Raw genomic sequence first — 71,078 nt, forward strand, 5'->3', positions numbered from 1 at the left:
TGGGGTCAGTCTGTGTAGATTCCAAGACGAAATGGTGGCTGGTGACGATTTTCAAAGAAATATATTTCGTGGGACCACTAATGGCTTCTGAGAAAAATCTGAAACGGGGCAAACAGCTCTGCAGAGATATTGCAGCAGGTGCTCTCAGTGTCTGGCTGTATCCCCTCAGCTCCATTCAGCTCAGCACACAGGGGCTGAACACCTGCTGGCACCTGTCCTTTGCCAGTGGCTTTCTCTAGCTGCGGAAGTCAGCGTGGCTGGTGCACCTGTGGCCAGCCTCAAGTAATGCCCTTGGGAGGGAGGGACCCTCAACCAGTGGCTGAATGGAGCTGATGCACATACACCCCATTCCTTCCCTGTGAGCTTCGAGATGCATCTACTCTTGTTCCTAGAGTTCCCCAGGGGGATGAGGGTCCACACCCATTGTAGTAACCAGGTTCGTAACATCCCCTTTCTGCGTGTCCTTCCTGCAGCTATTCAATTCCTCACTCGCCTAGGGTGTTTCCTAGAATCACGCAAATACATTATTTGCACTGAATCCTTATCTCAGGCTCTGCTTCTGGGGGAACTACTGTGACCAGCTTGTCCCAATTTTCTTGGGATTGTCCCAGTTTTAAAACTCAAAGTCCCATGTCCTGGGACTCCCTCCCCCACCAAGTTCCAGGCAAACTGGGGGACAGTTGGTCATCTGAGAGAGAGAGACAGACGTAAGGCAGATGTAATCATACTAAGTGAGGCAAGAGGATCACTGAACCACTATTTTGAGAGCCAAGCACTGGCTTCGAGAGCAAAAGAGCAGACACAAGTATAATTTCATCATATCATCAGGTTCAACAGTTTTTATGAGCTAAAAGCCTTTAAGAGAACAGTAGCCACCATTTACAAAGAAGCCATTCCTTTGAGAACAGGCACACGCATACAGCCCCAGGGTATGCTTTGCTAATTATTGGTGAACATTAGACGCTGGTGTCCAGGATTCCACAATGTCTACATAACTGGCTACCAGGCAGAAAGGCGATGTGTATTCCAAGAACAAGAAGTGTCACAGGCACCATGGGGACGTTACAGGTGAGCAGGCAAGGGGATGGGGTAGCCCGTTGTAGGCACTTGAGGCTCTGAGGGGGACGAGCACCGGCCATGCCACTTGAGCCAAAGCCATCTGGGCAAATAGTGAAACTATGCCGCGGGTGTGCCCACATTTGGCCACAGTGAGATGAGGCGCTTTGCCTTGGAAAGCGGCTGTAAGCTCAAGGTCGCTGGCTCTGAGCCAAGGAGATTTGCAGCATGAACAGGAGAAATCTCACTTTGTCAGGCTACCTGGGAGGCAGTGCTGTCGAAAGGCTGGGGGCCGGGTGAACACGTGGGTCAGGGAGCTCCACAGTGGGGACTGGAGGCCTGGCCAGGAGATGCCGCCAAGCTCCTGACCTTGGGACGGATCTCTGCGGATCAGATTATCCAGCTGCAAAATGCCGCCCGCGCCCCTGCCCTGTTTATTTTTACACTGGCGCTGCAGAGCGTGCTACAGCTGAGGAATGTGCCCATTTTCGTTGTTTTCTCTAGTTCTTGCTAGATTGGTGGGGAATAAAGATCTTCCAAATGCCATGGCAGTGAACACACAACCTATTTCCTGGGGGTAGCAGAGCCCTTCTCTTTCCCTTCCCAGGGCACTAAGGATGCAGAATGCATTTGTGTCTGGGCACCACCTATATTCCAATATGAAAGTAATGAGAGGCAGCCTTTGGACGCTGCTACGGCAGGTGCTGCAGTGTCACACAGGTTCCAGCCAGGCAGGTGAAGGAGGTGACAAGTCCCTTGGGGTAGGCTGCACACAGATCTCGGGAGACTTCTCCAAATAGGAAACTTGAGAGGTCTTTTCTGACAGCTGTTCCACGTGAACAGCTGGAAGGGAAGAAGAGGAACCCTTGCTTTCTCAAATGTCTGAGGAGCAGGTGAAAACCCACCAGCAGCTAGTCTTGGGACCAGCTACTCCATTCATCAGCCCTAGCAGTGGAGGATAGTGGATGGCATTGGTTTGGTCCACAGGCAAGGGACAGGTTGAGAAAACAACAGTGCCGGCTGGAAACTTATGCTGCTTATTTCCACGTCCAGTGTAAGTCTGCCTACGTGTGGGGTCCAGTTTTCCTGGGATCTGGAGTTGGTCTCCTCAGCTGAGGGGTCTGAGAGCGAGGGCTTTGCCTCTGGGTGTAGCCGCAGGTTGGACCCTTGAGGCAGGGACTCCCCCCGCCCCCGCCCTGCTTCCCTGGACACGGAGGCCCACAGCTACCTCCGCCCTGGCTGAAGTGGTCAGTTTTATTCACACACCAATGAGTGTCAGAAAGCTTAGGGCGGTCTTCAGTGCCAATGGTGCCTGAGGCCACACCCACAGAGGGCAGGACCACAGGGTGGGGGTGTGGCCAGTGAAGACACACCCACCTGGGTGGCCAGGAAGTGAGGAAACAGTTCATGGAGCAGACATCCTTCAAATGCTTCTCACCAAGCTCCAAAAAGCACAGGAACACCACCTAATATGTTCAGTATGCCACCCCAGTGTGCCTGGCATACAGTAGGCTCTCAATAAAGGATTTTTGAATGTCAGTGCCTGAAGAACCCAAAGGGAGATCTAGACCAGCATTTTCCCTACTAAATAACTCGAGGAGAGAGACCTGAATCACCCGTTGGAGACTGACAATGCATATTTACATATTCATGGGACTGAGTTGTCCTGACTTCAAGAACTCTGTTTTCCTAGTGTTTTCCCAACATATTTGCCCGCCAGACAGTTTCTCAGGAATTGCTAATTCATATATCAACCAAGAAATAGTGCTGAAAATGCTGATCTAGTGTCACCTCATCCTTCTACAAAATATGAAATGGGGCCCAGAGAAAGCAAGCAACTTGCCAGAAGTCACACAGCAAAGTAGTGGCGGAGTTTAGACCAACATGTAAATTCCCCAGCTTTTAGCTCCACGTTCTTTCCACTAAAGGCTGGGCTCTTTTGGACAACGCCATTAAGCATTTGTACCCTCCTGATTCTTCAGCCAGGCAGGGCATCAAGGTCCTTCTGCATGACCTAGAAAGCAAGGGCCAGGTTAACAAAGACTCCAGATTAATCCAAATCCATCCCGATGTCTGGGGCATCGGTTCACCTACTCAGGAACCCTTGGAACCACTTTAGCTTCAATATATGTGCTAATTACCTAAGGTTCTTCTCTCTTCCTTAAAGCAAGTCCCTTTGGTCCTCTGCTTGGCAATCCTGGGGCAGATTCCTGAGACCCATGTCCTCTCAATACCACTGGAGTTTTTAAACAATGTCTCTTACCCAGATGTCCCCCAAAGCCCTTGGGTTATCTGAAATCAAGGAGCATTTGTTCCTCTGCACCTTTGGGTGCGGAGCAGGGGAATCAGGGAGTGCACAAGTCAGCAACTTGCTTGTGTATCAGAGTCATCCAGGGCTCCAGCAACTGCTACTGGGGCAGGGTCTGAGACAGGTCCCTGGAGAAGGGGGTGGTGTGCCCATCGCTCTGCTGGGCTTCTCAGTTCCTCCTTCCAGGGGTCTTGCAGCACTGGTTTCACACTGGGAAGGTACTGGGCAGGTACTGGACCACCTGAGCTCCGGTCAGTGTCCACACTGAGCTTGGAGACCCAGAAGCAGGTTAAGCAGGAGGCTGGCCAGCTCAGTCCCACCTGGTTACCTTAAGGGGGAAAGAGGCCCAGAAAGCACATGGGACTTGTTCAAGGTCACACAGACAGTCAAGCAAGTCCATGGTCACTAAGAGGGAAACACCTCAGAGGCAGAGAATCTGGGAATATCAAAGCAGGAGGAACCCCCCCAGCCAACCCGGCTCCAGGGCACCCAGAGAGGGATAGCCACTTGCCCAAACCAGTGCCAGCCATTTCAGCTCTCAGCCTGACAATATTTCCATTCCTGGGGGGCCAAGAAGGGGATGCCATGCCCCTTCCTCCTTCCCCTGAAGCTGGGGCTGCTGGCTGCATAGCTGCACAAGTGTTATTTTGTGGGGGAGGACGCATGCAGGGAGATGACAAGGTCTGGAGCCAGAGCCTCGAGCCCTCATCCCTCTGTGTGGGCGGCTGCCCGGCTGGCTTCCTCCCCAGGGCGGGGGTGTGGGGGGTTTGAAGCAGAACAGTCAGTCAAGCAGCAGATGGGACTTGATCTGAAATCTCCAGCCCCTTCCCCTCCACGTGGGATGGGTCACTGGCTTTTTGAGGAGAGCCTCAGAAGGGCTGGGGAGGTGAAATCCCCTCGTGGGAGATTTTGCAGCACAGCAGGAGGGTTGGGCAGGGCTGTGCATTGGGGGTGGGTGGCGTGCGGGGTAGGGTACCGCATCCTGGTGGGGCTGCCTTTTCTCCATACGTGATGGGTGTTCTGCTGAAACACCCCTCTCTCTCACCCGCTGCTGAAGACTGGGCATTTCTTTTTTCTTTCTTTCTTTCTTTTTTTTTGCAGTACACGGGCCTCTGACTGTTGTGGCCTCTCCCGTTGCGGAGCACAGGCTCAGGACGCGCAGGCTCAGCGGCCATGGCTCACGGGCCCAGCCGCTCCGCGGCATGTGGGATCTTCCCGGACCGGGGCACGAACCCGTGTCCCCTGCATCGGCAGGCGGACTCTCAACCACTGCGCCACCAGGGAAGCCCAAGACTGGGCATTTCTTGAGTCTTCATGAGTCTTCATGAAGGTGTTTGATCCATGGGGTCCTCCACATATCCCTGAAGGGGGACCTCTGGGAGGAGGGTGCTTCTCGCCAGGGCCCTGAGCCAGAAGGGAATCCTTTCCTTGGTTAGGAAAGGTTAAGGCCCTGGAGAGGGGGCTGGGCAAGGGCATGGATTCAGTGTGGAGTCCCAAGCTGATGGACTTCCTTGGTGAGGTCCAGACCCACTTCCAAGGGAGTCTGCAGGACAGAGGTGATGGGGCCCCAGCCACGAGGGAATCTGAGGCTGGGACACACCTGTCCCCACATGGTACACATGGTGGGCCTGAGAGAGGGACGTCCCCAGGGGGTCTCTGCTTTGAAGCTTCAAGAGTCTTTCATTTCATCGAATAAATCACGGCTCCCAGTGGAAGCTGCACTGCAGATGCACTGCAGCCAAGCAAGGTTCTCTGTTGCAGACAAAGCGCCTCCGTCTCACAGTGCGCTGTGGCCACTATCCCAAAACGCAGCTGACACAGGGCGGCTCTCTAGCCCCTCAACACAAGGGGATGGGGCTTGCATTACGCAATCCCTGAAAGTGTGTAAAATGACTTCAGGTGTCGTCTGGTTTCTCCACTGGCTTCTGTGACCATGGCTCAGAATTCTTCGGGGACTGGTTTTGCACAGGCTGCGGCTTAATGCTAACACCTTGGCTTGCAGGGTGCCTCCCCTTGTCCTGCTCTCCTCTTTTTAGATAGGAAGTCACAAATAGTCTGCAAACCAACACTAAAATACATGAAGGGCTTCCAAGCCAAAATAAAAGTTCCCCGGGTGACTCTTTTAAAGTGCTGGGAAGGACGGTTCTCCGGGCAGTTTGTAAGTGGGATTTAGGGTCTGTCACCATGGAGACAAATGCTTATCCCACAACGCAGCTGGCAGAGGGGGGTCTCCCTCTGCCTGGATGCAGGCTTGCGGGTCTGGTTACTTTCAGGCTTTGGGGCCGCTCACCCACCCTTTATTTGAGGGGGTCATTGCCCATGTGACCCTCCTCCAGAGAGATCTCAGGCTTAAACTGTATTCTCTCTCCCCCTACCCCCCAGTGGCAGTAAGTTCCACGGCTCTCCGGATGTCCGGGCAGAAAGGAACCTTTGAATGTTCTGGGGTTCTAGTCCAGCTCCCTCACCTCACCCACTTATTTTACAGGTGGCGAAAGCGAGGCCCAGAAGGGAGGGAGGGAGGAGCTGGCCTAAAGTTGCACAATTAGGTGGTAGCAAAGTTGGCACTGAACTCAGGCCTCCTGATTGCCAATCCAGGGCTCTTTCTAGCAACCAGTATATTGGCTACAGTTTCAAGAGTCCCCCTACCAGGCCCACGTGGTCTCCTCCCTCCCCGCCACTGCCCCAGCCCCCTTCTCCCCCTCTACACATAATTCGGGTTATAGCAGAGCATATTGAATCCTAGGCTCTCATCCCAGTGCCGCAGGAGCACGAACAGCTGGCGGGCGGCAGCCTTGAGCGCGCCCCGCGTGCGGCCCTCGGGCACCTCCTGCTGCTCCAGCCACGAGCTGGCCTTGGCGGCCACCAGCTCCCACTCAACGAAGTAGGAGGCGGAGCTGTGCTCCAGCCACGCCAGCGCCACCACTGTGGCCCACAGCTGCCCTGTGTGCTCTACCGCAGCCCTGGGCTCCCAGCCCGGCTTGCCCTCGGCCAGAGGCTCCGGGGAGAAGCTGTCACAGGAGGGGTGCCGAGGTGAGGGGCTGGTGCACGTCTGGGGACTCGGGGGCTGGCGGGCGGTGAGGGACACTCGGTGGCAGGTGAAGGGTGAGGTCCACTTGAGCTTCTCCATGGGGATGTGGGTGGCCTCGCAGAAGGCTTGGTTGAGAAGGAAGGCTCCGGAGGCTAGCTGCAGAGACACCTGTGTGTGTGGGAGCCCCTCAGTGGGCCTCAAACTTTTTAGCCCATGGAGCCCCAGGCCATGCCCAAGTCTGTGTGAACACAGCCCGCTGGTTCACACCTCCCCCCGCCAGCTCGCCCCACCTACCCGGGGGATTTGCGGGATACCCAGCCCAGCCGAGCACCGCCATGCTTTATCCCACTGGTACTTCACGCTGATGACTTTCCAAGCCCAGCTCAACATCCTCACTCCAGACCTGCTTCTTGTCCTGGGCAGGTGGACCCAGCTCGGCCACTGGGACCATCCACCGCCATCCAACAGACTCTGGGCAGCTAACCACCCTCTTCCTCCCTCCATGTCAATCGGTTACCAAGTCCCAACGGGTCCCACTTTCTGAACAGCTCTGCAGCCCACCATCTGCCACTTCATGTTGTCCCTGCCTCTACTTCCCTCCCCTGTCCCCCCACCTTCACTCCATCTTTCCTGCATCCTGAGGGGTCTTTGTAAGGCAGAGGCCTTGTCACCTTTTGGAGGCCACCAGCTCAGTAGTTTCAATGTTCTCCTAGAATAAATCCAAGCTATGATTTCCAAAGCGCTGGTTCGTCTCTGACTCCTTCCCCTCCACCCATTCTCCAGCCCCCAAGCTCGCTCTCTCATGTGTAAACTGCCAGCTTAACCATGTAACTCCAGCATGTAAACTATGGGCTTAAGCATTACATCCTTCCAGAAGCCATGCGTCATTCCTCCCTGACCTCAAGCCTGGAGTAGGTTTCTCCCTCCCTCCCCATCTCCCCCACCAAACCCAACTGCTCCCTCACAGCACCTAACCATCAGAATTGCCCGGTTTCCGTGGCAGTGCCGTGAGCGCAGGGACCATGTTCACCTAGTTCAAGGTTGTCTCCCTGGGGCTAGTGCTGTGCCTGGCTCAACAAATCCTTGCTGAGTGAATACATGCCTCCTGCTCTATTGCCCGGGATATTTGGAAACTCCAAGTGACACTAGGCACTTGGGTGTGCAGGGGCTGCAGCGGGGCAGTGAAGCTCTAACCGCTTCCCTCCTTTCAGCACCTCTCTCTCCCCAAACTTACTGAGCCCCAGACGTGGCAGGACCAGGCTCCCTTTCTCCTCGATTCAGAGACACCCACCCCCGACCTGGGTTTCTCTCCCTGCCCCGCATGCTGGGGCATCTGCAGAGCCACTTGCTAAACACGTTGCATGTCCCTGGGGTGTTCATTTTACTTGCATGTGAATCATTTCAAGGCTTATTTTTATGTATTGAAAAACAGACACACAGAGGTGGTGGAGTAGAGTGCAAGATTCCCGTGAATTTTTAAAGCGAAGGTGGCAGATTGCAAAGAATTTTCACGGTGCTGGCGCTGGCTTTTAGCAACACTCCTAAACCCCAGATGGAAGACTCAGGCAAACTCCCTCTGCCCGGCTGCTACGTGGGTGGGAAGGTCTAGGTCTTCTTCCCTTGGTGGAAGGGGAGCAGGGCAGCCCCTCTGCTGAGTGTGGGCCTGGGGTCTGGGGTCTGGGGCACTCACCAGCGGGACGTAGTCCAAGCTCTGTCTCCCTGGGGGTGACTCTGGAGCCTTGGTCAGCGGCTTGCCCAGGAAGCCCTTGGCCGCTCGCGTCAGCAGCCTGGACTTGTTGAGATTCAGCCTGTGTGGGTGGAGCCGGGGAAGAGTGACCACCGCCGCCCCAGTGGTGTCCCTGGTCATCCCACCCCCCCGAGAGCCCACTCAACAGCTTCTGAAAGTCAGGGCTGCGAGGGGCAAGGTAGTGTTCTTTTTAGGACCCTCTTTTGATAGCATGTTCTTGTTCAGCCCAGTGGTCAGAGAGTCTCATGCTAGCCCTCTCAGGGGGACTTGCATTTGCGAAGACACCGTGAACCCGTTGGAAGTGAACGTGGGGCGGAGGTGGTTTCAGCAGGGTGATACCTGAAGACAGTGCTATCTCTGGGCAGGGGTCCTTCTTGGCATCCTTAAGATTGTTCATTTCTGTGTAAATGTCAGCCTGGGCCTGCCTTTGGCCTTCCAAGCTAGGGACAGTCCTGGGAAAACAGGTGGCGGTAGAGTGAACCCCCAGTGGAACTCCCATGTACCTGGATCCAAAGAGAGCCTCTGAGGCCTTCAAGGAAGAAAGGGTGTTGGTGGCCAGACTGCGCAGGGGACCTGGAGAGCCACAGAATGACAGTTAGGGCTTGACAGATGACCCTGTCCAGCTGTTCACTACCCAGATGGGGAAACAGAGGCCCAGAGAGGGCCAGGGACTTGCCTACACCCCTAGGGATCTGAGCTAATGATCGGGCTGCAGGGCTGTTTCTGATGCAGTTGGTATGGGGAGGGGAGAAATATGTGGGTCCGTGTGTAAAGAAGCAGGCCTCCAAGTTCCCTTGGCTGGTGGCCCCTGGCATCTTCTGGAAGGTTACCTGTGGGGACAGTGACAACTTCACATCAACCCCCTTCAGCCCCGAGTAGGGACATTGAGCTTCCTCAATGGGCACATTGCTTGAAGATTCTCAGCAGAGTGAGGTGGTATAATGGTCCCTCCGCTGGGAATTGGGATGCCTGATTCCTGGCCTAGCTCTGTCACCAACTTGCTGTGTGACCTTGGGCAAGTCACTTCACCTCTCTGGGTCTCAGTTTTCTTCCTTTAAAGTGTGGATACTCCTATTTATCGTACATGGAACTGTTTTGAGGAATAAAAGAACCAACAAGGACTTTGTTGGGTTAAGACACTCTCTTGGCCCAAAGATCTATCATTATTTTAATTAAAGGGAGAGCTGGCAGACTGCCCACTCACCTTCAGGAGTAGCGTACTTCTCGCGGCCCGGGGATGTGTTCTCACTGAAGGACGCAGTGGGGCTTTCCTCCACATCTACAATAGAGGAAGCCAGTGAGGCCTGAGCTCCCAGCCCTCCCCCTTACCTCCCATCCTCCCAAGGAGAGTGCTGGTCTGAATTCACAGTACCTGGGGATGGGCTGGGAGAGCAAGGTCAAGGTTCCCATCCCTGTCTGGATGGGCCTTCATCTCCCAAAGACACCACCTGTGCTCCACTGTAAGGGTCGGACATGCCTGGGTTCAAACCCCAACTCTCCCAATGATTAGCTGTGTAACCCCAGGGAAAGTTACTTGCTTTATAAGTTTCAATTGCAAATCGGGGATAATAGTATTGATCTGTGTTGTTGTAAATGAGATAATACACAGATAGTGCTTAGTGCCTGGTCCATGATAAGTGCTCAGTAAAGCCGGGAGCTACAGACCCAGCAGGGAAGCAGGAGCAGGTCAGAGGCCTGAGCATGGTGTTTGGAGATGGGCGGAAAGGTGGGTTCATGCCAGCTCTCCAGGAGGCATCAGAACATGGCATTGACATGTCAGAGGGCTCTGAGCCTCAGTTTCCCCATCTGTAAAATGGGGATAATACTTGCACATCGTTTGTTCAAAATATATAATCAGGATGATTATTCTTATGACTATTATAATATTTCAATGGCTGGAGAGTGACGGGCATCTATACTATACAGGAATGATCCAAATTATGGAAAAATGCACAGATTTGTTCTGCAAAGCCTCTGTCTCCCTTATGAGACCGTTAGTAGCTTTGTGAGGGCAAGAAGCTCTGATTATCACTGGGTGCTTGGGGGGCAGCACAAGAGTGAACCAGTGACTGAATGAATGAGGCAACCAGCAGGCAGAGAGCATGGTGGGTAATTAACCTCACGGACTCTGGAGCCAGACACGGCTTGTTCAAATCTCGGTTCTCTCGTGCATCTGCGGTGTGACCTTGTGTAAGTCAATTAATCTCTCTGAGCCTCGGTTTCCTCATCTCTTAATGTGGAAAATAAAAGAAACACTCTCAGATGGGTGTGAGGAGTCATGGATAATTAAAGCAGTGCCCAGCACATAGAAAACCCTCAGTGAGTGTTAGCCATTGTCATCCTTGGGGAGGGAAAGGGCTTGGGATAGACTAAGAGTTTAGACGTCCTACACACTGTGCGTGAATCAGAGGACAATTCAAAGGAAGGGATTTGTGATTTTGATGGAAGCCATGGGCCACCAGTAGCTGAGCTACAGAGAAAGGAAAGGGTAGACCAGAAGCTTCCTCTAGACTGGTAACCCAGCGTGGCTCAGGGGTAGAGCAGGTTCCCCTTGGTTTTGGAGGCTCTGAGGGACCAAGGAGCTGGCAGAACTCCTTAATTCTGAAGAGATCCTCCTCGGGATTTTCACCTCCTTACAAACTGTTCCTTTTTTAACCCATCAAAGTCTGTGAGCACTTTCTAATCCCTCACGTAAAACATCGTTATGATCTGGGGGTCGGGGCTAGTGGCCAGGTGGGACCTCTGATGTCCTTCCCATGCACAGAAGAAGGCAGGAGATGCTCATTGTACATGTGAGGGCACGTAGGAAGGGGTTAGGACTAGTGCAGCAGTTAGGCTGTCTTTAGTGGGACAAAAAGACACGCAGACATCCAAGACACAGAGGATTAAGGCAATCCTGTGAGTTAGTGCAAGGTCACCAAATGGTCAAATCATGGATCTTCAAGGACCCAAGCTGCAGGCATAATGAAATCAGGTGAAGGTGGAAAGGATGCTTCTGGGAATCCTGGAAGAAGCAGAAGGTGGGATGGAACCGCCTTTTTGCTTTTTCCTTTATTAGGTTTCCTGGCATTCAGTGCCTGGGAGGACTCAGAGGTTGGAGGCGGGAAACAGCCACTGGGGTTGGTGGACCTTGAAAAGGGAGAGGTGGGGAATGATGTGGGCACGTGGGCAGGGAGGCCAGACTGCTCTCTGGCTCCCGGTGGCTCTCTCAGCAAAGCTGTGTAAACGACGCATGCCTGGGCCATGCTGAGCCCCGCTGCCCATCTCAGGCCTCAGAGGATCCAGGAAAGCTGGCCTTGCTCTCGTCCCACAAGGCCCAGAGTGAAGACTCAGAGAGAGTCCTTCGGGGCCTCGGACATGAGGGTGCGGTGGCTCAGGGGCCCAGGCTTCAGAGTACACCGGAGGCGGCTCTTACTTAGGTTCTGAAATTTGCCATCTCTGGCAGCCGAGTCTTCCCCAGGCATCGTCTGGGACCGCCGGAAACCAGCAGAAGTGCCCCTCGACTGTCGGGTCAGCACCCGAGAGCTGACCATCCGCAACACAGCACCTTCATGAGGACAAGGAGAAGGGGTCAGATGGGTACAACTGTGCCAGTCTTTTGCCTCTTCCCCAAGGAAGATGGGCTGGGAGAGCAAGGTCAACGTTCTGGCTTCACTCTGTCAATTATCTAAAGGCAGGGAGGCATTGCAGAAGGTAAGACCATGAGCTCCGAGACAGAATGACCTGGGTTTAAACCCCAGCCCCATCTCTGACTAGCTGGATGGGGTACTGACCACTCTGAGCCTCAGTTTCTTTACCTGGAAAATGGGGAGAATAATACTTACCTTGCCAGGTAAATTCTATTGCTGAGATAATGTTCAGAAAGCACCAATGTTTTCTAGTTAGTTAAAAGGCTCGTTATCTCAGAAACACCCCATTTCCCTTCTCTCTCAGTTTGCTGTCTCAGAAACTGAGGTCCCAGTTTCCTCTCCCACAGGGCAGGGCCCTGAGTCCCAGAGCATCACCATCAGGGTATGAAGATGAAGCTACAGCACCCAACAGTGTGTTTTGGGAAACTCCATTCTCAGAGAACACTAGTTTTGAAGTTGTTCCTTAAAAAATGAAGAGTTCCATTGGAAAATAAGTCTTGAAGAAGCTTCATACTGTAGTCCATTCTCTGAGCCTCTTGATGTATACTAACACCCTAAAGGCTCTGAGAAGTCCTGCAGTAAAGAAAGCTTTTAAGGTTTATTTAATCCAGTCATTCAGAAATGTTTTTTCCTAATCTGGTATTTCCTATTTTTGTGCTGAATGGCCATTAACAAGACACGGAACCAGGGTTCTAGTTTCCTGGAACACACTTTGGGAAGTGCTGATCCAAATCTTAGGGGGCTGTGGACTTAGGTTAAGATATGTGTCTGGTCCTTAAAACTCCCAGACTGTGGCTACAGAAGCTAAAAAAAAATGGTCAGAGATGAGTGGGAGGGGGGTGACGTCATTCACGGTGACAGTGCCCAGTGGGTGAGAAGACCCAGTGGAGTGACAGCCTGGGCTGCTGGCCAGAACCTGAAATCAGAGGAACTGAGGCAGAGAGGGAGGGAGGGAGTGGGTCGTTGAATATTTTGGTACCAAATTTTTAAAAAGCAGGGTGGGGGGAGGGCAGAGGAATCAGAAAAGGCATATATTGTTTCCAAACACAATTCTTTCAGGAGGTCTGCTTTAAAAAGAAAAAAGAAAAAGCTGCTGTAAAGAACAGAAAATGTATTGATAATTCAGGAAAGAAAAAGTGCATATAGTCCATAAACATACGAAAAGTTTTCAACAAAGAAGCTAAAGAAATTCCCCGAAGGTACTTTTCTCCCCTCTCAGTTTAGTAGGTTTAGAAAGATAAACAATTTTCAGTGGTGGTGAGGATAGAAAACCTTCCTCATGATAACCTTTGGGGGCAGGGTCAGTTTGGTAACATACATCACAATAATTTAAAATGGGCCAACTCTTTGATATGCAATCTTAGTTCTGAATGTCAGCCCTGAGGAGATTACCAGACAGGTGCACAGGGATGTTCTTTGCAGCACAATTTACAATAATCAAAAGGGGAATAAACAGGGCTTCCCTGGTGGCGCAGTGGTTGAGAGTCCGCCTGCCGATGCAGGGGACACGGGTTCGTGCCCCGGTCCCGGAAGATCCCACATGCTGCGGAGCGGCTGGGCCCGTGAGCCATGGCTGCTGAGCCTGCGCGTCCTGAGCCTGTGCTCCGCAACGGGAGAGGCCACAACAGTGAGAGGCTCGCGTACCGAGAAAAAAAAAAAAAAAAAAAAAAAGGGAATAAACAAAAGGTCTAATAATAGGGGGCTACATTCTGATAAACCTTAAGAGGCGGTGGAGGGACTTCCCTGGTGGTCCAGTGGTAAAGAATCCTCCTTCCAATGCAGGGGATGTGGGTTCGATCCCTGGTTGGGGAACTAAGATCCCACATGCCGCGGGGCACAACTACTGAGCCCACATGCCTCGGCTAGAGAGCCTGCCTGCCGCAAACTACAGAGCCCAGGCGCTCTGGAGCCTGTGCACCACAACTAGAGAGAAGCCTGCACGCCACAACAAAGAGCCCATGTGCTGCAACTGAGACCTGATGCAGCCAAAAATAATCAATCAATAAATTAATTAAACATTAAAAAAAAAGAGGCAGTGGAGAGGAGTAGGAGGGAGGATAGACTCTGAAACCAGGCTACTGGGAGTCAAAGCCTGACTCTGCCCTTCACTGCTGTGTGACCGTGGGCAAGTTACTTACCCCCTCTGCCTCTGCTTCCCCACCTGTAAAATGGGGGAAACAGTATCTTCTTTGCAGAGCTGTTTTGAGGATTAAATGATTTAATGTATATAAAGGGCTATGGAACACTGTCTAACTGGCTGCTATGATGATGATCGCTCCCTGCAGTGGGGTACCTGCTGCTATTAAAATGAAGAGACGGAAAGATATTTCCCACACCCAGAGTTTGTAAGATATAGCACATATTGGTATGATCCAATTTATGCAAAATGATCTGTCTTTTGATTTCTCTACATGTAGACACCTGTAGAAAGAAGTCTGGCAGGATGATCACACCAAGGGATTAATTAGTACTCATTTCTGGATGATTGGCAGTCCCAGTCACTTTTGTTTATTTTATGTCTTTCTATATTTAATTTAAAATTTTAATTTATTTTTTAATTGAAGTATAGTTGAGTTACAATAGTGTGTTAGTTTCAGGTATACAGCAAAGTGATTCAGATTTATATATATATATATATATATACACACACACCCACATATATATTCTTTTTCAGATTCTTTTCCCTTATAGGTTATTATAAGATATTGAGTAGAGTTCCCTGTGCTATACAGTAGGTCCTTCTTGGTTACCTGTTTTATATATGTGTGTATATGTTGATCCCAAACTCCTAATTTATCTCTCTCCCCCTTTCCCCTTTGGTAACCATAAGTTTGTTTTCTATGTCTGTGGGTCTATTTCTGTTTTGTAAATAAGTTCATTTGTATCTTTTTTTTTTTTTTAGATTCTACATGTAAGTGATATCCTATGATATTTGTCTTTCTCTGGCTTATTTCACTTCATATGATAATCTCGAGGTCCATCCACATCTTTCTATATTTTAGAATTTTCTACAGTGAGCACATACCAACTGGAAAAATACAATCAAGTCATATTCATTTAGTGGGAAAAGGGGAGTGGGATGGTTTCACAGCTCTGTGCAGAGCAGTGGGATGGGGATTCATGTGCCCCCTACTCCCTGGCGGCCAAACCATCTGCTGGGGCGCCTTTTAGCTTCAAGGCCCTTCCCTGAACCCCTCCCCACCAGTCTAGGCTGCTTTGTATCCCAGTCCCCCTCCTCTGGCCCACTTGGGAATTGCTTGGCCCTCAGAAGAGCCCTGGCCGCGCACCTGCCTTACCAGAGTTGGGGTATCCCACGACGGTGGGCAGGTAACGGCTCTTGCTTCTGTCCACAGGCACGAAGGCTGTGTACTTGCTGATGACGTTGCAGGCCTTGCTGGTGTGCACGGCGTTCACTTGGTAGCGGCGGCTGGACCCTGCAGAGGGAGAAGGGGGGTGTCACTGTGTGGAGTGGGAAAGTCCTCCCTGACATGGAAGCTCTGGAAGCTAAAAGGAGGGCTAGATCCATGGTCCCATCTTTGGAATTAAATAAGCCCTTAAAATTAAGGAGTTACCAACTTGCCATTAAGGTCATTTAAAAGAAACCCTCAAGATTATTAAAACCTCCACCATCACTTCATAAAATAAGGATATTTTAATGCAAAAGAAGTAAGACATCTAATAAAAAATGACAGTTACTTTCCTTAAATAACTTTAGTGTTATTAAAAAAAAACCCAAATCTCTGTGTTGTCAGTATCTTCTATTTTCATTTTGCAGCTCTCTGATGAGAATCTTGCTGCAGGATTTCACAGGTCCCCTGGCTGTGTGGGGACCATTGGGACAACCTTGCAGAGACAGACCAGAGAGGGAGAGTGGTGAGCATAGGGTCACACAGCAACTTAGGAATGGACCTGAGATCAGGACTCAGGATGGTCCCCAAAGCCCAGACTCTTCCTACTGAGCAGGTGAGCAGTCTCCTTGACGTGAAGGATGGACAAATGTCCTGTAAACTGTAAGGTAAAGTGCTCATTGGAAGAAAAAAAAATTTATAAAAATACAAATAATATAAAATATAAACCATGTAGTATTGTTATATAAATAAAGCATAAACTATAACAAATAATAGAAATATTCTCTATTTATGTCTCTATTTATCTGTTCTCCAGGTGTGTTCCCTCAAGATCCCACAAATCACTGTCTTGAAAGTTTGCCCCAATTCCTGGACTAAATTAGTCTCCCCACCATCCCTGTTATACAATTTCTTGGATCCCTGTGTTTCTTCTTAATGGCATTAGGACAAATGCACTCAATTAATTGTGTTTATTTGATTAATGTCGGCTGGCTTCCCTGCTAATCTGTGTCAAGCACTCATAAGTAAGGACGGGGATGGTGGTGGTCACTGCACTGCTCAGCCCTGAGCCTGGCCCCCAGCTGATCCATACTCAATAAACGGCCTTGATTGGTTACTGGGTGGACCGATTAGATCTAGGGGTTCTGTGGGAAGATAGGGTGTGGTCCCAGAGGAGCAAGGCAGGTGGAATAGGGCGATCCCCACGGTTCTGTCTCGGGAGCCCTACAGGGGCGCTGCAGGGAGATGCCCTGGGAAGTGAGGAGGAGTGAGGGGCGTGTAGCAGAGGAAAAGGAGGGAGGAGAGGACTGGTTACCGGGTGGGTGTGGGAGGTGTGGAGGAGCATGGGGCTGGGAGGGGGCAGATCAAGCAGGGGGTGGAGCCCTGGGCCGCTGTGTGTGTGTGTGTGTGTGTGTGTGTGTGTGTGTGTGTGTGTGTGTGGAGGGGGACTGTGGGGGTCAAGGGAGGCACCTGGGGGCAGAGATGGGGAGGGGAGGCGGAGCATTGGGCGGTGGCAGGGCAGTGGGGAGAAGGAAGGGGGTGGAGCCAGGGGGGGAGGAGGGCAGTCCCTGGGGGCGAGGCAGGGGCGGGGCATGGGGCGGGGCTGCGAGGAGGGGGCGGGCCCGCGGCCCTCACCTTGCTCGATCTCTCGCTCGCGCTCCGCCAGCTGTTCGAAGTCGCGGATGATGGCGCGGGCCGCCAGGTGGTGGAAGGTCTCGCCCCACAGGTCGGGCTCGCGCGCGTCGCCCCTCTTGGGGCCGGGAGGCCCCAGCTCAAAGCTCACCTCCCACTGCAAAGGCTGGCTGTCACGCAGGCCCTTGACCACGGCCTTGCCCAGCACGGGTCCTGGGCTGGCGGGCCTGCGGGGACTGGCCTGCTCCTCGGACTCGGCTAGGGTCTCCCAGTCCGAGGACGTCTCGGTCTCGAAGGCGGAGGGGTGATGGGACAGCTCTGGGGGCGGAGGGACAAGCGGGCTGTGATCTGAGCTGCAGGACAGGGGTTCCATTCCCAGGCGACATCATCCCTCCCCAGGATGCAGACACCGCTAAGCAAGGACAGTCCCCTCCCCCCTCCCGCCCCCAGGGAACACACAACTCTTTCCTTAGGAGAGCAGGGGTGGCACTGGCTTGTCCCCAAGAGTAGGGCAGACCCACCTCTCAGGAAGCCAGTACCTGAGGGGGCCAGATAGGGTGGCGGGTCACTCCACAGGTAGGACACCTGGGAGCCTCACAGGCAGCCCAAGGGCCAGGTTGATTGGGAGAGAGGGATTGGTGAGGTCGTCTGGGAGGGATGGGCCACAGCAGATGCCCCCCTCCCAGGCTGGGCTACAGCCTAGGATTCCTCCCTGTCCCCAGTCAGGTCTTGGACCCTGTGGGCACTTACCCAGGTCCCCAGGGCTGCAGCTGTCTGAGGCAGGCTTCAGACCAGACCCAAGATCCAGCTCGTTCATGGCGCTCCAAGCCTGGGTCTCCTGGCCAGAGGGCAGGAAGGGCCGGCAGCCTTGGGGCAGCAGAGAGGGCCTGCGGGCCACTGGACCCCAGAGTCTGGGGCCCTGGCTCAGGTCCGGGCCACTGTTCAGCAAGGGCTAAGAATGCAAGAGGAAGGGGAGGAGACTGAGCTCCTGGTGGCTGGCCCCCTTCCCTCCACTCCCAGCCACAGCTCTTTCCCTGGCTGCCCCAGCTCCTCCTGGGGGACTGCCCCTGTAGTACCCAAGGACACATGACCTGCTCTCCATTACCCATAAGAAACATCAACACAAATAATCCCAAACCATGGATAAAGTCCAAACCAGGAAAACCATGGAAAATCACATACCATGGATAATATTCTAAACCCACCTTTTTTGGGTTTGGCCATAAAGTTTAAAACTCTGTGTGTGTTTGTAGTTATAATTACCAGCCTTTTCCCTTATGTCTTCTCATTTGTCATGCTTAAAAAGTCTTTCCTACTAAAAAAAATTCTAGAATTTTTGTGATTCTATTTTTGTTTGTTTAAATCTTTGATTCACAAAAAAAATTTATTTTGATGTAAGGAAATAGAAAACAGCCTTTTCTTTGATTTTATGAAGAGTACAAACGTCATCACCATTTACTGAATACAGTTCATTCACTGAGTCCCTACGGCTTATCAGTTCTCTACCTCTATCCTGACAAAGCTGTCATGTATATTTGGTTTTATTTCTGGACTTTCTGTTCTGTTTTGTGGATTTAATCTGTTTAATGCTAGTCCAAAACACTTCAAAAGGCAAGGAGTAAACTGGGAAATATATTTGCAACACGCATGACAAAGATCGTTTTCAAGAAAATGCTCTTTAAATCACTGGGGTGGAGGAGAAGGGAGATAAACTCAATAGAGTAATGGGTTAAGGGCATCTGCAGGCAGTTCATAGGAAGAGGATTCTATAAGCCCATGAAAAAATGCTCAGTCTCATGAGCATTGCTCTAAATTGAAATAAGTTATGATTTTTTTAATCTTCTGGATTAGCAAATATTTAAATGTTTGATGACAACCATAGTTGTCCACAAGGAGACAGTTTCTCATGGACTGTTGGTGGGACTCTGCACCGAAGCACACTTGTAAAAGAATGATTTAGCTGTGTGCTATCTCTCAACAAGATGCACAATCTCCTTTGACCCAGCGATTCCACTTTTAGGAATTTAATTCTGTGGTAATACACAAGGATGCAAATATCCGTGTGCCCGTATTGTATATTTATTACGGTACTGTTTGTAAAAGTGAAAATCTGGAAACTGTCTAAATGTCCATCGCTAGGGGTTGGTAAATACGTTATGGTACATCCACACAGTGGAACACCGTACAACGGTGAAATGAAAGAGGCAGATTTTTTCCAAACCAATATGGCAAGATGTTCAAGATAGAGTTCATTTCAAAAAAGTAAATTGCAACTGTTCTATAGTTTGATTGTGGGGAGAGTTACATGACTACATGCATTTGTCAGAACTCATAGAGCTGTTCACTGAAAAGAATAATGTTACTGCCTATAAAAAGTGAATTAAAAAGACATTTAAAAAGTAAATTGGAGAGCAGTTTGTATATGTGATTGTTCAAAACATATATGTGTGTCGCATATGTGTGTTTTTTAGTGTGTGTAGTATTTCTGGAAGGGAACACCCAAAACCAAGTGAGTCAGGGCACAGGGGAGGGGGACTTTTATTTTTACTTTATATTCAACTGAACTGTTCGAGAGTTTTTTTTATTGAAAACTCTGAGTACGTATTACTTTTGTAATTAAAGAATATTAAATTAGTTAAAAATGAATTTTGCGCCTCTGGGAACACATATATCTGCCTGGAAGGAGGAGGGGATGGGGGGACAAAGGCACTTTTAGGTGTAACAGAGAGAAAAAAATGCCTCTTAGTTTTTAGGCTAACAGTTAACCATGGGGTCTTTTTCATCTCTATCAAATATTTACTGGAATGAGGCCTGTGCGTCCCCATTAGATGGGGTCTCCTTGGGGCAGGGGCTAGATTCATCCTTCCTGTTTCCTCTGGGCCTGAGGTCCTGGGGATGGTACAAGGGTGTGGGAGATGAAAGGGACTGCTCCATCTTAGGACGGCCTCAGTGGGAACTGGTACCCAGCCAAGGCTGCTGGGTCCCAGGGCATCCCTAACTTCTTTACCACAGCAGAGACTGGGATTCCCCCTACCCCTGCCCCACCATCACCAGCACACTGAGAAACAGAAGCTGCTACAGTTTCCATAGCAACAAGTTAGTCTAAGATTCAGCCCCCTTCACCCAGCCATAGGCTGCAGGGAGTGTATATGTGTGTATGTGTGTGTGTGTGTGTGTTTGTGTGTGTGTGTGCGCATGCATATACATTCACACAAGTGTATTGGAGATAGATTGTGGAAGAAGCCAAGCAGGGAATGGGGAGAGATGAACAAAGATGGGCCAGAAGTGAGGAGGAGAGCTGCCCAGCTGCCCAGAGCTCTCACCAAGTAGAGTTGCATTTAAAGGACACCTACTGTGCACCAGGTGCTGCACTAGACACTTCATATTTTATCAGCCAGTGCTGCAAGAGTCCTCCACCTGCAGTTGGCTCCCAGTAAACATCTGTTGATGACTGTTAGCTCAATCACCTGACAAGCTATTCTCGTCATGTCATAGATGAAGAAATTGGGGGCTCAGAGAGGCTAAGCAACATGCTTGAGGGGCAGAGTCTGCCTGACTCCAAGATCAGTATCTTCCAACTGCATCGAGTGGCTCCTGGCTAAGCACAGAGGAGAGCCTTCAGGGCAAGGTGGCAGCATCCCCGCCGTTGGGGAGCATAGGGGGCTTATGTGTATTTGGAGGTGAGGAGAGATGGGGGTTATGGGTGGGAATGGGAGAGTGAAAGGCTACTTTTACGGAACCACAGACTCACAATGACAAAGCTACCTAAAGCCCATTCTTAAGAAAATGGGATAAGGCGTACAGATAATAGCAAATACCAATTTGGTTTAGACAGTGATTCTCAATCTGGTGATGTTGCCCCCCTCCCCGGGGACGTTTGGCAGGGTCTGCAGACATTTTTGGCGGTCCTGACCGGGGATGGTATTGTACCTGGAATCCAGTGGGTAGAGGCCAGGGAGGCTGCCCAACATTCCACAGTGCACAGGACAGCCTCCACAGAAAAGAATTCCCGTGTCGATAGTGTGGGAGCTGAGAAACCCTGGTCTGGCCGGACACTGGATGACTGGTCCTGCTGTGCTTCTAACTCTGAGATGATCTCTGCCCTGGGTGAATGTACAGCCTTGGGATTTTCAGAAGGTGCAGAAGGTGACAGTGAGGGGAAAAGAAGGGCTTTTCACGAAGAAGGTCCTTCGCTGCAATCCCCTGACTGGCTGTGTGACCCTGGGTAAGTCACTTTACCTCTCTGACCCTCAATTTCCACATCTGTACGGAGTGGGGGTGGCTGGCCCCCACATTCCCTCCTTTCCAAGGGGTGCTGTAAAATCAAATGAGAGTGTAGATGGGGGTGCTCCTTGCCAACTGGGAAGTTCTATGAGCAGAGAATGGGTGATGTCATTGACCAATGGGTATCATTATTAGGAAGTTGTCATTGGAGGTCAGGCAAGTGAAGATCCAGAAAAAGGAGGAAGAAGTGACTCACTTCACTGTAAATTGTGGTCAAGCTCCATCCTTATGGCTGAAGCAGGAGACAGAGCTCTTCCCCATCTATGGCCACCCCCAACTCCAATATGCCCTGCTTGGGTACCTGCAAATCAATCTGCCACCGCGGAGCATCCAGGCTGGTCTGCTTGGTGAGGTCCTGCAGCTTGGCTTTCCTCAGTGGATATCTCCTGGCAGCTGTTGTGGGGTCGCTGGCCGTAAGGGCCCTTGGAGAGGGCTTGTGGGTGGTGATCTGGTTGGTGCTGTATGCCCGCCGTCGCTGGGAGAAGTCTAGACCTGGGCAGGAGTGGTGACAGGGAAGCCATCAGGGTGGAGGACAGTGGGGAAAGAGAGAGGAGCTTGCATACCCATTTCTTGCTTGGAAACTTCTTGAGTTTTCCACCACTTACCTACTGAAATATGTGCAGATGCCTCACCTCACCTGGCATTCAAAGCCTTGCCTAATCTAGCTCTAATCTAGCCACCCAGCTACTCTCCTTTCTGCTCATTTTTCAAGGTATTATGTGCTCCAAATATACCAGTTGTGTATACGTTTTCTAGGTGTGACACCTCCACATCTTTGCTCAGGCAGTTTCTCCTGCCTGGAATCTCCTCTCCCTTCCCACTTCTAAGAACCAGTGCCCTCGTTATGTCTTTGTTAATATCCTCTACCAGATGTTCCTTTCCCTGGGATCCTTACAGTCTGTTAAACTTTCTTGTGGTCCATGTCATTCTGCTTTCTAAGAGAGTTAAGGCCAGTTGTATCTCTCTCACTAGATGGAGAACTTCTGAGGGACAAGTGCCACGTTTGAGTCATCTTTGCTTCCCACACTGCGCTCAGCACCTAGCCTTAGTAGGTCATCAGTAATTACCCTCTGAATGGAAACTAAAACCATAAAGAGGTTTTGGAGGAAGACAGGTCTAAACTCTTTATCTGTACTCTACCTCTTTCAAGTTCCATGAGCTTAGTCACATTGCTAAAATTCTCCAAGTTTCAGTTCCCTCATCTGTAAAGTTGGTATTATAGTACCCACCTCCACAGCTGCTAACCGTTCAATGAGATTGTAAAAAGTGCTTAACACGTAATAAGTGTTCAGTAAAAATGTAGCAATCATGGCCTCCCTGGAGAAGGGAGTAAAGCTCAAAGAACAACTGACTGACCGGGACTGGTGGCGGAGTCTCCGCTGGATGGCTGGGCATCTTTGGCCTGCCTCAGGTTGAAGGGTGTCCCCAAGCTCTTGGCACAGTCTCCAGTGTCTGGGCTAGGTCCCTCATCCTGTGAGTGGTAGAAGACAGAGCTGCCGGACTCCTGAGAGTGTAGCATGCTGTATCGTCTTCTCTTGTCCTGGAGGGAGGGAGAGAAAAGAGGGCTTAGAGTGAGGCTGGATGTCAGGAAGGACATCCAAAGGGCAGCAAGGGGTGTGAGAGGAGATGGTGGAGGTTCTACCTTTGAAGAACTGAAATAATAAGAAAATTTTTTGCTTGCTTGGGGAGTTTAGGCAGACTCCTGCCTAAATTTAAGGGATGGTGAATGGAGGTGGTTTTTCATATCACTTATGCTGTTTATATTTTTCATTATATTCTTTATTAAATGTTAAAAAAAAGCGTAATTCTAAATGCTACTGCTGTCTCCAAATAGATAACCAAAAATAACAGCATGAACCATCTGTTCCTTTTGTTTCATTCTCCATGATATAAACATATATAAAAATATAAGGGCTTATTGGGGTCATCTTGTGTTACAAAAGCTGGACCATATTACTTACATTTATCAGTAGCTTGAACTTTGCACTTAAAACATTTTGGAAATCTTTCACGTCAACTATTCTTTTAAACATTTGGCTGTACGATATTCTACTACCCCTTTTTATTAAGCATTCGCTTTGTGGCCATTTATTTTTTGCCACCGTAAAAAATGCTACAATAAATCCTTGACCATGAATCTATTACATTACTTTTATTTCTATGTGTTTGATTCTTAGGAGGTTTTTCTGGGTTGAAAAGGTATATATTTCTAATTTTATTAGTTATTTCTAGATCACCTTCCGGGAGGGTAAGTCACAATTATACCCTTACCCAACAACTCTTCTAGTAGTAGGAGAAAGCATTGCCAGTCTCACGGGTAAGGAAAGGAGAATAGATTTGACAGTCCCTGCTAGTAGTAAGGTCTGTGGCTGATCTGCTACCTCTCAGACCTCCAAGAAAGGCCTGGATTATGCAGAGTCTTGACCAGCATTTTGTTTAGCACGTTCTCCCTGCAGTTGAACACTCTACTCTCCAAAACACTTTTACCATTACTGACCATGGTTCTTAAGAGATTCCGTAACATTTTAAAATCTGGAAATTTCAAATAAACTTCTAACTCCTCTTGAAAGATTGGAAACACATTTAACATAGGGTCCACATTCTTGCATGGTAACTGTTTGTCAGGGCCGAGTAGGGGCTGAGCATTTAGACAGAGTGTGTGCTCTCCAGTTTGCTGTATTCCTCACCACCCCTTATTTCCTCTTATGGGGAATGTCTGCTATCTCTCATGACATTTGTCCCTTTGATTTTTACAACAAGCCCATTTCGTTCATTTTATACCTGCCCAATCCCCCTAGGCATTGGGTTTGTGTGACTCCTGCTTAAAAACTAAACAAGATGACAAATCCTTTAAAGGGGAGTGGAGAGACTTACTAATGAGGTAAGCTAGATGAGAAAATAGCATCTCAGGCAATCTTCTACATTTTAGCATGGATTCCACCTCCCTTTGAGAAGTTCCTCACTGTTATTCCACTTCTGCCACCACATACAAGAGAATTATCCATGTAAATGAATAAAACACAAATTCATCTAAGGAGATATGATCTGTCTAGAGTGTTCAGGGAAAGAAATCTGAGTGCCATTGTTCTGAATTGAACTACTCACCAAAATCACTTGGAGTAGACTATGCAAAATGCAGGTTCCTGGGCCTTATCTTCAGAGATTTTTATTCAGGGGACCTGGGTTGGAGCTAGGGTTCTGCATTTTAAACATGTTCCCCAAGTTCTCCTCTTGCAGGGGATCTTGAGGACCACATATTGAGATGGTAGCATTTACCCAAGCAGTGTCACCATGACTGAATGTCCACAGCCTGACAACTATACCCCACAAGAGTAAACCCAGATCCAATTGGCTCCTAGCTGCCACAAATAAATCGTCTTTCCAGCCAAGGATGGCTTTGTGGAAAGGGTTCTGGACCCCCACTGACCCCTGGAATTTCTAAAGTACTTACTGTTCTGGGATTGGAGATGTATAAGGAGGCATCACATACAATGCCATACCCCACCAGCCGTTCTCCAGGGAAGAGGGAGCTGGTGCTGACAGGTGAGATCAGGACCTCGGTAGTCTCAGGGAAGACCCACTCCACAGTCACATCACTCAGGACTGGGGCCATGGCCTTCTTCAGGGATTTGACCATCTGTTGGACAGGGTCAGAACACAGGTTGGGGGGGATGTGTGAACGGGGGTGTGCACAAATGAGGAGCCTGAAGACTATGTGGGTGTGAGCATGGGAAGAGGTAGCAGGGAAGAAGTGACAGTAGACTTTGGGCGGCTTGCCCAGCAGCAAACATGCCTCTGCGTTTCTTAGACTCCTAGAACATCAGAGTTGGAGCAGATCTTTACTTTCACCTTCTCTAAGCTTAGCATTTTATAAATGAGAAAAACCCAAGACTCAGAGTAGGGCTGTGATGAACCTGGGACACACAGAAAGTTTGTCTCAAAACATGGACTGAATAGTGACCTTGAGCAACTCAATTTACCTCCCTGGGCCACCGTGTCCCCTTCTGTTAAAGGGAGTTAGTAATTCTTAACTTTCAGTGTAGTTGGGAAGATACTGCATTTGAAGTATCTGCCACGTGATAGGCATTCAATGAATGTCAGCTGGTTTAGCGCTTGGACAGTGGTTTAACGTCCCCTAGGATGATTTCCTCAATGGACTGCAAAGCTGGGGAAAAATGATTTGAGGATTGTGGCAGTCATAGAGGAGCACTCTCAAATTTCCCTTTGAGAAAGACTGTGTTCTTTTTTTTTTTTTTTTGGCTTAAAACAACAGCAATGTATTTTTTTACAAGCTCTCGAGGCCAGTAGTCTGAAATGAGTCTTCTGGGGCTAAACCCAAGCATTTGGCAGTGCTGCTTTCCCTTGGAGGCTCTAGGAGAGAATCCCTTCCTTGCCTCTTCCAGCTTCTGGTGGCCAGTGGCATTCCCTAGCTTGCAGCTGCATCACTCCAATCTTGGCTTCTGATGTCACACTGTCTTCTCTTTATCTGAAGTCAAACCTCCCTCTGCTTTATTCTTTTTTTTTTTTTAATTTTTTTTTTTTAACATCTTTATTGGGGTATAATTACTTTACAATGGTGTGTTAGTTTCTGCTTTATAACAAAGTGAATCAGTTATACATATACATATGTTCCCATATCTCTTCCCTCTTGCGTCTCCCTCCCTCCCACCCTCCCTATCCCACCCTTCCAGGCTGTCACAAAGCACCGAGCCAATATCCCTGTGCCATGCGGCTGCTTCCCACTAGCTATCTACCTTACTACGTTTGTTAGTGTGTATATGTCCATGACTCTCTCTCGCTCTGTCACAGCTCACCCTTCCCCCTCCCCATAACCTCAAGTCCGTTCTCTAGGAGGTCTGCGTCTTTATTCCTGCCTTACCCCTAGGTTCTTCATGACATTTTTTTTTCTTAAATTCCATATATATGTGTTAGCATACTGTATTTGTCTTTTTCTTTCTGACTTACTTCACTGTGTATGACAGACTCTAGGTCTATCCACCTCATTACAAATAGCTCAATTTCGTTTCATTTTATGGCTGAGTAATATTCCATTGTATATATGTGCCACATCTTCTTTATCCATTCATCCGATGATGGGCACTTAGGTTGTTTCCATCTCCGGGCTATTGTAAATAGAGCTGCGATGAACATTTTGGTACATGACTCTTTTTGAATTTCGGTTTTCTCAGGGTATATGCCCAGTAGTGGAATTGCTGGGTCATATGGTAGTTCTATTTGTAGTTTTTTAAGGAACCTCCATACTGTTCTCCATAGTGGCTGAACCAATTCACATTCCCACCAGCAGTGCAAGAGGGTTCCCTTTTCTCCACACCCTCTCCAGCATTTATTGTTTCTAGATTTTTTGATGATGGCCATTCTGACTGGTGTGAGATGATATCTCATTGTAGTTTTGATTTGCATTTCTCTAATGATTAATGATGTTGAGCATTCTTTCATGTGTTTGTTGGCAGTCTGTATATCTTCTTTGGAGAAATGTCTATTTAGGTCTTCTGCCCATTTTTGGATTGGGTTGTTTGTTTTTTTGTTGTTGAGCTGCATGAGCTGCTTGCAAATTTTGGAGATTAATCCTTTCTCGGTTGCTTCATTTGCAAATATTTTCTCCCATTCTGAGGGTTGTCTTTTGGTCTTGTTTATGGTTTCCTTTGCTGTGCAAAAGCTTTGAAGTTTCATTAGGTCCCATTTGTTTATTTTTGTTTTTATTTCCATTACTCTAGGGGGTGGGTCAGAAAGAATCTTGCTGTGATTTATGTCATAGAGTGTTCTGCCTATGTTTTCCTCTAATAGTTTGATAGTTTCTGGCCTTATATTTAGGTCTTTAATCCATTTTGAGCTTATTTTTGTGTATGGTGTTAGGGAGTGTTCTAATTTCATTCTTTTACATGTACCTGTCCAGTTTTCCCAGCACCACTTATTGAAGAGGCTGTCCTTTTTCCACTGTACATTCCTGCCACCTTTATCAAAGATAAGGTGTCCATATGTGCATGGGTTTATCTCTGGGCTTTCTATCCTGTTCCATTGATCTATCTTTCTGTTTTTGTGCCAGTACCATACCGTCTTGATAACTGTAGCTTTGTAGTATAGTCTGAAGTCAGGGAGCCTGATTCCTCCAGTTCCTTTTTTTGTTCTCAAGATTGCTTTGGCTATTCGGGGTCTTTTGTGTTTCCATACAAATTGCGAAATTTTTTGTTCTAGTTCTGTGAAAAATGCCAGTGGTAGTTTGATAGGGATTGCATTGAATCTATAGATTGCTTTGGGTAGTAGAGTCATTTTCACAATATTGATTCTTCCAATCCAAGAACATGGTATATGTCTCCATCTATTTGTATCATCTTTAATTTCTTTCATCAGTGTCTTATACTTTTCTGCATACAGGTCTTTTGCCTCCTTAGGTAGGTTTATTCCTAGATATTTTATTCTTTTTGTTGCAATGGTAAATGGGAGTGTTTTCTTGATTTCACTTTCAGATTTTTCATCATTAGTATATAGGAATGCCAGAGATTTCTGTGCATTAATTTTGTATCCTGCTACTTTACCAAATTCATTGATTAGCTCTAGTAGTTTTCTGGTAGCATCTTTAGGATTCTCTATGTATAGGATCATGTCATCTGCAAACAGTGACAGCTTTACTTCTTCTTTTCCGATTTGGATTCCTTTTATTTCCTTCTCTTCTCTGATTGCTGTGGCTAAAACTTCCAAAACTATGTTGAATAAGAGTGGTGAGAGTGGGCACCCTTGTCTTGTTCCTGATCTTAGTGGAAATGCTTTCAGTTTTTCACCATTGAGGATGATGTTTGCTGTGGGCTTGTCGTATATGGCCTTTATTATGTTGAGGAAAGTTCCCTCTATGCCTACTTTCTGCAGGGTTTTTATCATAAATGGGTGTTGAATTTTGTCAAAAGCTGCATCTATTGAGATGATCATATGGTTTTTCTCCTTCAATTTGTTAATATGGTTTATCACATTGATAGATTTGCGTATATTGAAGAATCCTTGCATTCCTGGAATAAACCCCACTTGATCATGGTGTATGATCCTTTTAATGTGCTGTTGGATTCTGTTTGCTAGTATTTTGTTGAGGATTTTTGCATCTATGTTCATCAGTGATATTGGCCTGTAATTTTCTTTCTTTGTGACATCCTTGCCTGGTTTTGGTATCAAGGTGATGGTGGCCTCGTAGAATGAGTTTGGGAGTGTTCCTCCCTCTGCTATATTTTGGAAGAGTTTGAGAAGGATAGGTGTTAGCTCTTCTCTAAATGTTTGATAGAATTCGCCTGTGAAGCCATCTGGTCCTGGGCTTTTCTTTGTTGGAAGATTTTTAATCACAGTTTCAATTTCAGTGCTTGTGATTGGTCTGTTCATATTTTCTATTTCTTCCTGATTCAGTCTTGGCAGGTTGTGCATTTCTAAGAATTTGTCCATTTCTTCCAGATTGTCCATTTTATTGGCATAGAGTTGCTTGTAGTAATCTCTCATGATCTCTTTTATTTCTGCAGTGTCAGTTGTTACCTCTCCTTTTTCATTTCTAATTCTATTGAGTTGAGTCTTCTCCCTTTTTTTCTTGATGAGTCTGGCTAGTGGTTTATCTATTTTGTTTATCTTCTCAAAGAACCAGCTTTTAGTTTTATTGATCTTTGCTATTGTTTCCTTCATTTCTTTTTCATTTATTTCTGATCTGATTTTTATGATTTCTTTCCTTCTGCTAGCTTTGGGGTTTTTTTGTTCTTCTTTCTCTAATTGTTTGAGGTGCAAGGTTAGGTTGTTTATTCTAGATGTTTCCTGCTTCTTAAGGTGGGCTTGTATTGCTATAAACTTCCCCCTTAGAACTGCTTTTGCTGCATCCCACAGGTTTTGGGTCGTTGTGTCTCCATTGTCATTTGTTTCTAGGTATTTTTTGATTTCCTCTTTGATTTCTTCAGTGATCACTTCATTATTAAGTAGTGTATTGTTTAGCCTCCATGTGTTTGTATTTTTTACAGATCTTTTCCTGTAATTGATATCTAGTCTCATGGCGTTGTGGTCAGAAAAGATACTTGATACAATTTCAATTTTCTTAAATTTGCCAAGGCTTGATTTGTGACCCAAGATATGATCTATCCTGGAGAATGTTCCATGAGCACTTGAGAAAAATGTGTATTCTGTTGTTTTTGGATGGAGTGTCCTATAAATATCAATTAAGTCCATCTTGTTTAATGTATCATTTAAAGCTTGTGTTTCCTTATTTATTTTCATTTTGGATGATCTGTCCTTGGGTGAAAGTGGGGTGTTTAAGTCCCCTACTATGAATGTGTTACTGTCGATTTCCCCTTTTATGGCTGTTAGTATTTGCCTTATGTATTGAGGTGCTCCTATGTTGGGTGCATAAATATTTACAATTGTTATATCTTCTTCTTGGATCGATCCCTTGATCATTATGTAGTGTCCTTCTTTGTCTCTTTTAATAGTCCTTATTTTAAAGTCTATTTTGTCTGATATGAGAATTGCTACTCCAGCTTTCTTTTGGTTTCCATTTGCATGGAATATCTTTTTCCATCCCCTTACTTTTAGTCTGTATGTGTCTCTAGGTCTGAAGTGGGTCTCTTGTAGACAGCATATGTAAGGGTCTTGTTTTTGTATCCATTCAGCTAATCTGTGTCTTTTGGTGGGAGCATTTAGTCCATTTACATTTAAGGTAATTATCGATATGTATGTTCCTATTCCCATTTTCTATATTGTTTTGGGTTCGTTATTATAGGTCTTTTCCTTCTCTTGTGTTTCTTGCCTAGAGAAGATCCTTTAGCATTTGTTGTAAAGCTGGTTTGGTGGTGCTGAACTCTCTCAGCTTTTGCTTGTCTGTAAAGGTTTTAATTTCTCCATCAAATCTGAATGAGATCCTTGCTGGGTAGAGTAGTCTTGGTTGCAGGTTTTTCTCCTTCATCACTTTCAGTATGTCCTGCCACTCCCTTCTGGCTTGTAGGGTTTCTGCTGAGAGATCAGCTGTTAACCTTATGGGGATTCCCTTATGTGTTATTTGTTGTTTTTCCCTTGCTGCTTTTAATATGCTTTCTTTGTATTTAATTTTTGACAGTTTGATTAATATGTGTCTTGGCGTATTTCTCCTTGTATTTATCCTGTATGGGACTCTCTGTGCTTCCTGGACTTGATTAACTATTTCCTTTCCCATATTAGGGAAGTTTTCAACTATAATCTCTTCAAATATTTTCTCAGTCCCTTTCTTTTTCTCTTCTTCTTCTGGAACCCCTATAATTCGAATGTTGGTGCGTTTAATGTTGTCCCAGAGGTCTCTGAGACTGTCCTCAGTTCTTTTCATTCTTTTTTCTTTATTCTGCTCTGCAGTAGTTATTTCCACTATTTTATCTTCCAGGTCACTTATCCGTTCTTCTGCCTCAGTTATTCTGCTATTGATCCCATCTAGAGTATTTTTAATTTCATTTATTGTGTTGTTCATCGTTGCTTGTTTCATCTTTAGTTCTTCTAGGTCCTTGTTAACTGATTCTTGCATTTTGTCCATTCTATTGTCCATTCTATCTCCAAGATTTTGGATCAACCTTACTATCATTATTCTGAATTCTTTTTCAGGTAGACTGCCTATTTCCTCTTCATTTGTTAGGTCTGGTGCATTTTTATCTTGCTCCTTTACCTGCTGTGTGTTTTTCTGTTTTCTCATTTTGCTTATCTTACTGTGTTTGGGGTCTCCTTTTTGCAGGCTGCAGGTTCGTAGTTCCTCTTGTTTTTGATGTCTGTCTCCAGTGGCTAAGGTTGGTTCAGTGGGTTGTGTAGGCTTCCTGGTGGAGGGGACTAGTGCCTGTGTTGTGGTGGATGAGGCTGGATCTTGTCTCTCTAGTGGGCAGGTTCACGTCTGGTGGTGTGTTTTGGGGTGTCTGTGGCCTTATTATGATTTTAGGCAGCCTCTCTGCTAATGGGTGGGGTTGTGTTCCTGTTTTGCTAGTTGTTTGGCACAGGTTGTCCAGCACTGTGGCTTGCTGGTCGTTGAGTGAAGCTGGGTGCTGGTGTTAAGATGGAGGTCTCTGGGAGATTTTTGCCGTTTGATATTATGTGGAGCTGGGAGGTCTCTTGTGGACCAGTGTCCTGAAGTTGGCTCTCCTACCTCAGAGGCAGAGCCCTGACTCCTGGCTGGAGCACCAAGAGCCTTTCATCCACACGGCTCAGAATAAAAGGGAGAAAAAGTAGAGGGAATTAGTAGAAGTATGAGGAAAGAAAGAAGGAAAGGAGGGAAGGAAGGAGGGAAGGAAGGAAGGAAGGAAGGAAGAAAGAAAGAAAGAAGCAAAGAAGGAAAAAAGGCAAGAAGGAACGAAAGGAGGGAGGGAGGGAGGGAGGAAGGAAGGAAGGAGGGAAAGAAGGAAAAACAGAAAGAAAGAAGATACAGTAAAAATAAAATAAAGTATAATAAAGTTATTGAATTAAAAAATTCTTAATTAGAAAAAAAAAAAAAGGGACGGATAGAACCTTAGGACAAATGTTGGAAGCAAAGCTATACAGACAAAGTCTTACACAGAAGCGTACACATACACCCTCACAAAAAGAGGTAAAGGGGGAAAAATCATAAATCTTGCTGTCAGAGACCACCTCCTCAATTTGGGATGATTCGTTGTCTAAAGGAGGGAAGGAAGGAGGGAAGGAAGGAAGGAAGAAAGAAAGAAAGAAGGAAAGAAGGCAAGAAGGAACGAAAGGAGGGAGGGAGGGAGGAAGGAAGGAAGGAGGGAAAGAAGGAAAAACAGAAAGAAAGAAGATACAGTAAAAATAAAATAAAGTATAATAAAGTTATTGAATTAAAAAATTCTTAATTAGAAAAAAAAAAAAAGGGACGGATAGAACCTTAGGACAAATGTTGGAAGCAAAGCTATACAAAGTCTTACACAGAAGCGTACACATACACCCTCACAAAAAGAGGTAAAGGGGGAAAAATCATAAATCTTGCTGTCAGAGACCACCTCCTCAATTTGGGATGATTCGTTGTCTAAAGGAGGGAAGGAAGGAAGGAAAGAAAGAAAGAAAGGACGAAGGTAAAGTATAATAATGTTCTTAAAATTAAAATTGATTATTAAGAAAAAAATTTTAAGAAAAAACCATGGACGGATAGAACCCTAGGACAAATGGTGGAAGCAAGACTATACAGACAAGATCTCACACAGAAGCATACACGTACACATTCACAAAAAGAGGAATAGGGAGAAAAATCATAGATCTTGCTCCCAAAGTCCACCTCCTTAATTTGGGATGATTGGCTGTCTATTCATGTATTCCACAGATGCAGGGTACATCAAGTTGATTGTGGAGCTTTAATCCGCTGCTTCTGAGGCTGCTGGGAGAGATTTCCCTTTCTCTTCTTTGTTCTCACAGCTCACAGGGGCTCAGCTTTGGATTTGGCCCTGCCTCTGCGTGTAGGTCGCTGGAGGGCGTCTGTTTTTTGCTCAGACAGGACGGGGTTAAAGGAGCCGCTGATTCGGGGGCTCTGGCGTACTGAGGCCAGCGGGGAGGGAGGGGCACGGAATGCGGGGCGGGCCTGCGGCGGCAAAGTCCGGCGTGACCCTGCACCAGCCCGAGGCCCGCCGTGCGCTCTCCCGGGGAAGTCGTCCCCGGATCCCGGGAACCCGGCAGTGGCGGGCTGCACAGGCTCCGCGGAAGAAGGGAGTGGAGAGCGACCTGCGCTCGCACACAGGCCCCTTGGTGGCGGCAGCAGCAGCCCCAACGTCTCCCGCTATTCTTTTTTTTTTTTTTTTTTAACATCTTTATCGGAGTATAATGGCTTTACAATGGTGTGTTAGTTTCTGCTTTATAACAAAGTGAATCAGTTATACATATGTTTCCATATCTCTTCCCTCTTGCATCTCCCTCCCTCCCACCCTACCTATCTCACCCCTCCAGGAGACACGGACCTACTAGAGAATGGACTTGAGGATATGGGGAGGGCGAAAGGTAAGATGTGACAAGACTGTGTTCTTTTGCTGCAAGGAATGCAGTTAGATGACAGTCTCCATGTGCAATGCCTCAGCTTTCAAACCAAGTTCACACCTCTCCCTGGAAGCCCCCAGGCAACAAATGAGCATGGCAGGGATATTAGTGCCTGGTCTTTCCACCCAACAGAGACAACCTAATGGGCAATTCTTGCTCCAGAGACCCCCGGTGGGTTGGATGAGACCCTGTCAGACCTGCACTGCAGTCTGAGGCTCTCCCTGACCAGTCCTGCTTCCCTCCTTCCCTTTCACAAGTGTTGCATCTGCACGTGGACTAAAAAGTTTTCCCTCCTGTTTCCTCCTCTTTTCCCTTCTACAGATTTTATCCCTCAAGAAACCTCTTGCACTCTTAACTTCAGCTCTGTTTCTTGTTCTTGGAAGATCTGGACGGACACAGGGATTTTCTAAGTGCTGGATTATTTGTGCCAATTATGCAAGACATGGAGAGAAGACTATAATTGCCTTGATTTCTGGGGCCTTTAGATTCTTCTGAGCCATCATTTGGCATCATCAGGAACATGGCCAGAAATGACCCCAAGCGCAACTCCTATCCATAGAGGCAGTGACTCCTTTGGGAGCCCCAATCCTGCCCAGCCAGTGGATGGAGTATATGAGCCAGTGGCTGGAGACCAGGGCATCTAGTGTTCTGTACTAGCTCCAGGAAATGTCCACTCTGTGGCCTCCAACTGTGATTTTCACTGGGGTGCAGTGGAGTGCTCAGACTTGGGGTGAAATCCCAGCTCCACCGCTGAGTTGCTGTGTGACCAGTGTGGGCCTCTGAGGTCCCAGCACCAGAAGAGATGGAGGCCCTTCTGCCTACCTTGGGCTGCAGCCGCTCCCCCTCCACCAGGAACTCAGCACTGCCCTTGGACACAGTTGCCAGCCCTTTCACCAGTCTGTGGCAGACGTTGGGTCCAATTCCAAAGCTATAGCACCTGGAGGAGGGGGACAAGAGAGGCTGCTACTTCCCATCCTCTCTGCCATTTTTGTCCCCTGATGGGGAAAGGGACAGATCGTGATCCAGCAGAGCTATCTCAGAGCTGGCCCCAGCTTCAGGTAGAGGGTGAGGGAGAAGAAAGAGGGCCATCAGTGGGCACTCACATTCACACATGGACAGCCCATCCCCTCCCGCCCCAGCGCAGAGTCGAAGCAGGTAGGACTTCCTCTGCCTAGACTGCTCTTTGAGACCTGGATGCAGAGGTGTGGGCATCTTATCCCTCCTGAACCACTGTGGGGAAAACGCAAACTTTGAAGTTGGCCACACCATCCTGGAAGCAAAGCTCTGTAGGAATTGTGGGTCCCCTCTTCTCCTCCTGGCACTTTCCACGTTGCCCCAGTTCTGACATTCCCCAGCCCAGGGCAGCCCAGAGTAACCGAGCCCTAAACCTTCAGCCCTGTGCCCACCTGGTGGAGAAGGCATGGTTTCGCAGCAGCTCCAGCACCTTCCCGGTGTTGCTGACGGCACCATCTGTGATGACGAAGAGCAGCCTCGGGTGGCCTCGGGGCACTGGCTGCCGGATGACCCACTTGAGCGGGGAGAGAATGTTGGTGCCACCCATGTCAGCTTGCATTCTCTGGATGTTGTCACAGGCCTTGGCCAAACTCTCCTGCAGAGAAGGGTCATGGGCAGGGAGATCGTCCCCAGGGTCATTATACGGTGTGGAGACTCTAAGCCCCTTGGAGGATGAATCCTTTGTTTCCCAGGATCTTAGTTCAGCCTCACTGGAGCTGACTCATGTTCCCAGTTTCATCTCTGCCCCACGCGCAGGAAGAATAGGTGGCCACTTTTCGGTGTGAGTCTGCCCAATAACACCACCTACCAATGCCCCAAATGCCACTATTCATGATGTATTAACCTACTGTTGTCCTTTCTTTGTTCCTCTTTCAAAATATAAACACCCCTGGAAAAGGTAGCACGTCAAGCCCTAACTGCCCAGCACAAATGAGGTTTCCTTTTCTGGTGAGTGAGGCAGGAGGTATGGTGGAAAGACCACATGACTAGAAATCTTAAGACTTGAGTCCTGGCCTGACTGTGGCACTAAATCCCTATGATACTCTGAGGAAACCATTTCCCCAATCTGGGTTTCAGATTTCCTCCCTCCTGGACCGACACTGTGAGACCCAACTGGCCAAGGATTCCTGCCACTGGATGGACGTCCCTGTAGCAAGGACAGATTCTCACTGGATATCAGATGTTTTCCTGCTCCTGACTCAGGAAGATGCTCCTCCAACATCCACACTTGGAGTAATGGAATATAACAAAAGTCTTAAAAAACTGTGTATGTACCTTTGGAACCAGCAAGACTAGGCATTTATTCCAAGCGAATCATTAAGGATGTATGCAAAGTATTTGCTGCAAAGATAACTCAATAGATAAAAATGGAGACAACTTAAATGCCCACCTGTAGCGGTTTAGTTAAATAAGTCGCAGCCTATCTGTGTAGTGAAATAGTGGCAGCTACTGAAAATTATGTTGCAGTTGAATACTTACTAGCATGGACACATGCTCATGGTAGGCTGTCTTGTTAGAAAAATAGGTTACAGAAAGTATGGGAGGTCTGATCCTACCTTTATTGAAAATGTATGTAAATGCTTAGAGCAAGAAGGGATTTATCCTAAGCTCTTAACAGTGGTTTTTCTTTTCTTCTGACTGATCATGGGAGATTTTCAAATTTTTCATTTTGATTATCTCGATTTAAAAATTGTGGGACAATCAATATATATTATTTCTGTATTTAAAAAACTGACAAGTAAGTTATTTTTAATTGAAAAGTGGCTCCTATGCCCTTCTTTCCTCCCTTCCCACCCACCGTCTCTCTCTCCCTCCCTTCCATCCTTCCCTCCCTTCCTTCCTTCCTTCCTGTTCCTAGACCTGGGTAAGATGTCCGCCACCCTCCCACCTTTATTTTCGCTGTGCTTCATGGCTTGTAGGATCTCAGTTCCCCAACCAGGGATTGAACCTGGGCCACAACAGTGAAAGCCCGGAATCCTAACCACTAGGCCACCAGGGAACTCCCTAGGATGCTCCCATTTTGAACATCCTATTGGGGCCAAGGGTCCTCTAGTTACAAACTGTTACCTTGAGCCATGCGAGCGCCATTCTTAGTCCACTCGCTCACCTATTCACTCCTCTATCCCTTGTTATTCACTCCTTTAGCTCAACCTTGCATGAATCTATCATTCTAATGAGACAGAGGCTTCAGTGAGTGGGAGGCCTGAGATATATCCTCTCCCTATCCCTTCCCTCTACCCCCTCCCAGCGTACATCCATACCTTGCCCCACATGATCTTTACTTTAAGGAGGGGGGAGACCAGAAGACTGCCTACATGGAGATAGCCTCCCTTTGGTTCTCTGCTCCTGACATCATCTAGGTTCTATATGTGTGAACAGGTTCTATGAGGGCAGGCCTCGGGGGTACCTCCTCTTTCCTCTTCCTTCCTTGCCTCTGTTTCTCACCACCTGACCCCTTCTGGTCCCAGCCATGCCCCCTCCTTACCTCATTGTAGGTCTGACTGGAAGGGAAGAGGGTCTTGAACGTGGATCCAAACCCAATGACATTGAAGAGGCAGGCCGGCATGAGGCTCTTAAGAGCCACCAGCATGGCATCCTGACAGGTGAGAAAGGAATTTTTAGGATTCAGGAAGGAGTTCTTACCTTGGCCACCACACAGCGTTGTTCTCATAGCAGCACGGAAGCAGCCTCCAAGGGCACCTTTCACCCTCTGTCTGCACCCAACATCACTTTCTCCCCCAGATAAAGAAATTCGCTGATGTTGACCAGAGGCTGAGCCAAAGCCATCATCATAAAAGTCCTCATCTGTGTAGCAAGGCTGATTTCTCAAAGCCATTCTCTTACAGTTTTCCAGTTTCGTTTCACCTCCTACTGACCCTGAGCGGTAAGGAGAGCAGGGAGTGCCCACCCCCTTCCACCAAAACAAAATTGATGTCTAAGGGAGGCACGTGGCCTGGTCCAGGTCCCACTGGTGATGAAGCAGCCCTCTGTTTCAAGGTCTGTGAGCATTAAAGAGTCTTAACCTATCAAACTATGCAACACCAGGAGACTTTGATCAAGGTATATTCTAAAAAATAATGACAAAGAGAGAAGGTGGAGGAGATGACAAGAGAGAGAATGATGATATCGATGATAATGACGATACAATGCAATGATAAATGTCAAGCAATTACTACATGCTAAGCACTTTGTATTCATTGTTTCATTTAACCTCTGTAACATGTATGATAGCATAGTGGTTAAGGAGATACATTTTGAAGTTAAATGTATCTGGGCTTCAATCTCACCATACACTTTGAAGTTAAACATATCTGGGCTTCAATCTCACCTTTGCTTTTACTAACTTGACCTTGGCTAGTTATATCTTTCCTTTGAACCTCAGTGTGGCGCACAGTAAACATTCAGTACCAACTGAATGGTTATTATTGCCAACCCCATGAGATACATATTAGTATCAATGCCTCTGTTTTACAGATAAGGAAACTGAGGCTCAGAGGGTTAAGGAATTGCACTGGATCGTAAAACCTGAGAATAGGACTGAGGCTTTCGAAGCATAGCTCCGAGATCTTTATTTATGTTGGCCCTGCCTTGGCACAGAACTCAGGGATGAGTGGCTTTCCCTCATCCCTATAGAGTTTATCGATAGCACCCCAGGGATCTCAGCATAGCTTCAGAGAAACAAACTGTTACACTCCAAAATCTTGAAGGAAACAGCAGCAAGTGGATCCTGGCAACTTTCACACCGTGTGGCCTTCCAGGCTCTGCAGCCCTGCAGCCCCTCTTCCATTCCCCTCTGTGAATATTGACATTAATGTTCTGTCCATCTCCTTTTGTTGCTTGTGTCAATATGTTTTGTTTTTCTGCAAAAGAAGTCAATACCTGTTTATTTTTCTTTAGCTCCTGACGTGTGTTGCTGCTAGGAGGAGACCCTGCTGGTCCATACAGATTGTCTCTGCTCGCACCTATTAGAATTTTAAAGCCATGTTTCTGGCAGCTGAAGAGTGAGACCAGCTGCAGGAAATTAACTTGGCCGAACTTTCCCCTTTGGCATGGCTGTTTGGATTTCTATTCTCTCCTACCTCCCTAAGCCTAGTTTTTCCTCCACCTTCAACCCAATGAGCCACGTGATGACTCAAGCAACCCCTCAATGGCCTCATTGTCAGTGGGGAAAGGGATGTGTGGCCTGAGTAATTTCTGCGACTTTTTCTAAAAGGGACGCGTTTAGCAGAATGGATCGTGCCAATGCAAAGCCATTTGTGAAAGGATGACCTCGAGCTCACTGAGCTGAACTGGAAGAGAAAGCAAGAGCGACTCCAAGGGGAAAGGGACCGAGACGTGAACCAAGTTATTGTCAGAGAATCCTGACAATAGGTCTCTAGTTCAGGAACTGGATTTCTACTCATAAACCAGCTTCATTTCACTGGTGGTAACTGCCTGGAACACTAAGATGGGAAGGAGGTAGAGACTGAATCCAGGCTCAGCACTGAAAAAAAAGTGTCATGGTCAATTACTGATGTCTGTCTGGGCTTGGAGGAGGGGAACAGAGGGATGTGTGACGTATGTTTGCCCTCCTTGAATGAATCCTTCTTTCTTATTTTACAGAAAGAATAAATGAAGCCAGAGTTGAGAATCAACTTGTCCAAAGCCACATAGCAAGTCAGTGGTAGAACTGACTCTGGAACCCAGGCATTGTTTTTCTCAGAGCCATGTAGCAGGAATGACAATCAGAGAAGAGAGGTTGTCTCAGTGGAAAAGTCTGTATAATTCCCTATTGGCAATGGAAGGAAAATGAGCACTGAATACAGAAGGTTCAGGTTCCCGCACCAGCTCTGTGATGTTGGGAAGAACATTTAGCGTCCTGGGGACTGAGTTTCCTTACCTGGAAAATGGCAGGGAAAATGGATTAAATGCCCTCTGAGAGATGTTTTAGGTCTGTGATCCTATGATACGTTGGAGTAACTGAAGAGATGTCGTGCAAATTGGTACAGCTGTGGAATGGAATACACATGGCCACACAGTCCTGGAGCATGCTTCAGCACTCCAGCACTGTGGACAGCTCCTTACTTCAATGCCTGCCTTTGATGGTGGGCGGGGGTGGGGGAAAGGTACCAACCAGTCCTGCATCCCAATGTCAAGAGGCTCAAACAAGAACTTGGATCTCATCTATGACTGCTCTGTCATACTTCAAGACCAGACCCAGTCATAGCAAGGCTTAGGAGATAGCTGTCGCCACTGATCCCACTTAAGCCCATTCCTCCTGGCTCATTCTGTTGCTCTGGAAATAAGAGAGACAAGGTCGGGAGAAGGACAAAATTTCAGGTGACAGCAGAGCCCTCTCCTTGTTCTCTCATCCCTTGCTCTCTTGAACTACGATCCTTTACTGAGTTCAATAAACAGCAACCAAAGGCTTTTTTACACATAAACACAGAGCTAGACCCCGTGGGGAGAGACAGATGAGAAAGAGCTGGTCCTTTTCCTTAATGAGTGCATAGTTCCAGAGGAGGAGACAGACATCTGCACAACTAAAAATACAAGGAAGTGTTGGGTAATGCCATAATTGTGGTGAATAATCTCCTCATGGAGATGGAATGCTTCTGGATGTGGGGGGAGGGTTTTATCACTCTTTCCCCTGAACTCCTTCAGAACTCTCCAAAGCATCAAGACCATGCTCGCAGGCAGGCTTGGCTAACAGGGCTATGCCCCCCACTTGACTGTGAGCTCCTTGGGGCAGGAACTATGTTTCCAAACTACCGTCTTTCCAGGTGGCCAAGCACAGGGCTTTGCACATATGAGGCGTTTGAAAAAAAAAACAAAAAAAAGGATGAACCACGTCATTTCTACTGGATTCTACACATCCCTTGATGGCAGGGGCCATGTCCAATGAATCTCCAATGTCACGTGGGTATCCCTCTCACCTAGTACCTAGTGAGGTGTTTTAGCCAGAACAGGGACACAACAAAGGCGTGTAGAATGCCGAGGGAAGCTACTGATCACTTCATCCCTTGTAAATGGACAGCAGTTAACCTCTGCTCAGATCACTTCAGGGGTTTATTTTGGGAGCGAGTTGAGTTTGGGTGGGGTTTCTGTTTAAACTGACATACCAAAAAGTTGTTTGTCATTTCTCTTAGCCATGGATAGTCATTTAAGGAACGGGTTCAGGTGTGGAAGGAGGGATGCTTGGGGCAGAAAGTGCTGAGAAGCTGGGCACCCTGGGACCCTAGATCCTCTTAGAGGTACCTTGACTCGGTGCATGTTGGTCCCATTCATGCTGCCACTCCTGTCGATGAGGAAGATAAACTCGCCATGGGTCTTTCTTAGGTTCGGCTGGACTGACTGGAGGTCAGGACAGAAGTTGAGCATGATGACGGAATGGTGGGGAATGTCCTTGTGGAGGCGTTTCCGGATGATTTCTGTCTGGAGGAGAAAGGGAAACTCTCTCACTTGGGCGTTCACGGGGTCCAGAGCTACTCCTGGGGGTCGTGCTGGTCCCCCATTACTCTCCAAGTCTTGTCAGGATCCCACTCACCCTCTGTGTGAAAGACTTCCCGGTTGACCCTACCTGGCTCTTCTGCTAGACATTCACAGGTTGCAACAACAGAAAGGCCTAGGTTTGAATCCCAGCTCTGTCACCATCCAGCTGTGTGATATTGGGCAAGACCCTCCTCTGGGTCTGACTCTTCTTTGTAAAACGAGGCAAACAATGTCCATTTCTTAGGGTGGTTCTGAGGATGAGCTGAGCTGGCACGCAAATGGGAAGGTCCTGGCACACATGCAGGTCCTCAGGTGAATAGCGGTTTCTTGCCCTCTCACACCCAGGGGAGAAGCCACTCTCTGGCTCGTTTTGGCTGTGAACTTGATTCTCTGGTTTATTGATTCTCTCCCACTGATAACTTCCTACTCACGCTTCAAATTTTACCTCTTTGAAAAACCTGCCCCCATCTTCCTGGTGGACTTAGTTTCCTCACCCATGAAATGAGGACGAGAGCACATACCTCACTGAGTTGTATGGACTAAACGCAATGCCTGTGAGACGGCTTCCCAGCAGAGAGATTGTCTGCACAGCAACCATCTACGCTCTTGCTGCCGCCGTTGGTATTTGTCATGGGGACCCAGGCATGTCTCACACTGTGAGTTTTTGCTCCTCTCTCTGTCTCCCCTCTAGATCGGGGGCTACTTGAAGGCAGGTCGTGCTCGAGTCTCTTGCATCGCCAGGACTTAACATAGAGCTTGGTGCAGAGCTGGGCTCAGTAAACATGAAAGGAAGGACAGCACCAGAGTTCTGTATCTTTTCATGTGTCCTCTTAGTTGGCCTTGTCACACCACTACTGAACTGTCCTCGACTCTCCGGTCACTTTGCACCGAATCTCACTTCCTCTCTCCTCACTCTGCCGCCCTCTCTCTCCACCTCTACTTTCTCTGTCTCTGTATCTGACTGTCTCTGCGTGTACATATCTCTCTTTGTCTATTTCTCAATTTCTGTCTGTTTGGGTCCCTTTCTCAATTCAGTAGATGACATCATCACCTGCTCAGGTGTTCAAACCAAAGACCTAAGAGTTGCCCTCGATTTGTCTCTTTTCCTCACCCCACGCATCCACTCCTTCAGCAGAGGGCTGCCTGTTCTGCAGCTAAGATACATTCTGAACTTGTCCTCTTCTCTCTGTCTCCGCTGCAATCACCCAAGCGCAGGACAGTACCATCTCTTGCCTGGATCTTTGCAATAGCTTCCTCCTGGCCTGATTCCTCTACTTTTATTTCCCCGTGGTCCCTTCTATAGAGAGAAGGCAGTGTGATCTTTCTTGTTACTCTCCTGCTTAAGCAATAGTTTCCCCTCACACCTTGTACCAGGGGTCATGAAGCCCCCCTAAGGACTGACCCCTGCCTACCTGTCCGCCTCATGTTTGCCCTACATTTCAGCCATTCTGGGCATCTTTCTGTTTTCCAAACGCATTGGCATTATTCTGCTTCCAGTTCTTTGCGTGTTTTCCCAATGCTTCACGATCCACTGGGTCTCATATTCAAACAGGCTTTCTCTACACACCTGGCTGAACAGCACCCGGTACTCATCACTCATCATCATATCGTCCTGCTTTGTGTTTCACAGTCCCCGGCCCTCACCTAAACAGATCTTCCTCATGCGTTTGCTTCTTGTCTGTTTCCCTGTGCTAGAATATAAGCGCCATGAGGAAAGGATGTGTCACTTTCAGTGCTTTCGTCCTAGTGCCTAGAACCTATTGGGCACTTAGTGTTTGTTGAATGAATAAATGAGAGGATGAATCTGTGTTGGTCTTTTTGTCTGCTACTGACCTATGTGCATCAGTTTTTTTGTCTTTCTGTCTCTATTTGTCTCTGCTTCTCTCTGCATCTCCATCTCTCATACATAATGTCTCTCCCTGTGTCATTTGCCCCCTCTTTGCTAAGTCGCAGTTTTTGACAGCTCGTCCCACTCACTCTTCCCGATTGATGCCTCTGGATGCCCTCCTCCCTCCTACCGGGAGCTCCTTTGCCAAAAGCTACTGCCCAGCCTGGCCCTTTTGATGACAGAGCCCAAGGCAGCAACAGCCACATCTGGTAGTGACAGGAGCCCGATTTTTGCCTCTCCGAGGCATGGGGTGGGGGTCCGGGCTCAGGATCCTCTGATGTCTTGAGCTCCCATTATCCAGTTACAATAAACTCATCGCTTCTTAGCAGCTGTGGGTTGAGGGCTGTCATCCCTGGAGCTCATGAGGATACAGGGTATTTGCCAACCCAAGGTGGCAAATTAATTCTCATTTGCCTCAGTGGTCCCAGAGCTAATTGATTTAAGGCTTGGCAGGCACGCCTGGGAGGCTCACTGCCAACACCCCTTGCCCACGTGCTGCAGTTCTCAGAGCTGAGCGGGCACCTCCGGCATTCCCACCACCACTATGGGAGCCTGTCTCCAGCCTCTTCTCCCAACTGACTCATCTGGGTGAGGGGGCACCTCTGGGAGGACAGGTGTTTCCAGTGGGGTCTCTAACGTGGGGATGGGCATTGAGCCACCAACACCTTCCCTTCGCCAACTCCCCTACCCCCCACCAAGCAGGGGCTTCCAGTGGGATCTCTACCAAAGGGAATGGTGTCATCAGCTGTAAGTTATCTCCGCGTTCTTGTCTGTTCCTCTGCCAATCAGGCCAGCAGGAACGGGGGGCCCTTACATCCAGCACAATTGCCCCACATGAGCAAGGGAAAGTCCTTAGCCTCTTTGTCACCAAAGCCAACTCCCTTTTCCCAGCTCACCAGTTATTTTGGGTGCTAAACCTCAGTTTTCTCATCTCAAAAGGGGAGACAATAGAAAGAAGTATCCCGCGATTCTTAAGCCTACCTTGGCACTCAGGACCCGGCTCGATGTGCAGGGTCACAAGCAGGAGGGAGACTGCGGTGGTGGCTTGTGGCTGTGGTTTAGCATCCTCCTCCCCGCCTTCCCCACCCCCAACCCCTTGCTGATGGAGCCCTTGTCCTTTCACTTTGTGGGGGAGGGGCGGGCAGAGGGAAAGGATCTTTCTCAGGCTTTCCCTGCTCTGCCTTTATTCTTTACCTAATAGCAAGCAGGGATACCAGAGGCAGGAGGAGCAAGAGACCCATTCAGCAGGTGGGAAAAGGGAGGCCCAGGAGTAGAGGTGGAGCCGGGAGGGCACCCAGCTGTAGGGTCCTTGGTGCCTCTTGGGGGTGGATTAGCCTGGAGGAGACCAAGGTTGTTTCTGCCACCAGCCTAGAATTTTGCCTGGCTTAGGCACCTTGGTGGCACTAGGAGCAGGTGACCTGGCAGGAAGCAGGAGGGCAGTGCCAGGGTGACTGCTGCATCTGGACGTCCACTTTCCCTCTGCCACCAGCTTGCTGTGTGACCTCGGGCAAGTCACACCCACCCCCAACCTCAGGTTCAGGCTCCTCATTGGTCCAGCAAAGACCAAGTCCCCAGTGCCACCCCAGTTCTGCCACCACTGATGTTGCTTCAGTCACCCTCACCTTTCGCTCTGCACTGCTGTCCTTCTTCATCCCTTTAATGAAATCTGTTCTTCCCTTCAAGTGCTGGTCAAACTCTCCCAGGGTCATGTCCCCTTTCTCCATCAGGACATGTGGCATGTAGGGCTCTGCAGAGATGAGATCAACTCTTGGCACTTGCCCGAGGGTGAGGGTGATGCTGGGGGCCTTGGTGGAGTGGCAGATCTTCACAGTGCGGAGGATTCCCAGTTGGAAGAGGGGGATGGGATTCCTGGCTGCTTGAGGCAGTGTGGGACCCTGAGAAAACTCCTTAGCTGGGAGGCAGGAGAGCCTAGTGGCTGTGGGTGATTCACTGCCCCTCCCTGGGCCTCAGTTTACCCATCTGTAAAATGGGAGTGATTCTGGGCTCTGATCTTTTTGCATCTAAACATTCGATGAATTCTTAAAGAGACAAAAGAGTTGCTCCCTGAGAGTTCTGAGCTGCCAGGGTCTCATGGAGCTTAGGGCTTCAAAGATCTCTGCTCAGCTGGCCTGGGGGCAAAGTGCACCACTGGGTGGATGAGACCCTGGGGTCTCAGGAGCTAGAATGGGGCAGGAGACACTCAATTCTGCCAGTTAGCACTAAGTTTCCCAGGAGGCAAGTAGCTGATCTCCTCCTCTGTCACGCGCCCCTACCCTCTCACTGGTACTGGGTGCAGGGCCATGTGTCTGTGCCCCATGGGATCAGCACCTCCTCCCTCCCACAGGCATCCTGGGGGCCCCGCCTGGTGCACAGTACCGCTGGGGTGGATGAGGATCTCCACGGGTCGGTCGAAGGTGTGCCTGTTGGCCAGGGTGATAATGATACTCTCGGCGGAGCGTGCGGATGGGGAGGCGTCAGCTCGGATCTCGTGGGTGGGACTCTCCACCCCTGAGTGGCACAGAAAAGTGGGATAGGCTCAGGAGTCCCCGGAGAGAGAGGAGCTTGTTGGGGGACCCTGAGACTCAGGCCAGAGATGACTGGCACTCCAGCCCCCTCAGGGGCTCCTGACCTGCTGTGTAAAACCGTGGACAGGCCTCCTCAATTTCCCCGTCTGCAAAAGGGGGGCTTAGCTAGATGGGGTCTAATGGCCTTTCCTGTCCTGACCTCAGGATCCAGTGGGGGTCAAAGGAATGGTTTCCTCACAGGGCACAGAAAGACAGAAAGAGCTCCATGCTCCATCGGTGGGCACTGCATAAATGCCTCTTGTGTTGGGATGTCCTGTTGCTCTGGGAGAACCCTTGTTGACAAGAAACCACATCCTAGTGTCTCTTTAAAACCTTGACTGGGTGGGGGAGGGGACCCATCAGAACAATGGTACCCGCCCCTGGCTGCTTGTTAGAATCACCTGGGAACTTTTAAATGTTCCAATGTCCAGGACTCACCCCAGACCAATGTCATCAGAAGCTCTGCGGGGGGGAATCGCCTGGGAACTGTTTTTTTTTTTTTTTTTTTTTGCGGTATGCGGGCCTCTCACTGCTGTGGCCTCTCCCGTTGCGGAGCGCAGGCTCTGGACGCGCAGGCTCAGCGGCCATGGCTCACGGGCCCAGCCGCTCCGCGGCATGTGGGATCTTCCCGGACCGGGGCACGAACCCATGTCCCCTACATCGGCAGGCGAACTCTCAACCACTGCGCCACCAGGGAAGCCCTGCCTGGGAACTTTTAAATGTTCCAATGCCCAGGACTCACCCCAGACCAATGTCATCAGAAGCTCTGGGGTGGGGTCTAGGGGGTGGGATTTGGAAAGTTCCCCAGCTGATTCTGCCATGCAAGGGGAAGAGCAGGAAGCAGCTTTGTGGCTATGGCTCCAGAAGAAGACCGAGGACCGCGGACTTCGGACGGCCATGCCCTCGTGGACATTTCCCCGGGGAAGCCATTGAGGTGAGGGTGGGGACAGCCTTGAAACCTGTCCTTGGGAAAGACTCATCTTGGGCCGCATGCTGGGGAGCAGGAAACGGGGGTGAGGGGCATGAGCTTCAGGCTGTCTTCCATCTGGGCTGGCCAGCTTTCCCTCCCTCCCCTTCCTTTCCCCACCCCGCCGTGGCCTCGAATCTTCTTTCCAGCCCCATCCGGGTCTAGGCAGCTCCCTCTCACCTGCGAGCAGGCAGGGCCCACGGATCTCCAGCTGGAAGTTGAACTCGTATTCCATGGGGTTGGACACATCGGTGTCCAGGAGAGTCGCCAGGCTCAATTTGTTCCAGGAGTCCAGGGCCCGGGGGCCGAAGCAATGCTTGTCTTTGCTGGGAAGGGGGCCGAGAGGCGGAGGAGGCGGCCAGTCAGGGCTGAGGCAGGGGGCCAGCAAGAGAAGACATGGAGAAAACGGCAAGTCCCAGGCAGCCCTGGCACCCCTGCAGCCCCACCCAAAAAGGGACTGAGGGGCTTCCTTCCACCCCAGATGCTGACAGTCTCACTCAGCCTGCCTGCAGGGAGAGCCTGGATTCAGACCTAAGGTACCACTACCTACGATGGATGGGCCAGGCACCAGGCATGGGAGCTAACACTGTTCTCACCACGCCCCCAGAGGAAGGCCTCAGAGCCCTCATCCCCCCCCACCCCCACGTGGGGAAACCGAGGCTCAGCTACATGAGGTCACTAGCCTAAGTTGCCACCACTGGCACGCGGCAGAGTGTGCATCCTCACCCGGGTCTCTGTGGCTCGGCCGTGAAACATTTTACATACGTCACATCACTTCTGGAATACCTGCTCTGTCTCTGCAAGCTGGGAACCCTTGCATAAAGCCACTTCTCTGAGTCTTGGTTTTCTCATCATTGAATGGGGATAATAATGACACAGCTGTCTTGAGCAAGCGCTTAGCAAAGTGTCACTGCTGAACGCTCACGTCTCTATCTTTGTCATCCCTCACCCTGTCTCTGATTCTGCTCTATTTCCCTCCCCTCTACGGTCCTGCCTTCTGAGGTCTTTGATACACATTCTGAATGTGCACATATTTTTGTAAAACACACCGTGACTTTTGGTTGAAAAGAAAGCATTGTATTAGGAATCTCATCCAATTGCTCCCCTTTCTTTCACCCAACACTGTGTCTGTAAGCTCTGTCCCGGTGGCCGTCTGCAAAGCAAAGTCTTTCCTGCTGATGTGCTGTGGCTTGGGGCCATCTGCTATATTGTACATTTTCCTTCCTGCCTTCACCTCCCTGTGTTCACAGACGCCAGCACCATGAACATCTTCATCCGTGTGTTATGTTTGGATGTATAAAAGGATTCCTCTGGGATCCCTGGGTCAAAGGGCACACACCGAGTATTGCCCCAGATTGCTTTCCAGAGTGGCTGGGCCAGTTTCCACTTCCACAAGCAATGAACGAGACTTTCCTTCTCTCATCCTCACCAACACTTGGTATTATCTATTTTTCTTATTTTTTCCCATGTCCCTCTATCTAAGCAACTTTGAGGTTCATCAGAATTGGATGCAGGCGTCTCCCAAGAGCATCTCTGTTAACTCTGCCTGCTGGAACAGGCAGGAATTAGCTTATCAGGGCCACCTCAGGGGCACCGGGGACTGCTTGGCCTCTTGTTCCCTGATCCATCGAGGTCTTGAATGTCCCCAGGTCTGCTAGGTCCTGCCTCTCCCAAGCACCTGGCTTGGCGCCTCTGGCAGCATTTATATAGATGACACACGAGCTGGTGTTCCCTGGCCTGAGACTGGCTGGTGCCACCAGCTTCTCTGTTGTACCAACAAGTGTCCTCGCTCTAGATTTCGAGGCCCTACACAGGCTGACTCTCCCACTTTGCTAGAGTCTTACTAGCCTTGCAGCTGCTCTTCCAACATACCCAGTCTGTTGCTGCCTCAGGGCCTTTGCACTTACTGCCCGCTCTGCCCCCTGTCCCGAATGTTCTTCTTCCACTATACTTCCACGGCCAGCCCCCTTCATTCAGATCAGGCCTCAAGTGTTGCCTAAGCCCTGTCTATTCTAGCAAAACTAGCGCCCACCCCATCCTGTCCCCCTCTAGCCTCTGTAGCATCTATCTCCATAGAGCTCATCACCCAACAAATGACATGTTTGTGGGCTTATTACTTTATTGTCTGTCTCCCCCCTTAGAATGCTAGCCCCACGAGGGCAGGGACCTTGTCTGTCTAGTTTACTGCTGTATTCCCAGCACCCAAAACAGTACCTGCCCCATGGTAGGTGTTTAATTACTATTTGTGGTGTGGTTGAGGAGTGCCCTCTGGGCTGGCCCCACGTGGGAGGCTAAAATAACCCCTCCCCGTCAGGTCACCTTGAGGTCAGCACTTTAACTGGTGGTGTCTAGGGGTTTGCTGTCACTGTCCTCTGTGTCCCAGTGGGCACGTGCTCCCAGCTGTCCCCATAGCCCAACCAGGGTATGTATGAAACTCCTAGATACATACGGTACATCTTCCCAGATTTCAACTTGGCTCAAAGATTCAGGCTCAAAGCTGGGGAGGGGGAGTTAAGCAGTTTAACTGGTAATTAATTCAAGTGTTGTTTTTCTACCACAGTGGTGCTAATATATTGTGGAACAAATTTTTTTTTTAATGACGCGAATTGAATGATAAGATACAGGACTTCAAAAGACATCTCCTGTATGCATCAGGCTACTTTCAAACTGGCATCCTCTCTCCCTGCAGAGGAACCACTAGTCCCCCTGGACTTATAGGTGGGAAAATGGGAGGAGCCCCGATCTCAGCTGCAGGTGCCTCAGGCTGTGACCCACCCCCTTTTCTCTCCTCCCCCACCGGGGGAGTACAGAGAAACTGTCCTGGAGTGTACCCTCCCGGCCCTGCAAAGCAGAAACTAGCACACCATTGTAAAGCAATTATACTTCAATGAAGATGTAAAAAAAAAATCAAGAAGCTACAGTATATTACCAAAAAAAAAAGAAAAAATGACTTCTTGTTGCTTCGGGGACAAGTCCAAAGTCTGCCAGGGCCACCGGGTGTCCTGTATCTCTGCAGCCTCATCTCATGTCACCCGTCCTTCAGTCCCCCTATGTGGCCCTGTCCTTGCTGCCTCAGGGTCTTTGCCCCTGCTGTTCTCACATATAGGAACGCTTCTCTCTGCGCCTATATACACCCCCCTCCTGGCTCAGCCCTCAGCTGAAATACCACTCCTCAGAGAAGCCTGACCAGGCCCCCAGACCCCCCACCCCCCGGTTGGGTCCCTCTTTTATACTCTTAGCCAATGCACCTCTCCTTTACTGCACTTTTCACATAATTAATTATGCATGCAAGTTCATAAACAGTTCACATTTGTTGTGTTATCTGTTGGATAATGATCTCTCCCACCAAGTTCCAAAAAGGCAAGGGACCATGTGGGTTTCATGTCCTCTGGGTCCCTAACACCCCCTCCCCAGTGTCTAGCACCTAGGTGCTCTGAAAATACCTCTTGAGTGCATTAAAGAAAAAAGCCTGGAAATTCTGATACCAAGCTGTCCAAATCCTAACACTTCTGACCCGCACCAACACAGAGCATTTCAGGGAGATTCTTAAGTGCTCGAAATGTGAGACGGGGGCAGCTACAGAGCTCAGCCTCACCTCCTATCCTTCCCGCCGGCCCATCTCCCTGCTGCACCCGGGACTCTGGCCCTGTTTGGGCAGGGGCTCCTCACCCGTGGGTCTGTTGGTTGGAGGGGCCAGTGCTCTCGGTGCGGAACTGAGGCACGGTTGGGGCGCAGACAGCAGGTAGCAGGACTCTCACAGCCCCGCTGGGCAGCGTCGGGAGCTCCGAGGAGGTGCTGACAAAGATGGTGACGTTCTCCATAGGGGCGATTGTCCCCAGGTTGACCACAAAGAGGATCCGCTCCAAATCCTCGTCCAGAGCCACCTTTCCTGGTGTGCAGGAGGAGGGGTGATGCAGAATGTTTCCTCAGCGCCGGGCCTGGCGTCAGGTACCGTGCACACATTCTCTCCCATCCCCTCTAAGCTTGCTGTGTGTTAGGTTAGAGCAGCCTGTTCTGCTGATGGGGAAACTGAGGCTCAGCCTGTGGGCGCAACTTGCTCAAATTACTCAACAAATAACTAATTTATTGAACCAGGATCGGAACCTACATGGGTCTGATGCCAGGCCTGTGTACTTTCCACTGTATCCTGCAGGGATTGGGAGACTGGGACCCACAAATCCCCAACAGAGGGTCACATCTCTATCCGCAGACTCTATGTCCCCCCGAGAATCACGTTGGAGCATTGCCCCCTCCCCCAGGATCCATGCTCTCTCCTTTCATCTGAAAGACCCAGCCCTCATTCCTCCTTAGCCCATCCTACCCATCCATCCAACCCCTCCACGAAAACCTCCCTGGTCCCACCTGGACCGCTCCTTCCCTCCTCTGACATTATCTGGACCGCTTTTGGCATAGCCACTGTCAACTTCCTATCGTGGTCCCTACCAGGCATGTCCTAGCTATTCTTCCAGGCTGGGAGAAGTCCTAAAATCTTGGGGGAAACTTTGCATCTCACATCGTGAGTGTTCATTAAAAGATTCTTGAACATCTCAATGATCAGGTGAACAAACTTCACCTCCATCATAAATCCAATGGTAAGAATCTCATATCGTATGATCCTTGGTCTGGACTCAAGCCTTGGCTCTGCCACTAACATGCTGTGTGACCTTGGGCCAGTCACTCACCCTCTCTGAGACGCAGTATCCTCAATAGCAGGCATCAGTAGCCATGCTGTGAGTACCTACTCTGCACCAGGGACTGTGATGAGTGTTCTGCATGCTCTTTGTTGAGATTCGGATGCATGGGATTATTAGTTACAGTTTACAAATGAGGCTTAATTTCTTATCTGAACTTGCAAGCAACAGGAGAGGCAGTCAAATCCTGGTGTGACTCATTCTACAACCTCTGAGCTTAAATGACATGCTCTTCTGTTTTTCAGAGATATCTCAACAATCCTTCTGTTGCCTCCTTTGAGCCTTACCACTCTTTCCAGGTGAGAACAGAAACAATTACCTCTATTTTCCAAATAGTAAGGTGAGGTTCAGAGAGGTTCATTATTGGCCTGAGGTCACACAGGATTCCTGACTCTTAGTGTAGTGCTCTCTTTACCCTATCCCATTGCTGCCCTTTCAGTCTGTCTGAGACTCCAGCCATGCCCAGGCCCTGCCACAGCCTTTCTGGCCTTCTTACCTGTGACAGTTGCAGCTCGGAGGCCAATGGCATCTAAGCGGCCACCCTCCATCTTGGCTTTGTCCTTGATCTGTACTGTCACGACTCGGTCGGCAATGACTGCCTCAAAGCCGATCACCGTGGTGTACTCATCCAGTGGGTATACAAAGAGACCTGCCAGAGCAGGGCCCAGCATCGCGGGGTGCCCCAGACCCGCTCTGCATGCCCCACCCCGGAGAAGGAACTGGAGCCTTTGGCCTGCCTTCCGAGTGGATGGTACTCACTGCCACTTGGAGGACTCCAGAGAGAACTCGGGCTGGGGCCTCCTGGTTCTGGGGGCTGGGCAGGAGAGGCACAGCAGCAGGCTCTGTGTCAGCTGCAGGGCAGCTGGAAAGGGACGGCTGCTCCCCTGTCCCAGCCAACTCGTACTCTGCTGGCCTGTGAGGCCAGTGTGACCAGGGCTTCTGATTTTTCAAGAGAGAGTGGAGATCTGGATTTTTATGTGACCTGATGTGTGGGACTAATAAGACACCTCTGTGTGGTGGTCCCGTGCGTGGCACCTAGGAGCTGGGGCTTTGGAGGAATAGGGCTAGGGTTCTAATCTGGGCCCTGCCCCCTTCCCCAGTCTGGTGACCTTGGATAAAAACATTTAGCATCTCTACGCCTCACAGCCCCATCTGTAAAATGGGGATAATAGAGCCAAACTCAGGGTCGTTATGAAAATGGAAAAGCCAGCCACCACTTATTAAACCATATCCCCCATAGTGCGCGCCCTACCTCTTTATATCTCGGTGCTTCTCGAACTTCAAGAGCACGTGAATCACCTGGGGGTCTGGTTAAAATGCAGATTCTGACTTAGTGGTCCTGGGACAGGGCCTGAGATTCTGCATTTCTAACCATCTCTGGGTGATGCCGATGGCTGGGGTACCACACTCAGAGGATCAAGGTCGTATCTCATTTTATCTGCCCACTAACATGACGGCAGCACAGTGCTGGGCCCATGGTGAACTCTCCACAAATCCCAGCTTCCTATCCCTCAGTTTCCATATCTATAAAATGGGGGGACTGTCCTTTCTGCACATGGAAAGCCAAAGGACTGTCCCAGAGCTGTTCGGTAATTTAGTCCCTGGGTTCCTCGCGGGTCTTACTTTAAGCTACCTCTATAGGTTTCCTTAAACAGAGGAAAAGTGTCGTTTGCTCTGGCAGGAGATTTCCGCAGGGAGGAGACTTTCCCTTGCAGGTTTCTTTTGGGAATTGAAAGACTTTCAGAAGCTCAGGTCAGGCTGGAGGGTGGTGCCCCAAGACATGAAGTTTGGGGGTTAGGAGGCCCCCATCACTCTGGATGAGAAGGAATGCTAACCATAACAAGCCTTTACGCAGAACCCTCCTGGCCAGCCTTCCCATAACTCCCTTCCTTAAGTGCAAGGAGAGGAGTGTAATTTACAAACATCTCTTGCAGGGGAACGCCGGTCCACACTCCTGACTGCCTTGCACTGATGACTCATTTGCAGACCGTTTTCCATTCCACGCTGTCCTTCCTCATGTATTACCTCATCTGTTCCTCCTGCAAACCCTGGCGTCCAAACAGGTGCAGGAGCACCCTGATGTCGAGAAGGACAGTGGCTTCCCCAAGGTCACGGGGACGAGAGCCACACCTATGACCGGGAGCTCCTGGCTTCCACTGAGTCTGGACGCCTCTCCTACTGTGAGGCTCACTGGGGAAAGTGGAGGACTGACTATCTGACACAGGTGGGCATGTCTCGTGAACATAAATAGGGCTGGGACAGTGGGCTGGGGCCAAGCCCCAACCTGCGTTCGAATCCTGAGCTGACTTGCTACCAGCTTTAAGACCTGCAGGGCAGAAGTGGTATTCCTGTTTCACAGATGCGGAAACTTGAGACTCAGAGAGGTGACGTGACTTGTCCGGTGTCAATCAGCTAATACATGTCAGGATGGGGATTCTGCTTGGAGGAGCAGGTGGTCCTGGGGAAGCGCCAACAGGGATCCTTACCCTGGAAGGGCTGGGCTTCCAGGTTGCCATAGGTGAGGGAGGCGGTGAGACCCAGGGCGTAACCACTGACAAAGGAGGTGACGTCGGATGCGGTGAGGGGCAGGGCTGCCCCTGTGATCTGGTTCAGCAGACCAGGCATCTTGATGGCTACTCAGTCTTCAGGGCCTGCAAGAGACAGGGAGGCAGGAAGTGGGGAGAGACCCCCCCATCCCTCCCCAACTCAGTTCTCCCACTTCAGCCCCCACAGGAAGTCAAAGCATTGTTCTCGTCACTTCCCCCAACTACTTCCTACTCAGGAACCCACAGTGACTCTTGACCACCCCTCAGAAGAGAAGGCGTGGTCATTCCATTTCACAGTAGAGAGACTGAGGCCTAAAGACACGTGACCTGCCCGGATTCACTCAGTGGGTGGGAGCGCAGGCAGGGTTAGAGCCCAGGCAGCCTCGTGTCCAACCTGAGCTCCTCCATGGCAGTGCTCTCCTAGCTCCGGATGGGAGTCCAGGGGCTCTGATCCCGTCCCTTTGTCAGTCCTCAGATCTCTGAGCCTCAGATGCTTCCTCTGCAGAATGAGACAATTGGAATAGCTCACCAAGCCCCTCGTTCGCTGACTTCAGTGAAGCTACCCACTACAGTCAACACTTGGGGTGTAAGGGAAGTGAGAAACACCCACCCCCACCCCTCCAAAGACACTAAAGTGAAAAAAGCCACCGTCCCTCCAGGTGTGCAGACCAAAAGCCTGGGGGCCGCTCTCGGCACCTCTTTTTCCCACCCCCACACCTAAGCTATTGCCAAAGATCATGATTTATCTCTGGGAAGACCCTGGCATCCATCCACGCCTTTGCTCCTCTGCCACCAGCATCCCTGCCCCAGCCATCACCATCTCCACCTGGGCCGCAGCTCCCACCTGGCCTCTTGAATATACTCCTCCCCCCCGAACCCCGGAATCCATTCTCTACCCAGTGGCCAGAATGAACAGACCAACACACAAGTTGGACAGATTTCCATCACCCCCGCCTCCCTCTCTCACCCACCAATGGTTTCCTATTTCTCCTAGAATAGAGACCAAACTCTTTTAAAGTTTTGGCCTAGAGCCCTGTGTGATCTGGCCCTGCCTGCCTCTCTAGCTGATCTGTCATCATGTTCCCAACCACACTGTGTGTCTCCCAGCTTCCATGCCTTCCCTCAGATGTGTCCTGTGCTCTCTCCACCTTTGCACTTGCCGCACTCTACCTGGAAGGCTCACCCCATGACCCACTGTAAACTAGTAACTTCCTATTGTCCTTCAGTGTCAACTCAGGGCCCCCCTTTGCCGGGAAGCCAGTCCACGCATGCCCAGCATCCTTTCTCTGCCTGTCACAGAGCCGAGCTTCTCTCCCTCTGAGCACTTCCATTAGTTTGTAAGGATGCATCTTGTTCCCGTGAGATTATTTGATTCACGTCCGTCATCCCGTTTGGAGTGCACGCCCCTGGAGGCCAGGTCTATTTTTGCTGCCCATGGCATCCTCAGTGCTGATTGAATACATAAAAGAATGTATGACTGTCATTATTCCAACACCAAAGACTTCGGAGCGCTTCTCAGGGCAGGGTATCGATTCTCTATGAGGTTCCTGAGACCCTCCCAGGCAATCACCTGCCTTCATGAGGTAGGGTGGGAGTGGGAAGCAAAGTCAAACAGAGGGTGTGAAATACGAATTTGAGATTCTTTCTGGATCTTTCTCTCGGTGATGTACGTGCCAGGCAAACCTGCAGCGGGCTGGTAGCCTGTTGCCATTTATTTGCAAAAGGCTGTTCAGTGAGTGCTGTTTACTCTGCCTTTGCCCTGAGAAGGGAACTCTTTGCTTCTATGTCCTCCTTGTGTCCCCAAGCAAGGATCCTCAGGTAGGCCAGCAGCGTCTTTTTAATTATGTTCTCTCTGCGGCTCCGGCCCAGACAGCTCTCAGCCCTGGCGTATCTGCAGTGGGCTGACTGACAGTAGGAGGAAGGTAAGGGGCTGGGAGGGCGCGGCTGTATCCCCAGCTGCCTTCTTTCAGGAGTTCTCGGTCTCAGGGGCCTGGCCAAGCCCAGAACAAGACAGCGGAGGTCATTTCCTGACAGAGCCTCACTCCCTGCCATCCACACTCCCACCCTCCTTCTCCTGGTTCCCTCCTGTCCAGAATGCTGACTGGGAACCAGCAGCCAGACGTGTGGTGGACTTGAACTTAAGCTTCAGTTCAACTCGAGGGAGAGTTTTGCCCAGGGCGTCTCAGCCAGCCCACTCACCCTACACTGGCCCTGTGCCCACCCCAGCTTCCTGGGGTGACTCTCACCCAGAGGGTAGGGCTTGGGTGAGCGATGTTGATAACACAGGCAGACTCACTCCACTGACTTTAACAATGTCAGCCCTCTTGGGAAGAGTAAACTTGAAATTCCGCAGGGCCTACTTCATGCAGTCTCCATTGATTCATGCAGCACTGATAAGCACCTACTGTGTTCCAGGCCCTGAATTAGCCACCAGGCACACAAAGATAAGATACAACTCCGTCCTTAAGGAACTTACAATCCAGAGGCAGAGGAGTTGGGGAGTGGGGGAAGATAATGGTAACAGCAGGTGGAATTTGTTGAAAACTGAAACTGTGCCAGGCACACATATTATCTCATTTAATTCTCACAACCTTATAAAATGTATTGTTTTGCAGGTGATGACATCGAGGCCTCAGACACATTTGGTTTCGTGCATGAGTTTGGGCCGCCCCAAGGACATACTGGTACCCAGGGTGCGTGTGTGGGACTTTCTCCTGGAGGAGCCCAGGGGCGTCCCTGCAACAGATGATGGGGACCAGAGCAAGGAATGCTGAGCACCCTCCCTCCAACCATCCCAAGCTGGACTTCCAGTGGGCGTCAGGCCACAGGAAACTCCTACGAGAGACCTAACAGGGAGGAAGCCACCAGACAGTGGAAGCCCAAGACAGTGTGAGAAGCCAGGCTCGGCCTCAGGAACGGTGTGGTGTGAGCGGGGCTGAGGTGGTGACAGGGGCTGATCTTAGTGTGTCAGGGTCAATATTTCACTAGGCGTTTACCCGCCTCACCTCCTTCCTGATCGGCCAGACCACCTGTCTTTTCCCAGGTCCTTGACTTCTGGGATGCAGAATCTGGGTGGTGAAGTGAGAGACAAGAGAAAGGGGAGTGAATGCGCTGGGAGAAGGGATGGAAGGGGCCACTAGACCTTAGAGCAGCCAAGGGGAGAGTGAGGGGGCGGGCAGGAAAGAGGATTTCTAAGAAGTGAGCGAGCCACTGTAATCCCTGGGTATTCGTCCCCTCCTTTATAAAACCAGGTGAGTGGAGGGGCCAATAGCTCCCATCTCATCAGCACTGTGAAGATTAAATTGAATAATGTGTACAAAGTACCCGGCACAGTGCCTGGCACATAGTAGGAGCTCAATAAATATTTGTAACGTGAAATGAATGAATGAATGAATGAATGCCGGCAGCCTCCCAGGGACACTAACCTTTAGCGGTCACCTAGGTGCTGGGAGACAGGCGAACAAGGCAGAAGTGACATAAAAACTAATGGAGGTGACAGATATCACATGAAGCTGCAAAAGCCAACAGATTCAAAACCTGACCCCTTCCTGTCACCTCCACTGCTGCCACCCTCTTGTCCCCCTACAGTTTATCCCCAATGGAGTAGCCAGGGTGATCCTTTGAAGACATGGATCCAGTCATGTGGTTCTAGAGTTCAAACCCTTGCCAGCTCCCCTCGCCCCTCAAGACCCCCTGATCTGGGCCCCACGCCCTTTCCTTTCTCATCTCCCCATTGGTGTCTCTGCCCTGGCTCTTATGCCATAGAGTTTTGCACTGGCTGCTCCCACTTCCTGGAACGCTTTCCCCTCACTATCCACGTGGCTCTCACCCTCACTCCTTCAAGTCTTTGCTCAAATGACACCTTCTCAGGGCGGCCTATCCTTAATACTGCATTTCAACTTGCAACCTGTTCCCCCAGCTTCACTTCCAATCCCTCATCCTGCTCTTTTATTTTTCCCAGAGCACATATGACTAACATACTCTATATAAAGCATTTATTATGTTTATCGCTTATCACCTGTCTCCCCTCCACAAGGGCAAGGATTTGGGACCTGTTTTTCTCAAGATATATCCCAAGTGCCTTGAGGAGCGCTTGCATTATTAGCAGGTGGTGAATAAATATTGTTGAATGAATGAATGGATCAATACATATAATCACAGTGCAAAGCTGGCCATTTCTGGGTTTCCCATTTTTCTAGCTGAGGACAGCTCCCCAGGGAAGATGTCGGAGTTAAATCCATCATTTAGGTTTTCATCCCAGTATTTATCAGTCAGCAGCCCAGATACACCCTCCCCGCCAGCACGGAGGGCCCACCCGTCTTCGAACAGACCATCCATCCATAGGGTATGCTCTGTGGTTCTGCGCCCCTGAGCCAGCCCCTGGTCCACTTCCTGCTCTGCTAACCTCCCACTATGCCTTCTGCAACCACCACTCGGCAGCCAGCAGGCTCCCTGAGAGGCTCTCTGTGTCCTTGCCTGAGGACCTTCTTCCCCTTCTTCCAGGAGGGGCTGCTATTCCTTGCACCCCTCAGGTTGGGAGGCTGATGTCTTTTAGCTACACCCCACCCCCGCTTTGCTGCTTGCCATCTTCAAGGTCCCAACCACACCCTCCTTTTAGCAAACACTTGGCACCTGACTCCTGGCTTCCCTGCTCCCCAAGCCCTGCCATCAGCTGGGGTGACTTTAGCATCCGTGGGAAGGGTGCACCCAACTCACTGAGCTGCTGTCCCCAAACCCCCGCATCTCAGTAACCTCTGCTACCCTCCAGCTCAGCCTCCAATTTCCACTCATTCCTTGAACTTGAGATGCCATTTATGATTGCTCCATCTCCAAAACCTGAGTCACTCAGGCACTTAGGTCGCTCTTAAAATTGCAACCTCTCAACGCTTCCTAGCTCTCTTTTCCTGTTTTTTCCTTACCAGTTACCACCATCTGATAGACTGTATATTCTGCTTATGTATCTTGTTTGATGTGTCTCCCCAACTCTCTAGATAGAGTATAATCCCCTGTGAAGGCAAGAATTTTTAGTTTGTTTCTCGGCTATATCTGCCACCCATAGAATAATACTGGGGTATAGTAGATGCTCAATAAATACTTGTCAAATAGATGAAACATCATTCCAAGTGCTTTACGTATAAAATTGGGTAGCACCCCTCAGATGTAGGTACTCTTACTATCCATGTACTACAGATGAAAACACCAAAGCTCAGAGAGGTGAAGTAACTTATCCAAGGCCACCCAGCCAGTAGGTGATGGGGCTGGGAGTTAACTCAAGCAGGAGGACCACAGAGCCCATGTCCTTAACCATAAGGCTACATTGCTTCCTGAATTAAGCTTCTCCCCAAACCTTGACATTTCTGCCCGTACGCTCTCCCGAAATCCTCCTCTGCTCTCCATCCCCGTTGGGGCTGCTGCTTTGCTCTCTCCTGGGCCATCTCTACCAGCTCGTACCTGGTCCTTCAACCTCCAGGCTGTTTCCCTTCCCGTCCCCTCTGTCACCCCATGTGTAGGCACATGCGTGCACAGACACACACACACACAGCAGCGTCCCTTTCCCCTGAGCTTAATGGCTCCCAGTGTTTTTGTCCAACAGGGCAGGTTAAACTCCTAGCATGGCATTCAAGGTTCTTCCCCATCCGTTCCCTATCACCGTTCCGTGTCACTTCCTGCCATGTCCTACATGTTCACTTTGCTCCAAACACATTGACCTCACTATGCCTTTCCCACACTGGAGCCTTTTCCTGTAATGATTGTGGACTTCTTCTCTGCCTTTCAAAGTCCTATTCACCACTTAAGACCCAGTTCCACTGTCACCTCCTCCATGAAGCCTTCCCTGATACCCCAGCCCATCAGACACGCCCTCCTCGGGACCTCCACAGCCTCTTGTCTGCCACATCACACATCACAAAGCTCCGTAACTGCCCATCTGTGATGGCTTGTGTCCTCCGCAGGGTTGTGAGTGACGTAAGGACAGGGGGTGCCCCTCCTCCTTTGCCTGTGCCCCAGCTCCCTGCCAGGGCTCAGTTCAGAGGAGGGATTCGAAGTGGAGGCACCTACCAGTGTCTAGTGTTTTGCAGTCATTGCTAATGCTCACACTCCCTCATGTTACAGGTAGGGAAACTGAGGGGGACATCTGGAAGCCAGGATCACATAACTGGTGAGTGGTCAGGCTGGCTGGGATAGGAAGCAGCCTTCCTCCAAAGCCTGTACTTTCCCTTCCCCAGCTGCTTCCTGGTCCGTGCTGAGCACAGGAGAAAGGGAAAGAAGGGAGGGAGGGATGGAGGGGGAGGGGGAGGGGGAGGGAGGACCAGAACCCTGGTGAACTAGGGCTGTGAGCCTCAGGGACCCTGGGCTTCCCCTGCTCTGATGCCCCTCAAGGTGGGGCTGTGATCCCAATTGCACCATGAACCCTGCCAGCCCCCGTCCATCCTCCAGGCTCCAGAGATGCCTCTGGGGAAGCCTGTGGCTCAGGCCCCAGTTTGTCCTGGAACAGCCTGGGGTGCAGTGTTCCAGGCTGAGCACAGAGGCTGGGTGACAGGTGCCTGCAGCAGGCGCAGTGTGACCTGATTTAGATGCAATGAGGGAAGGATGTGCAGAGATAAAGCAAGGAAAAGGGTGCCGGGCCCTGCCTGGCTTCGGTCTTCCTGGCAGCAGCATAGAACTCCTGCACTGAGGTCCTGGGGTCAAGGACCTCACGCCTCCCTTGCCAGGGGATATTTGCTTTTCAGAAAGGGATTTAGAAAGGGAGAAACTTGCTTGTGGGGTAGCAGCTAGGTCCCAGGATCTAGAGTACTGCCTGAGGATAGATTCTCTGGACAGCCACTTCCTGGTGGCCTTGGGCCAATTACTCGGCTGTGCTCTGCCACGTACATACTGTGTAACCCTGAGCAAGTTATTAACTTCTTTGTGCCTTAGCTTCCACATCTGTAAAATGGGACCGTGATGGCACCTGCCTCCTAGGAAACTGGGCGGGAAGCGGACGAGTCCTGATGGGGCTGGGCTCTTCTCCTCTCTGCCCTCCTCCACTGGCCGTCCCTGTGAGGGCCACTTCCGGGGTTGTGCTGACCCCTGTGCAGACCACCCAGCTGGGAAGGTGCTTGGGTCTCTGCCCAAGTGTCCGTCTCAGTAAGTCCTCGGATTCTGCCCTTGGAGCTGAAGTTCCCCATCTCCTTTCATCCTCAGGTCATTTTTGTCCCAGAGGCAGCATGGCAGGGACAAGTGAGACCTCCAGGTGGCCTCTCGCCCTCACCCTGGTCAGATCTCCCCCAGATTGTATCCACAGAGCTGGAGACCCCCAGCCGAGTGGGCTCAGCCAGGCCTGGTCAAGATGCGGACGGTGAGCCGGCCAAGCAGTTCTGGCCTTGCCCCCCTCCCACTCACCTCGGGCTGGGGGGTCCTCATTCTCTTCCCTGTCGCTGACACTTCTAGGAAGTCCATGCTTTCATGCCCTCACTGGGAGCCTGTCCTCTAAGGACCACCCCACCCGCAGACCAACACTGACGCTCCCATCAAGCGGGGGCCGAGTCAATGGGCTCTCTGGATCCCAGCTGATTGTTCTAAGCGTCTAGAATTCCGGGGCTCTCAAATTCTGGTGTCCTTCCTCTAAACCTCCCCACTTTGTGGGTAAACAAACCCACGCTTGTGACACCCCCTCCCACCCCTCATTCACCCCATGCTCCAGCCAGGTAAGATCACTTGAATTCCTCCAATCAGGCCTGATTTTTCCTGCTTCCACATCTCTTCTGATGCTGCTGGTGCTGGCGGGAACGCCATCCCCTCCTCCAGAGGAGATCTGACTCATTCTTTAAGGCGCAGCTCAAATGCCACCACCTCCATGAAGACTTCTCGGGGGTCCTATGCCGAATAGGACTGCTCCACACCCACCCTGCAGCACAATCAGCACCTGTCACCTTAGCTATCTCGTCACCCGCGTGTTGTGTGTCCTTTCAACAAGTGTACGCATGTCAGACACTGAGCCACACAGGTGAACAGGCAGACAAGGACTCTGCCCCGAGGAAGGGATTCCACCCACCCCAGCTGGGAGGCTGTCAGCTCCTAGAACTCAAAGCAAGAACTCTCTCTCCCCAGTGTCTGGCACCTAGTGGGCGCTCAGCAATGAACTCAGTGAATGACGGCATGTGCTCCGTTTGTGGAATAAATGAATGAGTGGGTGAATGAATGGCCAGGATGGATGCGGCAGGAATGGGAAGAGGCCCTGGCAATGGGTTCATTTAAAGAATCGAATAGTAGAGGAAATCCCTCTGTTTCAACCCAAAGCCTGGAGGATTCCATCCCAGAGACAGCTGCAGTCTCCTTTCGGGTGGGGATCTGGGGGGACAATCAGGACAGAACAGGAGCAGGCCTTTCAGCGCCCAGCGTGCCTGTGATGCCCGGGGGACCTGGAGCGCAGCCAGTCCGGGCGTCCAGGACAGTCAGCCCGGCGCGTGGCTGAGGCGGAAGCCGCCCACGCCTTCTGAGGCTTCCAGCTAAGAGGCTGCGTCTGGACCTGCTGAAGGAGAGAGAAAGAGGCACCTGGGGATTCAAAAACTCCAGGTCCACGAAGGCTGTCAGCAGAGTTACTGATAAGAGCCTTTGTTGTATGACATTCGGGAGAGGATGCTTTAAGTACACATGCGTGGTGCTGGTCGGCAGGTGGACGGATGCCTGTGCTCTGGGGGTCCAGCAAGCTTCCAGCATTGAAGTCTCTACCCGCTGAGGCGGGGGTCACTCAGAAATGAGCTCCCACACCGCTGGGGAAACGAGACTCCATTTCCGTAAATTCAGTTTATACCTGTCCTTCCGGGGCACATTTAAAGATGAGCACCCCTGGCTCACCTGCCAGCATCCTTGCGGCCCCTTGAAAGGCACTAAATGAATTCTCCCTGTGGCTTCGGCCTCATCCATGTATCTCCAGGCCGTCGCTCCCTGTCTGCTGAGGAGCTCATGGGATGATGGCGTGGAGGGAAGGCTATTTTAGAACCCACCCTGTAAACCTCTCCCTTCTGGAGCTGCTCCCTTGCCGTAGGGAGCTGTACCTAGGCATCCTTGTGGTGTGCCCTCCCCAAACACCTCTAAGTGGTGAAATGACAGGGAAGCTAATTCCTGCTCCCGGAACCTGCCTTTCCTCCTCTGGATCGAACACTTTCTCACTGGTAACGTCTTTGAAACTCAGTTTCACCCTCTGTATAATGGGCACGTAAACTGGTAGCTTATTCCCCAGGGTTATTGTGAGGATTACAGGTGAGATATTACACATACAGTGCTTGTCCCAGTGTATCTCCTTTTCTCTTTGGAATTTCCTCCTAGTCTTACTTTCCCACCAACTTAGACTGCGTCTGGGCACCTGTGTTTTTTGGCATTTCCCCATGGTGGCCACAGCCACCCATAGCCCCCAGATCTGCCATCCAGCCACCCCAGGGACCCCCTTTCCCAGGGCGCCCAGCCTAGGCATTGGCTGAAGAATTGCCTCATTGCCTTAGCCTCCCACTGAGGTCCCAGGTCGGTTTATGCCGAGCTGCAAGGCTGCACCCACACACACGCTGTCCCCTCAGATGGCACAGAGACGCTATGTAGGCTGAGGCCGCTGGACAGGAGGTCAAGGCCCCCAGGCCTGAGTGCCAGCTCTGCCACGCACTCCACGTGGGCCCCAGACTGGACCCTGCTGTCACACATACAGCCTGTGCCCACCTCTCAGGCCTGGCACACAGCACAGCCGGTGGGACGGAAAGACTGGTGGCTGCTGGCTTAGTGTCTGTCTTTGTCCAACACCCTGAGGGTGGATGCCCTGGGGGTAGGGACCAAAGCCATCTGGTTCCTTGTTATATTTCCCAGCACACAGAGCAGTGGCTGAAACAGTTCTTTAAAAAGAATAACAACTAACATATATTGAACAATGAACACCTACCAGGTGTTATTCTAAATGCTTTTCATTATTCGCTCAAGTAACCCTCGGGACAACCCTGTGAAGTAGGCATGATTATCATCCCCATTTTTCAGATGAGGAAACTGAGGCCAGAGTGGTTATATCCCTTGCCCAAGGTGATATACTCATAAGTGGTAGAGCTGGGATTTGGACTCTAGCTTCAGAGATTGATGTCTTAACCATAAGGCTTTATCACCCCCTCAATATTTTTTTGCAGAATGAAATAAGAAGTCACCTCTCAACTCCACCTGGGTCTTGGGGTCTTCATCAAACAGCATGAAGAAGTGGGGCTAGAGATTTAATCCTGTCCCCCTTTCCCAAATTGACAGTCCAGAGTCCATTCCGGAAGGAATCAAGTACTCGCGGCTGTTCTAAGGCGACTGAAGCTGGTCATTGGTTCCTCATTTGAAGGAGGCCACATGTCTGACTGTTGAGTACATGCCCAGAGGCAGCACTCCAGTGTTTCTGGAGTGCCTGGGAGGATTATCTCATTTAATCCCCATAAAGACCTTATGAAGCAGATCATCTTCACTTTACAGCAGAGGAAATCAAAGCTCAGAGAGGTTAAGTAAATCTCAAGGTCACACAGCAAGTCATAGTACAGTCAGGATTTGAACCCAAGCAGTCTGGTTCCAAAACCTGGATTGTTAACGGAGTCCCCCTGCTGCCTGCTAGCCAGGTCCATGTGCCAAGGCCCAGTCAGTGCCGCTGGGAACTTGCTTGCTCTTACGCAGGGTCTGTGTTCCCTCTGTATGGATTGGGGAAAAACTCCCAGGTTCCACATCCCACTGGCTCCCGCTCTTCTGATGTTCCTTCCAGGAGTGGAGGGCGGGGATGGGAGTGGGGATGGGGCACATCCTTCCCCGTGCTTTGAGCACAGACGATGGATCCGCCCCATGGCTCTTCTCCTGCAGAGTCAGCACAATTGAGGTGACTCCCACCGGAAATCTCTGAACCAAGAGGCAAATGGACCATAGTGGCTGCACACAGAGGCCTCCAAATGGATCTCAAGGGGCAACTTACTGCAGGAGAACCTCGGAAGGGGTCTGCAGTGTCTCTTTTTTTGTTGGTGGTAAAGAGCCAGCTGACAGTTAACAGGGAGCAGGGAGACAGCTGACGACGATGGGTCTGGGATACAGAGCTCCCCACTGCCACCCAGATTTAAGGAGAGAGAATTTAGAGGCTCCTGACACTTGTAACAAGCTGTCACTGAGTCAGGCACTGTGCTGAGTAATTTATGTCGATTATCACACTGATTCCCCCTAACCCTATAAGTTTTTTTTTTTTTTTAACAGATGATCTGGGTGAACCTAAGAGAGGTTAAGAAACTTGCCCAAAGTCACAAAGCTAGTAAGTGGTAGGTCTGGGACTTGAACCGCGGCAGTCTTGTTCTGGTGTCTCTGCATTTACCGTGCTGCCTTGGCCAAATCCACAGAAACCAGAGAAAAGCCCATCCAAGGTACAAAGTGGGATCGTCAGCAACAGAGATGAAACCAACCAGAGGCAAGGAAGCAGGAGTCCCCCAGCCTGAGGGTCAAGAGCTCAGCCTCTGGAGTCCCAGCAGAGTTAGGTTTGAAGCCAGCCTCTAACTTGCATCTCTAAGTAACATGGACACGTGACTTCACCTCTCTGAGCCTCAGTTTTCTGATTTGTAAAATGGACACATTAGAGGCCTACATCCTAGCGTCATTATGACAAAACGAAGCCATGTGTGTGACGTGCCAAGCACAGTGCCTGGCCTGGAGGAAAAGGGTTTCTCGAGTCTGGACAGTGTGTCTGACTCAGCTAGGGGCTCAGGGGCCAAGCTAAAGCTGTGTGAACGAAACGGGGCTGACTGTTAAAGTGGGCAGCTTTGTCCTGTGTTGGGGAAGACGGGATGAGGGACAAAGTTGGTCAAGGCCGGAGGAATCTCTTAGAAAGGGGATATCTTCGAAAACGCTTCAAGGTTCAAAGAATTGAAATGATAGAATTAAAAGTAGTGAAGGGGCTCTGATCCCTGACCAGCTTACCCTCTCAAATCCACCACCAAGCCTTAAAAGTAATAAGAAAGAGCATTCCTGCCTCGTATGAAGCGATTTATAATCAAAGCACGTTCACATCCATGAGTTAATTGGAGTTCTCTAAGTCGGGACAAAATAAAGATTATTATCCCCATTTTAAGGATCAGGCAACTGAGGCTCAGAGGGGAAGTAACAGAACAGAATTGGAGCTCCTGTAGCAGAGCTTCCCCTATACTGTGGACTGAATGTGTCCCTTTAAGTTCATATTCTGAGGCCCTAACCCCCAGGGTGATGGTGTTTGGAGGTGGGGCCTTCCATAATCAGATTTAGATGAGGTCATGAGGGTGAATCTCCCATGATGGGATTATACAAGAAGAGGAATAAACCAGAGCTCTCTTTCTCCACCCTGTTAGCACACGGCAAGAAAGTGCCCAGCTGTCTGTAAAGCAGGAAGAAGTCCTTCCCCAAGAACTTGCCCTTGCTGGCATCCTGATCTCAGACAAGCAGCCTCCAGAACTATGAGAAGTAAATTGTTTAAGCCACTCAGTCTATGGTATTTTTGTTACAGCAGCACAAGCTAAGACCCTGTGAAAACCAACCTACTGCTTTGCTAAACTGGGGCTTGAGAGTGGCAAAAGCAAGCTCTGCTGGCTACAAGGTATTCGTATCTGCTGATCAGAGCTGGCAGCCAGGACCGGGAGCTAAGATGCTCAAAGGGATCCAACCCAAGATAACCTTTCCTCTTCCCCCAATTTCCCGTTAACGTCCTCCTAAAGGCCACGCCGCCCCCCTCTTGGAGAAGCCAGAGTGTGATCTTCATGCAGTTGGGCAGATCTTTCTGGTTCTCCTCCTCTGGGCACTCGGCAGGCTGAACTTCCCTGCCCTTCTGAAGGTGTGGCTGTGTGTCTTGCTTCCGCCAATGAACTGAGTGGAAGTGAAGTGGGTCACTTCCAGGTAGAAGATGTAAAAGCCAGTGTGCAATTGGCCATGTCTTGTTCCCTGCCAGGGTGATCATGGAGACACGTGTCCACGAGGAGCCTCTGTTATCCTGGACCGAAAAGTGACTGAGTTCTGTGACAACGTGCCTGACCCCAGGATGTGCGGCACAACCAAGAATGAAAACACTGCTGCTTGTTACTATAGCATCACCTCGTCTAACTTACCGAGTCGATCCATACATGGGTCTCTGAGCACATATGGTCCCAGGGACAGTAGCCGCACTATTGGGAAGGGAGTAAGAGGTGGGGGAAGGGGAGATTTGCCAGTGAGTCCACTAGAACATAAGCTCCATGAAGGCAGAGATTTTTGTCTATTTTGTAGACAGTTGTATGCCGAGTGCCTGGCAATCAACAGGAGCTAATTAAATGCTGAGTAAATGAAGGAATGACCTAAGGTGAGGCGGGCAATGCAGAAGCAAGAGACTTGAAAAGCTAAGTGCATGGCATTCACTCACTCGTTCATTCATTCGTTCATTCATTCATAAACTTTACAAATATTAAACACTGACCACATAAGGTCTCCATATTTCCACAACAATTGGAGCAGAAAGGGGCCAAGTGAATCCACTTAACACAGGGTAGAGGGTTTCCCTGGTGGCGCAGTGGTTGAGAGTCTGCCTGCCGATGCAGGGAACACAGGTTCGTGCCCCGGTCCGGGAAGATCCCACATGCCGCGGAGCGGCTGGGCCCGTGAGCCATGGCCGCTGAACCTGCGCGTCTGGAGCCTGTGCTCCATAACGGGAGAGGCCACAACAGTGAGAGGCCCGCGTATCGCAAAAAAAAAAAAAAAAGACGATAGAAAATTTCATAGGAAATGGTGAGTGGAGAAAAGTTTTCAGCTGGGATTTTATTGTAAGAAATGAAACTAAAAATAAAAACTAACACTATCAAAGTAAGATTGTAAGTACAACCACATGCTCAAATTTTCAATGAACAAAGAACAAAGCAAGTATTGATTGGGTTGGGGTTGGTAATATTTTTGAACATTATATGCTAGCATGACATGACGTTTTATCATTTCATATTTCACTGTCACGGCATAATGACTAAGTTTCCTATCATGAACTCATTGTGGCCAATTTTCTCTCCTTGTGTTATTAACTGGCCTACCTCTGCCAGGTTCTTGTTTGTCTATGACTTTGTGTGGGATTAGAAGTGTCCTCCATTGCCCCCTTTGATTGGTGTCATTAAAATCCACAACTTCTACAGGATTGCAGTTTCACCGTGCAGTCCATTGGCATCGTATGGTCAACTGCTGACCCCACCCAACTACCAAAGAGAACCTGATGGACGTGGATGTTACGTGATGGGCAGGGATTGATGCTGGCATTGAGCAAGGAGAGCTGTTCATGTAGGGACTACTTTTTATTTTCTTATTTTTATTTTTTTACTGTACGCGGGCCTCTCACTGTTGTGGCCTCTCCCGCTGCGGAGCACAGGCTCCAGACGCACAGGCTCAGCGGCCATGGCTCACAGGCCCAGCCGCTCCGCGGCATGTGGGATCTTCCCGGACCGGGGCACGAACCTGTGTCCCCGGCATCGGCAGGCGGACTCTCAACCACTGCGCCACCAGGGAAGCCCCGGGACTACTTTCTAAGTGGTCAGTTCATTAAGGTTCTTCTAACATGGTGACTTTTTTTTTAACTTACAGCCTCACATTTGTGGGGTCTCAGATAGTGATTACTCAGATTCCAGCATGAGGTCTGTACAAGCAAAGCAGGTAGACCGAGTCCTCACCCACGGCCCCCTTTCCGGCCATGCTGGGAGCATGCCCTCCTGCTGCCCGTGCTGACCCTGTGTCTTTCACTATCTCCAGAGTGGCACTCACTGAAAGAACCACTTACCCAGTGTCCTGGGTCCAACAGTTAGATCCCTAGTGTGGTTGTAGGAAGAGGGAGAAGAATCCAGCAAAGGGTTTTCAAACTAGGGACTGGGATGCCCCTGGATCCCGGTGAGGGTTCGGGCAGTGAGATTTCAGCTCCTTGGGTTTGTCCATTTGTCCCCCCGAGGTTCAAACCTGATCCCTGTGCTCTCTGCTCCACACTGTCCACAGCCTTAACTGAAGGCCAACCGCATATCAAATCCAGCCTCCCTGATGGTTACCTGCAATCCATCTCTGAAACCTGGTCCCATATCACTCCTCCGCTCTCACCCTATGCTCCTGAAAAAACAGAATATTTGCTCTCCCTTCCCCTATTCCATGCCCTGGCTATGCTCTCCCCTCAACCCAGAGCACCCTTGTGCCATCTATGTGTTTCTAAACCTACTTATCCTCCTGGTCCTGTCAAGTCCCACCTCTTCCCTGAAGCCTTTCCTCATCCCTTTATCCGGGTGTGACTGCTCCCTCCTCTGAGTCCCCTAGGACACAGCCTCACTCAGTCACATCCTGCTATGATAATCATCTGTGGGGTGGTCCTAACATCTCTTCTAAAGGATGGCACGAGGCCCTTCTCATGTCCCTTCCTCTCAGGGCACCCAGGACGTAGCACATAACTCAGAAACTGTCTGCTGGACCTGCCCACATCTCTCACTTCATTTCTGGTGAAATGACTCTGTCATTTGCTATGTGACCTTCAACTGAGCTCTTTGAGCTCTCCAAGACTCAGTTTCATCATCTGTAAAGTGGAGATGAAATAAAATACCATAGGGAAGGTGCCTGGTAAGGGGACTTCACAAGGCAGGGAGGACACTCAGTTCTGGTCCCCTCCCTCCAGCTGCCTCTTCTCTGTTTCTTTTGGAGACTCATCCCTTAGGGCCAGGGCTAAAGTGAGGCAAGTGACTGGCCATTGGAGGCAAAAATTCCTCAAGGTCCAATCTCAGGGCTTCTCCTCTGCTCTCTGTTCCCTCCCAAAATGGTTGACCCCTGCCCTGCTCCAGCGTGTGAGTGGATGTCTCCCAGCTGCCTCTGTCCGCCTGGCCCTCACCTCTGGGCTTCGCGTTCTTGTAAGGCCCCTAGGCATTCTCCTCGTGGCTGCTTGAAGAGACCTCAAATCAAAGAGCTCTTGTCATGGGAGCTCTTTTATATCATCTTGGGTAATTGATTAACCTTGCTCTCCCCACTTGAGACCGCAATGCCCAGCACAGAGCCTGGCATAAGGTGGGCACCCAGTGATGAGTGATTTTTATTCCTTTCCCTCTTTCCACCTTAGGTGGTTTAGTTCATGCCAACCGACTTACTTGATACCAGCTGACCAAGACCTCCTGCCCCTCCCGACCCTGCCTGTACTCACACCTCTGGCCAAGTATGAAAGCTCCTCTGCTCCTTTTATCCATCCATGTGTCCACATCCCTGCACCGCTTCTTCCGGGTCCCCACTGTAACATCACCTCCTCCAGGAAGCCTTCTCAGCTCCACACTGAACACCCCTAGCCCCAGCCCCCTCTTCCAGAGGGTTTCATGGGTCAGCCTTTCTGCTGGGTGAGTAACCCCAGAGAGCACAGGTTAGGGAAGGGTTCCAGCTGGATTTTCACCAGGCAGTGCCCGATGGGCACATGCTCTTAAAGGAGTTTAATGGGATGAAAAGATTTGTGCACTCCTGGTGACCTGGAGCCACATTCTGTCCACTGATCCCACTGGACTGTTCCCCATGCCTCAAGGGAAGTCTGTTGACTTCTTGTTTATGGTGACACTCTGCTTGGCATGGCCCAAGCCCCCTTCCCAGTCTGGCTGGACTGTGAACATGTATGAGACCACAAGAAACCTGTCAGCTTGGCCACTCGTTATGTAGTTGGAGGGAATGGGCCAGGGCGTGCTAAGAGAGACCCACCCACCCAGCAGAGAGGACAATTTGAATCTGAGCACGGGCCCAAGGCGAGGGTCCTGAAGGAGAGCTGACCTGGAGCACCTGGGTGCCTCTTCCGCTGTCCCCATTCCCCCAGGAGTGTCCATTTTCCCTGTGGAGCGGCCTCCCCCAGAACCGCAATCAGCATCATATGTTTGGTAGAGAGAGGCAGCCAGCGAACGAGCCCAGCTCAGCGAGGGAAACGCTGTTCTTCCCTCTGGGCTCAGGACCACTTTACTAGCAGCGCATTCACCAGGTAGCAAACGAATGGCCAGTGACTGGAGTCCCTTAGAGCTTTAACTAGCCCGGATTTGGGGCTGGTCTCCTACGACCCTAAGTTACCTAAGGCTGGAGAGGATGCTCTGCACCCCAGTCCCCCCTCCCAGCCCAGGACCCTTGGCCCGTCTCATGTCAGAAAAGCAGTGGGGTCTGCAGGCCACCCATCAGGACACAGTGCCCACCTCCCTGGGGCCCTGGATCATCACCTGGGGTGGGGAGCTGGACTGGAAACGACAGGACCACCGTCCCTGGGGAGGGAAGCTAACCAAGGCTGGGTGACAGGTACTGCACGCGGCCAACATGTCAGGCCTCGGGGATCCTGGCCGCCAACCTCTGGGTCAAGTTCCATCCACAACTGCCGGCATGTGTACATGTGTGTGCATGCACACACACGCATGGCCCACACTCTTTGATCTTGGCACACCAGCAGACACAGGACACCCCATCCATGTACCCCTACACACGCCAGCACATTTACCCATGCACTTACCAACCCCTGAGGCTCACTCCCTACCCTTCACACCCTCCAGGGACACACAGTGCTGGTATCTTCTGGAGCACACATCCCACGGTCACCACACCCCCCGGCGCTCAGGCCCCCTGCCCCCAAGCCCCCCCCTCAATTCCAGCTAACGGAGGGAGGCTTTGTGCCCTCTGCCCTCCACCCCTGAGCAGGAAGGTGGGATTCATCCAGGGCCCTCCGAGCCTCTGCCCAGATCCCAAGTCAGGCGAACGCAGGGAACAGGTTTCTATGCCAGCAGAGGAGGAGAGGAAGGGCGCTCTGCCTGCTCTTAAGTCTTCTTCAAAAAAGAAAGGAAGACCGGGCGGTAGGAACAGAGACAGGAAGGTGCCTGCGGCTCTAGGAGGGGAGGTGGGGAAGGGGGAGATGCGTCTACTCCCCCCAGGCCCCGCCAAGCCCCGGTCTGCGCCTCTGC

The 71,078-nt window shown here is 50.1% G+C and overlaps 1 protein-coding gene across 1 annotated transcript; it reads right to left on the reverse strand.

Moving 5' to 3' along the window:
* Positions 1–6,065: 6,065 nt before the first annotated feature.
* Positions 6,066–53,242, reverse strand: VWA5B1 (von Willebrand factor A domain containing 5B1; the record flags this gene model as incomplete). The annotated part of the gene is made up of 21 exons (XM_082675859.1): positions 6,066–6,560; positions 8,083–8,200; positions 8,643–8,712; positions 9,344–9,418; positions 11,573–11,686; positions 15,065–15,202; positions 16,751–17,065; positions 17,498–17,699; positions 21,333–21,523; positions 22,388–22,571; positions 24,483–24,668; positions 33,845–33,959; positions 34,429–34,631; positions 36,522–36,632; positions 40,274–40,450; positions 44,018–44,142; positions 44,772–44,903; positions 46,107–46,252; positions 49,596–49,851; positions 51,114–51,266; positions 53,104–53,242. 21 exons carry the CDS (start codon positions 53,240–53,242, stop codon positions 6,066–6,068), a joined length of 3,645 nt encoding a protein of 1,214 aa, XP_082531985.1.
* Between the last annotated feature and the right edge of the window lie 17,836 nt (positions 53,243–71,078).

This window comes from Grampus griseus, assembly GCF_964374135.1.
Source record: "Grampus griseus genome assembly, chromosome: 1".
NCBI classification, from domain to species: domain Eukaryota; kingdom Metazoa; phylum Chordata; class Mammalia; order Artiodactyla; family Delphinidae; genus Grampus; species Grampus griseus.